This window comes from Callithrix jacchus, chromosome 1, assembly GCF_049354715.1.
Source record: "Callithrix jacchus isolate 240 chromosome 1, calJac240_pri, whole genome shotgun sequence".
NCBI lineage: Eukaryota > Metazoa > Chordata > Mammalia > Primates > Cebidae > Callithrix > Callithrix jacchus.
In genome coordinates this window covers 206,237,643-206,307,947 of record NC_133502.1, presented here as the reverse complement: position 1 = coordinate 206,307,947, position 70,305 = coordinate 206,237,643, and the positions used below count along the sequence as shown (strand labels likewise).

The 70,305-nt window shown below is 52.1% G+C and overlaps 2 protein-coding genes across 2 annotated transcripts; both read right to left on the bottom strand.

Annotated features, from left to right (window-relative positions):
* Positions 1–30,319: 30,319 nt before the first annotated feature.
* Positions 30,320–51,578, bottom strand: MCM5 (minichromosome maintenance complex component 5). The gene is made up of 17 exons (XM_035271206.3): positions 51,512–51,578; positions 51,122–51,296; positions 48,148–48,274; positions 47,939–48,067; positions 46,408–46,580; positions 45,971–46,126; positions 43,909–44,075; positions 41,589–41,760; positions 40,195–40,306; positions 38,259–38,402; positions 37,830–37,895; positions 37,245–37,421; positions 36,199–36,311; positions 33,955–34,083; positions 32,583–32,725; positions 31,440–31,567; positions 30,320–30,668 (listed from the first exon to the last, which is right to left on the bottom strand). The coding sequence occupies exons 2-17, from the start codon at positions 51,286–51,288 to the stop codon at positions 30,567–30,569; spliced, it is 2,205 nt and encodes a 734-aa protein (XP_035127097.1). The 5' UTR covers positions 51,289–51,296; positions 51,512–51,578; the 3' UTR covers positions 30,320–30,566.
* Positions 51,579–56,711: 5,133 nt separating this feature from the next.
* On the bottom strand, positions 56,712–68,680 carry HMOX1 (heme oxygenase 1). The gene is made up of 5 exons (XM_002743721.7): positions 68,574–68,680; positions 66,208–66,328; positions 61,738–62,229; positions 59,436–59,535; positions 56,712–57,459 (listed from the first exon to the last, which is right to left on the bottom strand). The coding sequence occupies exons 1-5, from the start codon at positions 68,594–68,596 to the stop codon at positions 57,329–57,331; spliced, it is 867 nt and encodes a 288-aa protein (XP_002743767.2). The 5' UTR covers positions 68,597–68,680; the 3' UTR covers positions 56,712–57,328.
* Between the last annotated feature and the right edge of the window lie 1,625 nt (positions 68,681–70,305).

Here is a 70,305-nt window from a genome sequence, read left to right as displayed (position 1 = left end):
AGATCTCAGGCAGAGGCCGGTGCAGGAACGCAGAGGTCAAAAGGAAAATAAACGGAGGGCAGAATCCAGACCCGGAGTCAGGCAGAACTCTGCCCAGTTCTGCACCCCACCAGCTGCATGAGTCTGGGCACCTTCCTCAACCGCTCAGAGCCTCTTTGCTTATCCATAAAATGAGGAATAAATTATTCCTCCCTCGCAGGCAGGGCGGCGAGGATGAAAAGAGAGAAGGGTTTGAGGAGTGTGTCCCTGTGCACAGTTTTGTGCAGAATACCTCACTTAACCTTCCTCCGAACCTCAGTTTCCCCATCTGCGAACTGGGGGTGGCAACAATCCCTCCTCAGAGGATGGGCGTTTGGTTGGAGGAGCAATGTGAAAACCACTGGAATATTTAAGACACCCAAATCAAGGCCGGGCGCGGTGGCTCACGCCTGTAATCCCAGCACTTCGGGAGGCCAAGGTGGGCGGAATCACAAGGTCAGGAGTTTGAGATCAGCCTGGCCAATATGGTAAAACCATACTAAAAATACAAAAATCAGTTGGGCATGGTGGTCCACGCCTATGGTCTCAGCTACTGGGGAGGCTGAGGCAGAAGAATCACTTGAGCCCAGGAGGCAGAGGTTGCAGTTAGCCGAGATCACACCACTGCATTCCAGCCTAGGTGACAGAGTGAGACTCCATCTCAAAAATATAAAGAAATAAAATAGACACCCAAATCAGAGTACTGCCATTGGCATTCCCCACCCACCGGGGGGTGTGTCCCACCCCTTTGGGACTCAGAAAGGAAATGTTCTCAGGGCCTGCAGGCTGAAGAGCATGAGTGGCCTGGGGAAGGAACCCACTACCTGCCAGGGTGGCCAGTGCTCAGGTGCCTGAGCTCTGTCTGGGGAGCCTCTTGGTCTTCCCGTCCCTTCTTTCTCTCCAGATGTTTGACTCTCAGGGACTCCTGTCTCTGGCTTAAAGTCCCAGACGGTGTGATGTGGAGTGTGGAGAGGCCCTCAGCCTCAGGGGTGCTGCAGACCTGGGCGTGGGGGGCCTTGCCCTGTCCCTTTCTGGCCGTGTGACCCCACTGGGACTCCCTCTCCCCTTCTGGAGCCTCTGCTAAGTGAAGAAGGACACGTCTCTGTCTGCATCCTGTTTCCCGCACTGGGAGGCAGACAGTCAATGAGAACCCAGCAAGGGCCTGCTGAGATAATGAACGAGGAGGGCCTCGGAAAACTGCAGTGTGCATGCAAATAGGTCCCCGTGGCGGCCTCATTCACACAGATTTTTAAACTTCTGAAACGCCAGGCAGTCATCCTTGCTTAAAGTGAAGTAGACCCATGCATGGGGTGCTCTGGAGAGTGCGACAGTGACAGGCACCCGTCAGGCTCCTGGAATGCTGCAAAATAATCTGAGCATCTTCTGTGACCTGCCCCCGCTGGCACCCTGCACCCCCATCTCTGCACCCCACCTACACTCAGTGACATGCTGGGCGGAAGGAGCAGAGTGGAGATGTCAACCTGCCTGAACTTTCCAGGCGCCACGTGAGCCGGGGGTGCTGCTATGCAGCAGAGAAAGAGCAGGGTATCTACTTCTGCCCAGAGGGGTTCTCTTCCTTGCTGCCTCCATTTCCAAAAAGAAACTGAGGTTCAGAAACTGAAGCTCAGCAAGCACCATGTACACAGCCAGGAAGCAGCAGAAGGGCAATTCCAGCCTGAGTCACCACAATGTCCTGGCTTTGTCCCATGACAGCATGGGACCTCCAGGTCCTCCCCTTGTCCCCTCCCTCTATCCCCAAACTCTCCCTAATCTCAGGCCCCTCACCTAGATGGCTCTCCTACCTCCAGCCTTTCCTCCGCTTAGCTCCAGCCTGGACCCATCTTCAGAGGTGCCTTTTCCACACAAAGTTTGCTTTATGTTTCTGAGGTCAGGAGTTCGAGACCAGTCTGGCCAATATGGTGAAACCCCGTCTCTATAGAAACTACAAAAATTAGCCAGGCCACGGTGGAGCATACCTGTAATACCAGTTACTCAAGAGGCTGAGTCAGGAGAATTGTTTGAACCGATCATAACTATCCGGAGACGGGTTTGATGGTCAGCATCTAGCGGGTAGAGGCCAGGGATGCCACTCAACATTTTCCATACACAGGGAAGCCCCCTACAAATGTCCACAGTGCAGAGGCTGAGAAGCCAGGGCTTACTTACCATGGCTAGGCCAGCTGGAGACACTTTGTATCCATGATCTCTAAACCTTTCAACAACTCTGCGAGGCAGGTTGTCCTGCGGAAGATAACAACCTAGGCTCAGAGAGGTCAAGGAAGGTGTCCAAAATCACCCAGCGTGGAAGAGGTTGAGCCAAGATTCCCTAAGGGGACTCTGCTGTCTGCTCTCAAGGCCAGTCAGGGAGGGGGGTCTCCTGACTGTGCCGGCTTTCTGCAGATTGTGGGGTGTCATGTCTGTGTCACAGGAACCCCTTGCTGGTGAAGACCTGGGTGCCCAGGCTTGTTCATCCCATCAGAGCCCCTGGAAAGGTCCTCCCACACTTCTGCTGCCCCTGTCTGCTGCAGGCCAAGGAAGAGAGAGGGGAGGGGAGAAGGGAGATGCTCAAGGGACACTCTTTGCTTCAGTGACATGTGTTTGTTTAATGAAGAGCTATGAAATTCCCAGGGATATCCTTGTGATGTAAATATTGACCCATCAGGAGCTCCAGGAGGACCCTGTCCTGGAGCCAAGGTGAAGCCCTGAAGAATGGGCAGGCTTGGAAGGGGAGCAGGAGGAGGAAGGACGGTGGGGAAGGGGGAGGCCCTGGGGAGGGGAGGAGGGAGGCAGAAGGGAGAGGGAAACCCCTCTCCCAGCACGGACCTCACATGTGCTACAGTCTCTCTCTCATTCACTCTCTGGGTGTCTCCTCTGTCTTTTGTCTCCATCTCTGTCTGTCTCTGATGCTTTTGCTTGTCCTGATGGGAGGGAGAGCTGAGGAGGGAAGAGCAGAGGGGGACGACAGCAGCCAGGTGCAGACTTGTCCCCCCGAGTCTCCATACACTCCTTCCTAAGTGTCTCGGTCTCTCTGCATCCATCTCTGATTCTGCCTCTTTCCCAGGACGCACCATCTCTCCCCCTCCCGCTCATACATTCTCTTTCTATATGTGTGTGTGTGTGTGTGTGTGTGTGTGTGTGTGTGTGTGTGTATCACCATATCACACTGGCACCACGACCCCAGTGGGGGAGTCAAGTTTACCATTTAACACAAACTGGATCATTGTCCAGAGGGGACTACGATCCTGAGTGTATGTACATATATATACATTTCTCTCTCTGTTTCTCTTTCGTCTCTTTGTCTTTCTTTACTTGTCCTGCTCTTTCTCTGTCTCTGGTTCTCTCTTCGCCATTCTCTCCTTCTCTGTCTGCCTTTTGTCTCTGTCTCTCTCCCTCTCTGTCTCTTTGCCTCTGATGCTCTGCTCTGTCTCTGTTTCTCTCCATCTGTCCCTGTCTCTGCCTTTCTCTATCTCTGTCTCTGTCCCTATCTCTCTGTCTGTCTCTCTCTGTCTCTGTGTCTCTCTGATTCACTCTGTCAGTGTTTCCTTCTCTGTCTTTTGTCTCCATCTCTGTCCCTCTGAGTCTCTGATGCACTTGCTCAGCCTCCTGCTGTCTCTGTCTCTCTCTGTCCCACAGCCCTGAGACATAAAACAGGTGACAGCACTGAAGTCCAGGCTCTGGGAGGCCCAGTGTCTGTGCCTTCACCCAGGGAGGCTGCATGTCTGCAGGGAGGGCGGCCCATGTTGTGTCAGGATGGACCGGCAGGCTGAGGTCCTCAGGGAACAGAGAGGAAGGAGGTGAGAAGCAGGGAGGGGCCAGTGAGAGCTCCTTCCCCAGAGAGCAAGAGGCCATAACCCTCCCCCTGTCTCTGAGCTGCACAGATGGCATCTCAGCCCTCAGTTTCACCCTGAGCAGCTCCCTCCACATATACCAGCTTTGGTTTCCTCATCTGCAAAGCGGGCATAGCAGCACCTCCCTCTCAGGGCGGATGAGGGTGCCCTGGAGTGACATGAAGGAAGCCGCTGGTGAGACTCACAAGCAAGGCAGACGGGACGCACAGGGTTCTGTCCCTCTCTCCCCGGGCTGAACTCTACAGGCAAGTAAATATTTGCGGAATGAGGACAAATTCCATAAGTGGCAGAACTATCTTAAAAACGTTCTATTTGCACAAGAACTGGCCACATTGGCACCACGACCCCAGTGGAGGAGTCAAGTTTATCATTTAACACAAACACACACACACAGCTAACCAGGAGCAGCAGAGTTGACCAAGGACCAGGCTTCTAGTCCCAAGGGCTTTTTTCTCGCATTACAGCCAGTACAGAAAGTGAAGAGCCATGAGCTCTCAAAGCCCTGCCCGCCCCTGGGTGTTTCCACATGGTAGTTCTTTTTTTTTGAGTCATGCTCTGTTGCCCAGGCTGGAGTGCAACGGCATCATCTCCGCTCTCCACAACCTCCACCTCCTGGGTTCAAGCGATTCTCCTTCCTCAGCCTCCCGAGTAGCTGGGATTACAGGCGCACGCCACCACGCCCAGCTAATTTTTTGTATTTTTAGTAGAGATGGGGTTTCACCATGTTGGCCAGGCTGGTCTCGAACTCCTGACCTCGTGATCTGCCAACCATGGCCTCCCAAAGTGCTGGGATTACAGGGGTGAGACACTCACCTGCCCTCCTCATATTTCATTTAGCCCAGAGGTGACTATGATCCTGAGTGTCACTTACCATGGAGGAATCTGAGGCGGCTACCCACCCATTCATTCAACACACATCCGCCAAGCACCCACCCAGCTCCATGCTCCAGGCACAAAGCGGCCGACCAGGAAGCCAGAGTCCCTGCGGCATGGCACCTTCGTCCTACTGCGGGCAGAGAACAGAAACAGCACGGTTTCAGGTGCGACACCTGCAATAAAGACAGCAGTGAAGAGTGGTGTGGTCAAGGCCAGTGTGGGGGTGGGGAGGGGTGGAGTGATCTAGGCAAAGGCCTGGGAGCTGGACGAAGCTGAAGACTCTTAGAGGATCAGGGAGGAGGGCAGAGTCTTGGAGGCCAAGGTCAAGTGGAGTCCAAGCCCCCTGCAGGTAAAGGCAGGCATCAAGTTTAACCCTCCTCTGAGCTTCAGCCCTGCTTGTTTTATGGGTGCCTGGTTTTCACACATAGATGAGGGTAGCAGGAGAGGGAAGAGGAAAGGGCAGAAGCCAGGGGCTCAGATAGCGCAGGGCAGGTGGGGGCCCAGGTGTGACTGAGCTCCTCCCACCCCATCACCCTGCAGGATCAGGCACCTGAAAGAGGATCCCGCCCCAGAGGGTCTCAGGCCCCTGCGGAAGCCACAGGGCCTGGGTTCCCTGGAGGCTGCCTTGTCTATGCACAGGTCAGATCCCAGCTGCTCTCCTCACCACCCCGGGCCTCAGGGCTTCCCCACTCTCATTCTCCCTTTCTTCTCCCTAGAGAAAGGGGCTCATCCTTTTTACCCACTCAAGACCTGCTGCTGAGAAAGCTGGGTGCCAGAGTCACTGACATCATATGCTGAGGGCCCTCGTCTGCTTCTGCTGGGGGACAAAGGACAGATGAGTTAACAAAGACAGGGCAAGGCCGGGCGCGGTGGCTCACGCCTGTAATCCAAGCACTTTGGAGGCCAAGGCGGGCGGATCACCTGAGGTCGGGAGTTCAAGACCAGCCTGACCAACATGGTGAAACCCCATCTTAAAAAAATAAATAATAAATAGATAAAAAAATAAAACAAAGACAGGGCAAAGTGAGGGGGTAACTGAGAGCAAGCCCCACCCCTGGGTCCTGCACAGAGATAAATGAGAACACAAAGCCCCCTCTTGAGTCACCCAGTCGACCTGGAGATGCTGCCAGGCTCAAGGCCTGTCTGGGGCTTGTCATGAGTAGGAGAATTCTGGAGACGGCAGATCGATAACTGTCAGAAACAATCTGCCGGCTGGGGTAGGGCTCGGGGCCTTCCCCCCCAGCCCCCGCCCTGGGCTCCAGGAACACGCAGCTTGCGTTGGCAGAGCTGCCTGGCAAGGGGGCTGATCTCTTTGCCTCGCTGAGGATAATCTCCCCACAATGAGACCCGCAAAGTTTGACTTAAATGTTCCCGTTGCCTGGGCAACCTTCTCCGCCGGTTCTCCCCTGTCATTCTTCATCGAAAACCCTGGTAGGAACTTTTTGCTTCAATTGGAAACTTACAGTTGCCAAGGCAACCCTCTCAAAGCATCCTGAGGTTGCAAGTGGGCTGTAGGCGATGGGGGGGTGGGGTCCCATCTATTGTTGGGCCAAGGTGGCTGCAGAGAGGGGAGGAGGGATGGGGCAATGGTGGGTGAGGTAAACACCATTCTGAGTAGAGTGTGGAGGGGGATGAGGGAGTTTCCAGGAAAGGGAGGACCGCAGGCCTCCATGAGTGCATTCATTCATTCACTTGCTTGTCCATCATTCATTCCCTCGCTCATTTACAATCACTTGAGCACTCGTTATGTGTCTGGCTCTGTATTTCCTGAGGGCTTGTGGGGATGGAGGAGAGGGTAGATCCCTCCTCAACACACCCAGTCCTCTGACATGGAAAAGCGTGAGCAGAGAGCTGCTTTGGGAGTCAGATGGACCTGGGTTTTTCTCTGGATTCCTAACTCTGTCCCCATTGATAAATGGGGCGTTAGACCCAGGTCTGAAAATGTGGGGAGCCCCAGATGAGGCCTCGGGTGCAGAGGACCAGCGTCAGCATGTTGCCCTGGGGACCGGGTTGTTTGCTAGGTCTTCTCATTCCATGATCCCCCTATCTTCAGAAGTGCCTGGTCAGTGACTGCGGCTCCGGTTGATTCTCCAGTTGGAGTGAAAGGGCCGACCCCAAGGGTGGCCATTCCGTGGCGAGAGGTTGGCAACGTGGAAACTGGGTGGAGACGGGCAGGTGAGTCAGGGCGAGTCCTCACTCACTCAGAGATAGTGCTTCCTCCCCTGGAGTCTGTCCCAGGAGGGGAGAGGGAAAGGGACAGGGGAGGGAATGAGAGAGGTGTGTGACCTTTGAGAGGGCTCTCCCTGATGGGACTTCCTTTTTTTTTTTTTTTTTTTGTGATGGAGTTTCACTCTTGTTGCCCAGGCTGGAGCGCAATGGCATGATCACAGCTTATGCAACCACCACCTTTCGGGCTCAAGCAATTCTCCTGCCTCGGCCTCCTCAGTAGCTGGGATTACAGGTGCCCACCACCACGCCCGGCTAATTTTGTATTTTTAGTAGAGATGGGGTTTCACCACGTTGGTCAGGCTGGTCTTAAACTCCTGATCTCAGGTGATCCATCTCCCTCGGCCTCTTAAAATGCTGGGATTCCAGCCATGAGCCACCTCACCAGGCCCCCTGAGGGGACTTTCTAGGTACGGTCTCATGTAATCCCAGCAGCCCCAGGAGGCAGTGTTCATTCCCCTGTTTTGCAGATTGGGAAACTCCAGTTCAGAGAGGTGGAGTAAGATCACCCAGAGAGAAAGCAGCCTCTTCAGAATTCAACCGTGAGCCGTTTTCTTTTCAAAATCCCTCATCTAATTCTCATGACAGTCCCAGGAGGCGGATTCCATCATCCCCATTCCGCTGATGAGAAGAACAAATCCGAGAGGTCAGACAGCTCACCTAGGCTCACACAGCTCCTACATCCTCTTTCCCATCTCCTCAGCCCACGGCCCAACCACGAGAATCTCGGGATCTGTCCCCAAGTCGCCACTGGGAGGAGAGAAGGAAGGGGAACCCGTTCTTTCTGTTCTAGTCCCCACTTCCCACAGCCTGGCTTCGCTGGGCTCTGGGCCTGACCACTGGTCAGGGTGCAGGATGGGGAGAGGGGCTTGGGCCCAGATCACACACAGGGGAAATGGGGCAGGGAGGCCGGACGTGTCCCTGGGACTGCTCCTTCACTGGCATAGTCAATATCAGTCTGGGTATCATCAATATCAGTCTGGGCAGCACAGGACAGACAGGAGCCCCTTAAAAGCATGTGGAAGAAGAGGGGGAGGGAGGAGGTGAGCTTGGGAGGTAGAGGCATGACCACCTTGCCTGTTCACCTTCCAGAGGAGAAAAACCACAGTTCAGAATTGTTAGGGATGCGTCCAAAGCTCACAATGGCCAAGGGGTTGGAACATTCATAGCTCCTCTGCACGGCGGGATGGCTGCTTCTGTGTCTGAGTCACTCTCCTCTTCACACCCAGGTGGGGCAGCCCCTGCCTGCTGGCCTTTCGGTTGCATGGCCTGCTGCTGGGCCTCGTTCTCCTCCAATCCACCCAGGCTCTTCCTTCCAGGAACTTCGACCTTAGTCTCTGCCACCTAGAACATTCTTCCCTCAATAGCCACTCACAGTCCATACAGGACTTTACTTAAATGCCCCCACCTCAGCTCTCTGAGCTCTCTTTCCTATAGGAAATAGGCATTTCCTTGCTTAAAATCACAGTCTCAACTGGGCACGGTGGCTCACGCCTGTAATCCCAGCACTTTGGGAGGCCAAGGCGGGTGGATCATGAGGTCAGGAGTTCAAGACCAACCTGGCCAACATGGTGACACCCTCTCTCTAATAAAACTAGAGCACGGGTATGGTGACATGTGCCCATATTCCAAGCTACTCGGGAGGCTGAGGCAGGAGAATCCCTTGCACCCTGGAGGCAGAGGCTGCAGTGAGCCAAGACTGCCCCACTGCACTCCAGCCTGGGCAACATAGTACGACCCTGTCTCAAAAAAAAAAAAAAAAGAGTTCATGAGCTCATGTAGAAGCCACCCACACCCTTCACCCAGGAGTGAGAGAGAACTCCTTAGAGACAGAATCTCAGTCAGTGCTGAGCTGTGTGTCGCTCAAAGCCAGGAGGAACAAGGGGCACTGGTACAGGCAACAAAACACTCATGTGGGCTGGGAACCCCCAAACCCGCCAGGGAGGGAGCTCAGAGAGTAACACTCCCATCTGTTCCACTCTTTGCAGTTTACAAAGCACTTTCCCACACAACCCCATGTCCAATCCTCACAGCAACGCTGAGAGAGGGATGCAGGTTTCCCACCCAGAGCCGGGAAGCCCAAGGCTGATGCTGCACAGTCGCTACTGGGAAGGACCAGCAGGACCAGCCTTGGGCTGAACCCCCTGGTCTTCTTGCCGTCCCTGAGCTTGCTCTGTCCTTCTAGTGAAGCTCAGATTCCTGCCCGGAGTCAGGGGGCAGGGCAGGCTAATGCCTTAGGGTGCAGGTGATGCTGAGGCCCCCGGAGAGCTTGGCTCATGCAGAGGCCTCGTGACCCACCTGCGGAGTTGGGGTAGGATGCTGCTGCCCAGAGGACTTGTCTCTGAGGAGGGAACCAGAGTCTCTACAACAAACCCCCCATTCAGAAAAGACTCTCAGAAAGGATTTGGGTGATGAAGATGCTCAGGGAACCAAGGTGAGAGAAACCCAAAGGAGGTGAGGGTGCAGTAAGGCCAGGATTAGAGAAGAAGCAAATCTGGAAAATTCTGCTGGCAGAGTCCAGGGAGACTTCCATTCCTCACTCCTTCCTCCCACTGTGGACGGGCAGCCACTCCCTCCTGCAGGCATCCTGGGCGTTCCGCTCCTTGTGCCATAGTGCACGTCGGGGCCATTCTGCTCAGTGGTTTCTTATCTGCCTCACCTCCAAGACTGTGAGCTGGGCTCTGAGTCATCTCATCCACCTGCTCACTCACTTCCAGGGTGCCCAGCAGCAATGCGTGCTGGAGGTACAGTGATGGGGGCGCTAGACAAGGTCTTAGGTATGGCTGCTGTGAGACACAGTGCCAGAGTCAGGGAAGAGGGCTTTTCTGTGGTTTACACCTGGACACTTGGCTTTCTCTGTGAGGAATTCCAGTGCTAGAATGTTCCAGCCAGTCCTAGAATGATCCGGACGGTATCATTTTCATGGGATCATGGCAGGGATACCTTTCCCTGCAGCAGCCTGATATGTCCTTATTAGGGTTGCTTTGTTCCTTTTGCTCAAGACGTTGCTTCTGTTAAATTTGGATATGCCCACCACAGGAGAACACACAGACCTCATCCATCATTACGCTCAGTTTTTTGTCGGGATGATTTGTTCCAGTGCTCAGTTCAGAGCCTGGCACAGAGAAGTGTTTGCTGAACGGATACAGACTAATCCACTCACTCTGTAAATATGGATGCAATGCCCACTATGTGTCAGGCACTGGGTGAAGCAGGAAGATGCGGACATAAACCAGACGGTGTTGCTGACCTCAGAGAACACAGGTTGCAGTATGACATGATTGAGAACTGCCGTCTGGGTGGTCACTCCAAATGTCTGAGTATCGAGTACCAGTAACAGTATCCACTCAGCTGAAAAGGACCAAATGTCAAAACATCTTCAAAGCTTAGTCAAATGCAGGGCCAGGTACGGTGGCTCCAACCTGTAATCCCAGTACTTTGGGAGGCTGAGGAGGGCAGATCACTTGATGTCAGGAGTTTGAGACCAGCCTGGCCAACATGGTGAAACCCTGTCTCTACTAAAAATACAAAATTAGCTGGGTGTGCCCAGCCTCTACCTCATTTTTGATGGTGATGCTCATCACTGCCATAAACATCAGTTATTACGATGGCCATTATCTGCCCATCTCTAGCACACTCCCAGACCCATGCCAGCAAGGCAGCTTCCCCCATCCCCTGCCCACACAGACTTTAGGAAGTCAAGGTGGGAGGATCACTTGAGGCCAAGAGTTCAAGACCAGCCTGGCCAACATGGGGAAACCCTGTCTCTACTAAAAATAAAAATAAAAAAATTAGCCAGGCCTGGTGGTGCATACCTGTAATCCCAGCTACTGGGGAGGCTGAGGCAGAAGAATCGCTTGAACCCGGGAGGTGGAGGTTGCAGTCAGCCAAGATCGTGCCATTGCACTCCAGCCTGGCAACAAGGCAAGACTCCATCTGAAAAAAAAAAAAAAATTCACAGGCCAGACCAGGGTGAGGTAGGTGCAGCACTGGCGTGGCCCTGAGAGGAAACCCTTGCACAAATTTTTCACCCTGGGGCCAGGCACGGTAACTCATGCTTGTAATCCCAGCACTTTAGGAGGCCAGGTGGGAGGACCACTTGAAGCCAGGAGTTCAAGACCAGCCTGGCCAACATGGTGAAACCCTGTCTCTACTAAATTAAAAAAATAATAGCCAGGCATGGTGGTGCACACCTGTAATCCTAGCTACTGGGGAGGCTGCGGCAGGAGAATTGCTTGAACCTGGGAGGCGGAGGTTGCAGTGAGATGAAATCACACCACTTCACTGCAGCCTGTGTGACAGATCAAGACTCCATCTATTAAAAACAACTGTTTTTGCACCTTGGGTGCCTCGTTCGCCTCATCCTCATGTGGCAATCAAACGTGTGTGGCAGTTTAATGAGGAATGGCAAGGAAGATGCAGGGCTGGGCCAGGGAGTGCTGAGAGGGAGGGTGTGTTCCTGGGCTCAAAAGCAAAAGCCATTTGTTTCCGTGGCTGCCCAGAAGAGGATGCAGTTTCCAGAGCTGTGAAAGGGAGGTCCAGAGGCCAGGCCAGGAGCTAGGACCCTGTGTGAGGGAGCCAAGGACATGTGCCCTCACCTCATCCTCCTGCCACTGCGCAATCTCCAATGTTTCCATGGCAAACACAACGGGAAACAGACAGAGCCCACTGATGCCTCCTGTTGGGGGCACAGTAGTGGCCCCCAAAGATGTTCATGGACAAATCCCTGGAACCTGTGAACATGGCGCTTTCCACGGCAAAGGTGCAGATGAGATCAAATTAAGACGGGGAGATTATTTGGGAATTATCAGGATGAGCCCAGTGTAATCCGTCGTTAAAGAAGGAGGCTGGAAGACCAGGCGTGGTGGCTCATGCCTGTAATCCCAGCACTTTGGGAGGCTAAGGCCAGCAGATCACCTGAGGTCGAGAGTTCAAGACCAACCCGACCAACGTGGAGAAACCCCATCTCTACTAAAAATACATAATTAGCCAGGTGCGGTGGTGCATGCCTGTAATCCCAGTTACTTGGGAGGCTGAGGCAGGAGAATCACTTGAACCTGGGAGGTGGAGGTTGCAGTGAGCCAAGATCACACCATTGCACTCTGGCCTGGACTAAAAGAGCAAAACTCTATCTCAAAAAAAAAAAAAAAAAGGAGGCAGGAGACAGAGCCAGAGAAAGAAGAGATGGCAACAGGTCCAGAGGATAGGAGGGAGAGTCGGAGGAAGCGTGGAAGGGGCTAAGCTGCTAGCTTTGAAGATGGGCTTAGCCCTGAGCCAAGCAAGGTGGCAGCCTCTGGAAGCTGGAAAAGGCAAGGAAACTGATTCTCCCCAGAGCTTCCAGGAGGGACCAGCCCTGCCCGCTCCTTCTTACGTTGACTCTAGTCCCGTGAGATTGATTTTGGACTTCTGATCTCCAGAACGTAAGAGAATAAATGTGTGCTATTTTCAGCCACTGAGTTAGTGGTGGTTTTTTTCAGCAGCTACAGGAAACCACTCCTCCATCCATGGATGTCAGCCCCCTAGGCCGAAGAGCAGAGAAAGAAGCACAGACGGAAGAACCCACCACGCAAGCAGAGCTCGACAGGCAGCGAGCCAGAGGTGTGTCTGCAGGTGGTGAGCACTGGAGCATAAGGTACACGGGTGACATTGGGTGGCAGATGAGGCCACGGGGTGAAGGACAGGACAGCTGGGTAACAACGCCAAGAAGAACAGCGTGGACTTTCTCCTTGGGCAATGGGGAGCCATGGGAGGTTCCTGAGGGAGTAGCTTGATCAGATTTAGATTCGACCAGATTGGTGAGGAGCTGGAAGGGAACAGGGGAAGGTGAAAGGACAGAGGGAGGGACCCCAGTGGGATGCTGTTGTCACATGCGAGCTGGCCATTGGGAAGGGGCTTCTGAACCAGGGCAAGAGGCCCAGCTTGTGGCTTTGGATCTCCTTTAGGCAGTTCTAGCCACATCCACTGCTCTCGGTCTCACCTTCACACCCATGCCACATTCCCATCTCCAGGCCTTTTGTGCTTATCACTTCCCTGGCCTGGGACACCCGTGCTGCTCCTCTCCATCAATCCTTCCCAGCCTTCAAGGGTCAGCTGAAGGGCACCTCTTCCAGGGAGCCCTCCCTGATAAGCCACTAAAGCCACAGGGTCTCAGGAACCACCTCGCCCAGTCCTCCTCTGCCCTTCCATCCCTCTTCACCTCTGCCCACATACCCCCAATGCCAGGATGCCCACTGCCTGGGTTCCAATCCCACCCACTCCAGTTTCTAATATGTGACTTAGCCTCTCTGAGCCTCAGTTTCCACACCTATAAAATGAGCACAAGGGAATAACCTACTCTGTGGGTCTGTGTGAGAGATAATAGGTGCTGACACAGAAGAGTGCTCAGCACAGTGCCTGTAGACGGGGTGGGGACAGCCAGCGAGCCTGTGAGCATCTGCTGCTCTGGTTACCAAACTGAGAGCCCGTGAGAGCAAGACTGTCCTCCCTGAGCTGAGCCCACCCTTAGCTCACGCCTCCCACTGGTCCCAGCCCTAACCTCTGGGCCACCAGCACACATCTAATCCATCTTCCATATAGCATCCTGTAACTATGATGGAGACAGTGGTCCTGTCCCCTGGGTTTTGCAGCCCAGTCCCTTCTTCTGCCTCTCCCAGAGGGAGCTTTCCAGGCACTCCTGCACAAACCCCTCTCCCAGTGCATTCCTGGGTGTGACCCATCTTGGACTCAAGGTCCCCTCAGCACACACTCACTGGGATCTTACTTGTTACTGGACTCAGGGAACACTGAGGCAAGGAAGGTGCATCCCTGCCTCTAGACCAGCTCCTGCCTTCCTCAGATCCTCCAAAAGCACAAGTTCCACTCTGGCCACCTGGGACGGGATTAGGCTCGAACGTAGTTTGCATTGCTGCAGTAGAATGCTATACTGTTCTTCCTTATATCCTGTCCTTGAATGGGGTTTTGTGGCCTGAATTTATGGCCCCAAGATGACTGTAAAGACATAGAAGGCAGAGTCCATACCTCCTGCCCTCTCTTCCCTGGTAGCACCTGGCATACCTGAAATATTTCAGTCAGTTCATGGGTCACATACTCCCTAGGACCCCAGAGCCTCAAGGGGCTTCAGGGATCAGCCAGTTAAATGCTCCCATTTCAGAGATGGGAGATCCAGAGAAGTCATGTGGCTGGCTGAAGGCTGTTTCCAACACCACTCCCTAAGGGACCGTCCGCAAGCTTCCACAGCCCCAGGGGCGGGACTCTTGACCTGGCTCAGGCTTCTTTCTCTAAGCCAAGTCCCCATTTCTCATGACTTTTTTCACTAACATCTTTTATCACAGGACCTACTCAAAGATTCTTTAAAAGTCTAAGTATCATGAGATGATGTTAGGGGACCCCACACTGCGCCTTCAACAGATTACAAGTGTGTAAAAATGATGTCTGCATGTGAATTTGGACTGGAGAGAAATGGAGAATTGACAGTGGGCAAACTTAAGAACACCATTGGGATTCTAGATGATTCTTTTTTCTTTCTTCCTTTCATGTTCCCTTTCATGTTCTTTTCAAGTTCATTTCCATGTTGTTCTGCAATCAATGTATAAGGAAGGAGGGTGCAGCCAGTACCATGTGTGCCCAGAGCAGACTGTTGTTTCTCTACAACAGTCCTGCAAAGTACTAGCATCCCCACTTTTCAAATGGGGAAAATGGGTTTCAGAGATGTTTAGAAAGATTAAATGCCCAACTTCACAGAGCTAGTAAGTAGTAGAGACAGCATTTGAACATAAGACTTCCAATTCCTAATGTTCTTCCCCAAAAGACAGAGTGGGAGTGGAAGGATAAAAAGAGAGAAGGAAGGAGGGAAGAAGATAACCTAAGTTTGTTACATTAACTGGTTTGTTCCAGTTACATACTGTGTTCAGTATTTGTTGGATGGGTGGGTGGGTGGATGGATGGATGGATGGATAGATATGTAGGTGGATGAGGCCGGGCGCAGTAGCTCACGCCTGTAATTCCAGCACTTTGGGAGGCTGAGGTGGGTGGATCACGAGGTCAAGAGATCCTGGTCAACAATGTGAAACCCCGTCTCTACTAAAAATACAAAAATTAGCTGGGCATGGTGGCACGTGCCTGTAATCCCAGCTACTCAGGAGGCTGAGGCAGGAGAATTGCCTGAACCCAGAAGGTGGAGGTCACAGTGAGCCAAGATCGCGCCATTGCATTCCAGTCTGGGTAACAACAGCGAAACTCCGTCGCAAAAAAGAAAAAAAAAAAGATATGAAGGTGGATGGATGGCTGAATATGTGGGAGGGTGGATGTATGTATGTATATGGTGGTGGGTGGATGAATATGTGGGTGGGTGGATGGATGGATGGCTGAATATGTGGGAGGGTGTATGTATGTATGTATATGTGGGAGGGTGGATGAATATGTGGGTGGGTGGATGGATGGATGGCTGAATATGTGGGAGGGTGGATGTATGTATGTATATGTTGGTGGGTGGATGAATATGTGGGTGGGTGGATGTATGTATGTATATGGTGGTGGGTGGATGAATATGTGGGTGGGTGGATGGATGGATGGCTGAATATGTGGGAGGGTGGATGTATGTATGTATATGTGGGAGGGTGGATGAATATGTGGGTGGGTGGGTGGATGGATGGATGGCTGAATATGTGGGAGGGTGGATGTATGTATGTATATGTTGGTGGGTGGATGAATATGTGGGAGGGTGGATGTATGTATGTATATGGTGGTGGGTGGATGAATATGTGGGTGGGTGGATGGATGGATGGCTGAATATGTGGGAGGGTGGATGTATGTATGTATATGTTGGTGGGTGGATGGATGAATAAATATGTGAGTGGGTGGATGAAATGTAGGTGGGTGGATGGATGGATGGGTGAATATGTGGGTAGATGGATGGATGGATGGATGAATTGATATGTGGGTGGATGGACAGATATGTGATATGGTAAATGGATGAATATGTGGGTGGGTGGGTGGATAGATGAATAAGGGGGTGAATGGATGAATGGATGAATATGTGGGTGATGGATGGATGGATATGTGGGTAAATGGATGGATAAATATGTGGGAGGGTGGATAGATGGATAAATATGAGAGTGCATGGATGAATATGTGGGTGGATGGATGGATGGATGGATGTCAGACAAGCAGCAGTTCTCAGACTAAGAGCAGGGTTATTTACACATACCACTTCGGCATCTGCCTGAGAGGTAGGGATGGGGTTTCCTAGGAGACAGTGGTCCGTGCCTGGGTCCTTCTGCCTGGAAGACCCTTACCCTTCCCCTTCCTTGTCCCCAACCCATAGGTGGTGAATAGAGAGATGAAGCGGACAGTGGGAAACAACAGTTGAGCATTACCACTAACTTGCTGTATGTCTAGGACCAGTCACTCCTCATCTCTGGGCTTGTCTCCCTCACTAAAATGTGAAAGGCTAGGACTAGACTGACACTTTCCAACCTGGCTGGTATCAGAATCCTCCGGAAAGCTTGTGAAAATGCAGATGCCCAGGTCTCAGGCCCACTAAACCAGCATCAGTTTTTAACAAGCTGCCCAGGCAACTCTCACAATTGGTCAGATTTGGAGATAAGGGACTAACGGGTCCCCAGGGTCCCAGTTGTGACACTCCCGGCCCATGGCAAGATATGGCCCTTCCTGTAACCCTTCCTCTTTCTCTCCCTCATCTCCTCTTTCTGATAGTCAGTAACCTTTCAGTTACAAGGTCAGGAGCCCAACCCACCCTAACTGAAGGGAAATCTATTTGCAGACATACAAATAAATTCACAAAGCAGAATTGCTTTTAGGCTTAGCTGGATCCAGGGGTTCAAAGAGTCTCAAGACTGTCATTCCATCTCTCAGCTGTTTCCTCAGCTTATCAGTTTCATTTCCAGGTAGGCTCTGTCTACATGGCATGATAATGGCTGATGGCCCACCCAACTCTGCTATGCCACTCCACAATCTTATAGAAAGTGAGAGAACCTCTCTCTTTTGTGTCCATGAATAAAATATCACAGAAGACTCGGATTGGTCTGGCCTGAGTCATGTGCCCACCAGGAGCCAATCCCTAGGCCAGGGTATGAGGCATTCTGATTGGCCAGTCCAGGTCACATGACCAGAGAAAACCCAGTGTGTTCAGGGCACTGTCTATTTCCTAGGCCTAAGCGCTGGTCAACTCTCAACCATGGGGACTTCCTGCAAGAGGGAGGGGAAGAGAGCCTAGCATCTTCCTGGAGCTGGTCTGCAGGCAGGTATCAGACAATTCATCACCTGCCCAAGAATCAGGATTTTGTGGCTGTGTACAGAGAAATTTCTGGAGGATCCAGGCCAATGGTCTCCTTGTGTTCTCTGAAGGAGGTGGCCCTGGTGATGTGAGGCTGAGTCTGGGGTCCTCTCTCCATCTGGCTTTGTGAAGTCACCCTTCCATCCTCATCTATGAACTGACTCTCCCCCGGCAAAGCTTAGGTTTCTAGGCCCAGAGATAAGCATCTTTTCTGCCCACCTCATAATCCCAAGGGCACTTTGCCAGTGCCTTCTCATTTGTGTTTGTGAAGGTCGGTGGGGATATGATTACAGCCAGGCTGCCTTCCTAGGACAGAGTCCTGAGCCAGAATGGCCTTGGCCCTGCCCTAATGGGTTTTGACATGGGAAGGTGAGCCAGGGGCAGAGAGCCAGGGCTGGGGAGAGTTGAGCAGCTCTGCAAAGAGTCAAGGGGGGAACTGAGGGGAGAAGGCACGAAGCCAGGGAGATGGAAAAAGGCCAGGAGCCCTGGTTCATGAGCTATACAGGGTGCAGTAGGCGCTGACAAAGGAGTAGAAACAGCAGGGCCCCCTTGTAGAAAATGTGAAGCCCCCAGCTGCCCCGTCTGCCCAGCTTTCAATAAAGCCTTGCACATAAGAGAGGGCTTTGGTGGAAACTGAAGAAGGGGCTGAACCCCGAGTCTGGATGCTGGCACATATAACAGAGCGTGTGGAGGTGGTGGTGAAGCCTGGAGGCTGCGGAAAGTCAGAGGAAGCAGGAGCCTGAAGCCTTCGGGGCCGCGGCGGTCTGTGGGTGGGGAGGCTGTTACAGCTGGATCCAGGCCTGGGAAGGCAGGGGGCCCAAACACCGTCTGGGACCCATTGGGGCTAGCCATTTTCCCTCCATTTACATTCAGCTGTGGGAAGCGCAGCAAAAAGTACCATATTCTTTTCCCTCTCAAGCAGACAGGCCCAAGAGGTCGTCCAGCAGGCCTGCAGCAGAGGCAGGACTGTAACCCAGGCCTCCACCTCCAAGACCAAGTTAGGGAGACTGGCAGGGGTGCCTGCGGGGTCTCCCTCTCCCTCTGCCTGCCCCTCCTGGCCAGGTTGTGTCCTGCTCAGACCCGCTGTGCCAAAGCTTCAGGGGACAGGCCCACAGAACAAAGGCTGCGGCAGGAGGACCCGGAACAAAGCTCCTGCTGTGTAGACTAACTTCCAAAATAAGCCCAACTCCCTGAAAGTCTGGTCACTATAGCAACGGGGAAGTTGTTCTGCAGAAGCCTCCTCACTGAAAGGCCCAGTGGCCACCGCCTTCCTCCTCTCCTCCCCAAGGAATCAAGTCCCACCGGCACCAGGAGGAGCCTTCTACCAGGCTACCAGGGTCAGACCCCAGGGTAGGCGTCTTCACACACACACATGCTGTCACAGTGAGGCCCCACCGCGGCCCTGAGAGGCAGCCATGGTCATCGTCACTCTGCACACTGGACCCCTAGGGGCTCTGAGACAGGGGTTCTCACCAGGGTCACACACGGCTCAAGTCTCTCTGCCTCCAGGTCCAGCAATGCAGAGGAACTGGGAGGCCTGGATTCAAACTCCCATCTTCCTCCCTGTCTCCCAGCCTCCTCCTCATTCCTTTTTTTTTTTTTTTTTGAGACGGAGCCTTGCTCTGTCACCCAGGCTGGAGTGCAGTGGTGCAATCCCAGCTCACTGTAACCTCTGCCTCCCGGGTTCAAGCAATTCTCCTGCCTCAGCCTCCTGAGTAGTAGGACTACCGGCACCCACCACCATGCCCAGCTAATTTTTGTATTTTAGTAGAGACGAGGTTTTGCCATGTTGGCCAGGCTGGTCTTGAACACCTGACCTTAAGCAATCCACCCACCTCGGCCTCCCAAAGTGCTAGGATTACAGGCGTGAGCCACTGGGCCCGGTCTCATTCCTTCTGAGCCTAAGTCTCCCCTTCCCACCCAAAGCATTGTCGGGGTAGAGATGGGGACAGTTGTGCGTCCTTCCCAGGCTGTTAGTGGTGAACATGCATGATCACCTGTGAGCAGGGACTGTGGGACTCTTGTCACAACCTCCTGCCCTCAGGGCTTTATTACAGCAGTGTCCCATGTGGCACTCACTAATAGTTCCTCCCTATGGGGTAGGTGGTGTCTGTGCGCTAGCTTTCTCTCCCACTTCTGGGGACAGGCCCTGTCCTGCCTAGTCACAAAAGTAGGAAATGATCTGGACCTGACCAGTTGATCTTGGTATCTCATCTCTCTGGCAACTGTGATTGGTCCAAGAGATAATGACTGGCCCAAGCACAGCCAATCAGAGTTCCCCTGGGACTGATAAATGGATGCGTAGAGAAAAAAGATCTTGCTCTCTTGACAGAGAGGGTGGGGAGTTCAGGTTGCTGACTTGGAACTTTCACGGGGCCTTGTCCCACATATCGTACAGAAGATGTATCATCAGAGTTCAGTGGCAGACAACGAAATCCATTCCAGCTAGTAGGAAAAAGATTTTTTTTTCAGCATATTATTAATAAGTGCCTGAGCATCCAGGAAAGCTACTTAAAACGCTGCAGAACTGGGCTAAGACACCAGGGCTCCTGCCTCCATCGGGACGCTGTGGAACTGGAAAGCCACCTCTACAACTTCTAGCTCCAGAATTACGCCTGCACTCTGCTACCATCCACACAGCAAAATGCATGCTTAGATGCTCCGTGCCCTGCCTCTTTCCCCAGGAAACTCAGTTCCAAATTCTAGTCTGTGTGTGTTGCATTCGATGGCAGGATTTCCGTGCCATCAAAAACACTAGCAGCAAGAAAATGTGGTTAAGTTTTCCAACCTCGGCAGCATAGGAGGGGACGCCACATGGACGCCATGGCAGGCATGGTGTGTCCCACGGGCAAAGTCTGACCTTCACCGCCATCGCTGTCATCCCTGGAGCCAGGGACCCCAGGTCCAGCCTGAGCTCTGCTGTTTCCTCACTGTGTGTCCTCCAGCAAACCGTCTCCTGGGGCCTCAGTCTGTCCATCTATCATTTGGGAGTATTTGGACCTGTCTGAAGTATGTCGCAGAGTGGTCATGAGGCTCAAGGTGAGACAACAGGCAGGAAAGCCTTGGTGCACGCAAAAAGCGATGCCCCTGGGAAAGTTTATTACTATTCAGTAAACAGCTTTAACCAAGAGGAAAATGAACCGAGGGTGAAATGACTTCACCAAGGTCAGCCCTCTAGACAATAAAGTGTGAATCGGATTGAGAATGATTGCTTATGTCTCAGGAGTGGGAGGAAGGGTAGAAGGGGAAGAGGAGGAAGGGTAAATGGCTGCAAGGAGGTAGGAGTGATGGGGGAAGGTACTGTATGAAGTTATCTGTGTCTGTGTGGCAAGTTTCCCCAAAATTTAGCGGCTTGAAACAACAAACATTTATCACCTGGCAGTTCCTGTGGGTCAAGGCCCTGGGCATAGTTAAGCTGGGTTCTCTGGGTCTCTCATGAGGCTGCAGTCAAGGCTGTGGTCTCATCTGAATGTTAGACTGAGGGGAACCACTTCCAAGTTCATGCATTGGGCTGTTGGTAGCCTCACGTCTTCACTGGCTGTCAACCAGAACTCACAACATGACAGCTGGCTCTCAGGTCAGTGAGAGTGCGATGGAAGAGCTCCCAGGACAGAAGCCAGTCTGTTTGTAACCTGATCACAGAAGTGGTACCCCATCACTTCCACTGTATTCAGTTTATTAGCCTCAAGTCACTATATCCAGCCCATACTCAAGGGGAGAGGACAACATGAGGGTGTGACTACCAGGAGTAGGGATCCTTAGTGCCTTTTAATGGCTGCCCACCACAAGGCTTGAGGGAGAGGAGCCCACCACAGGCTCCAGTCCCTGGTCTACTGCCTCTGAGAAAAGGAATGAGGAGGGTGGGGCAGGGGAGGGTATTCCCGGCCTGTTGCACCAAACGTGCCCAGCCCTGGGTCCTGCAGATAGAAAAGTGGAAATGAAGCCTTGCTTGGCTGCTGCTCCCTCTCCCGCAGGATCCACCCCCAAGAAGGGGCAGGAGGACAGAGTGAGGACATGAGGACAGAAGAGTGACTTACATACACCAACAATGGCAACACGTGGCAACCAGCGCCATTAGGCATTCCCAATGAAACAAGACGACTCCCAAGGCCCCCAAAGGCAGCCTGGGTTAGGAGAGGAAACCTGGACTAACAGCTGAGGGATCTGGGTTCTGACCCAGGGGAAGCCCCTAACAGGCTGCTTGTGAGCAAGCCACATGCCCTCTCTAGGCCATGGCCAGAGAGCTTGCAGTCAGAGCTATGGTCTCATCTGAAGGCTGGATAGTGGTGTTATAGATGGTCTCATCTATAACATGGACGGTGACTGATACTGCCTGGGTCCTCACAGGCTCCAAGGGTTGAAGTTCTGTCATGCAAAGGGAATCAAGGGGCCATGCCCAGTGGCTCATACCTATAGTCTCAACACTTGCAAGGTGGAGGCAGGAAGATCACTTTGAGCCCTCAAGTTTGAGGCCAGCCTGGGCAATGTAGCAAGACCCCATCTCTACAAGAATATTAAGAAATAAGCCAGGCATGGTGGTGCATACCTGTAGTCCCAGCTACTCTCAGAGCTGAGATGGGATAATCCCTTGAGCCCAAGAAGTTGAAAGTGCAGTGAGCCATGACTGCACTCAGCCTGAGCAAGAGTGAGACCCTGTCTCAAAAAACAAAGAAGATCAAGGGTGATAGAACAGACAACCTGGCCGGGTGTGGTGGCTCACACCTGTAATCCCAGAACTTTGGGAGGCCGAGGCGGGTGGATCACGAGGTCAAGAGATGGAGACCATCCTGGTCAACATGGTGAAACCCCGTCTCTACTAAAAATACAAAAAATTAGCCAGGCATGGTGGCGCGTGTCTGTAATCCCAGCTACTCAGAAGGCTGAGGCAGGAGAATTGCCTGAACCCAGGAGGCGGAGGTTGCGGTGAGCCGGAGGTCGTGCCATTGCACTCCAGCCTGGGTAACGAGAGCGAAACTCCGTCTCAAAAAAAAAAAAAAGACCAGACAACCTAGGGGGTTCACCTGGGCTCCATCATCTGCCTCCAGAGACACCTTCCCCCAGCAACCCTCACCCTCCCCACTCTCCTGAGTGCCTGATTTCCTAGTCTCCCTTTAGGACTTGCCACCTCTGGCCTCACACAGTGCTGCCTGGCCCCAATCCCTGACCCCTCCACTCTCCCCCAGCCTCTCACCACCCCCACAGAGCCAGATGAGGCTGGACCAGGCTGGGCTTGAGGAAGGGGCTAAGCAGATACCCAGGGGCAAGGACTAGATAGCAACCGAGAATTATTCACCGGACTCCAGGGGCTGGTGTTAACAGTCTGGGCCCTTGTCTTCCTCCCCAGGGAAGATGGGGGAGATGCTTCCAGACTCCATGCAGAGGCTCTCTGGTGCTTCTCCTCCCTGCTCTGCTCTACTGATGTGGAGCACGTTCCGTGTGGGGGTGTGAATGGAACCGTCACACAGTACTTGGGCTCCCAGGCTGAGGGGCTTATGTAACTGATGCCTCCCACCCGCACTCCCAGCTAGCCCCCGCCAACTTCATCTCAAAGCACAAGACCGCCCCGGTACCCACACACCAGGCCTCCATGGGGTCCCGTCTCTTGAAATATCCCAGAGCACTTGTTCTCTCTCACAAGGCTCTTCATGCTGGCACTGACATTCTTTCTGGATCTTTCTCCCCCAAGCAGGAAGAAACATGCTTTGTTCTCTGTATTTCCAGTGTTCTGGAAATCTACAAATACTTGGTAAATTTAGTTGAATGAACTAAAAGTATCAGTAATAGAAACCCATAGAGAATGTAACAGGCTAAGAGCTCTACATACATTCACGCATTCAATGCTCACCTCACCCTATATTGTAGATACTATCCTCTCCATGACACACACGGATGAATGAACAAATGCTACCACGTTCCTTCTGCGGAAAGGCAATGACCCAAGATTAGACCCATCACCAGGCATAAAGTGAGAGGGTGCCATGCTGAGTGTCCCCTATTATATGCACCTCTTTTGATTATCACAACAGCTCAGGGAGGTATAAAGGGGGAAAACAGGCCAGGCACAATGATTTATGGCTGTAATCCCAACACTCTGAGAGGTCGAGATGGGAGGATCACTCAAGCCCAGGAGTTTGAGACCAGCCTGAGTGACATGGTGACATAGTAAGATCTCATCTCCACAAAAAAAAAAAATTAGGCAGGTGTGGTGGCGAGTGCCTGTAGTTCCAGCTACTCAGGTGGCTGAGGCAGGAGGATTGCTTGAATCCAGGAGGTTAAGGCTGCAGTGAGTCATGACTACACTCAGGCCTGGGTGACAAAGGGAGACCCTGCCTCTAAACAAAGGCAAAATCGTTGTCACTATCCCCATCTTCCTGGTCTGTATCAGTCAGGATAGATGAGCTTAAACTGAGTAATAACCCCCAAATCTCAGGAGCGTAAAACAATGGTGTATTTCTCATCCCTGCAACATGTCCATTGCAGGATGTGGACAGGGCTCTGCTTTGCGTTGTCCTCCTCCAGGAACCTTGGAAATTTCCCTACTCCTACTGCTCGGAGGAGGAAGTTAGAGGAATTGTGCCCTAGTTCTTAAAGGGCCAGAGTGTGTCACGTGGCTAACATAAGATACATAATCCTCAATGGGCACAGAAGCAGGAAACCGGATTTGGGCGAAAGGTATTGGGCTCAAGTGTGTCATTTGCAGGGAGTGTGTTGTTCTGTGCTGAGCAAGGGGAAGAGTCCTGCCCACCCAGAGCACACCTTCTGATGGGGAAGCAGGCAGATGGGAGAAAATTATAATCCAGCCAGACTAGAGCTTTGACAGAGGAGGGGGTGCCCCAAGAGGCCCCTGCACTGGCCCTGGAGATCAGGAAAGGCTTCTGATGGAGGAGATATCCGTGCTACAGATGACCTGCCATCAAACATGTATCTTCTGGGTTTGGAGCCTTTATCTTCCCAGGTGGTGGGCCCACCAGCCTGAACCCCTTCTTGCACGGCAATCTCATGGGGAAGCGAGTCCAGCCACTGCAGCCTGATGCCCACCCCACGGCTCTGGGCACTTCTGCTCTTTCCTCCTCAGGATTGAGGAAAGTGGGTTCCTACCAGGAGCAGGCAGGGTGTTTCTGAGAAGGACCCCCTGCTGGATAAGGAGAGGCACAGAGGAACTGAAGTCTGGAGGCTGGATGCAGGCCTCCCTGTCGCTGGAGAGAACAGCCCCTTAAACACCACCAACCCCATCTAAAGGAGTGGCTGGGCCTGAAGCTAGAGGGGGGCTGCAGGAGCCAAAAAAGATCCTCAAGATCTCAAACTCACCCAGGCTGTGACAGTGATGCCAGTGGGAACCTGAGAGCTGGGTGCTAGAAGCTGATGGGTCCCAGAGACCAAGTCATCCAGAAATCCCATCTAATGCTAAGATTTGATGAGTCTATAACAGGAGAGGAGACCTAAGAAACTATCACTGTGGTCACCTCCAGAGAACCTGGGGATGGTCAGAGAGAAGGGGGACTGGTTTTACTTTTGTCTTTACACCCATAAACCACCTACACAAAAAATAATAATATTATATCTGAATATTTCTATGACTCTCGCATTTTAAGCCTCCAAGATTATTACAGTCATTCTGAGATCCAGACTGATTCTCAGACACTGCTGGCAAAGATTTGGGGGTTAGACGCCTCTGGGTTTGGACCCTAGCTCTGTACATTTCTGTGACTCAGTTTCCTGGTATGTAACCCAGGATAAGGATATCCACTTCCCCTGGAGCATGATAATGATAACTCAGGTATCCCCCTAGGGTCTGGCATGCAGCAAAGCCTCTGTCCACACAAAGCCAGTGGTGAATGCCCACAGCCACAGGATCTTCCAGGCAGCCTCTGGGGTGCTGAGTCTAAGCCAGGGAGTTTCCGGATTCCCAGGGTAGGAGGCCAGGAGGTCCCTAGGAGCGCCTGGAGAGCTGGCCCCACAGGCCAGGCCTGGCGTGTGTGGGAGGCTGCGGCCCCGGGCCTGGTGCTCTAGCGCCCCCTCATGGACACTGTCCTCCTTGCAATCCTGGGAGAACTGGAGAAGAGTGCCTTCTTTCATCCCAAAAATCTGATTCTTTGGGTTATTTTTTTTAAAAAAGGACCAAGGCCAGGTCAGAGTCCCCACTGGTCCTTGTGTCCTGCAGGGAAATATGACAAAAAAAAAAGTCCCCAATGGTTGGTTTTGGGGCTCCACACCCAAAATACAGCATTAAGTGTTCAGAAGCTCTTGACACCTTTTGAGCCAGATGATTAACCACAGGCACCCCTGCCCAGCAGGCACCAGGTGCCCACTTTCTGGTAAAGATCTTGACCTATTATTTCACTGTATCCTTCCTATACTCTCTAAGCCCACACCATTATCATCCTCTTAACTTCTGGGGGAACGGAGACCCAGGAAGATGAAGTAAAACTCAGGGCACACAGCTGGAAGTGGTGGCCTTAGGTGTCACACTCAGGCCATGGACTCGGACACTCTGTGTAAGGAGCAGTAATTTTCTCTTCCATTCTCTGCAGGCCTGAGAGGTACCGTGCTCAGTAACCAGTGCACACCGTTCATCCCAACCTGACCACAAATCTTCCACGTGGACTTTCATTTCCCCCATTTTTGGGGTGACCAACAGGTGTGCCTAGGGCTGAGGGGGTTCCTGGGATGCAAGACTCTCAGTGTTATCACCAGAAAAGCCTGACCCATTTTACAGACACAGAAACTGAGATCCGGAGATGGAAATATATTCCAAAGCTATGAAGCATGGAGCCCAAAAGTCTTGCTCCAGAACTGAGACCTACAGGCTGAGAAGCACTGGGCTGAGCTGGTTCTCTAAGGAACAAAAAATAACTGGGTGCAGTGACTCACACCTGTAATCCCAGCACTTTGGGAGGCCAAGGGGGGCAAACCACCTGAGGACAGGAGCTCGAGACCAACCTGGCCAACATGGTGAAACCCCGTCTCTACTAAAAATACAAAAATTCGCCAGGTGTGGTGGCTCATACCTGTAGTCTCAGCCACTCAGTAGGCTGAGGCAGGAGAATCGCTTGAACAAGGAAGCAGAGACTGCACCACTGCACTCCAGCCTGGGTGACAGAGCGAGACTCCATCTCAAAAAAAAGAACGAAAAACAAGGTGGGAGGGATGAGGAGGAATGGCAGGAGAGAACATTAGAATCTCAGGGCCCAAAACAATCTTGAAGGCAAATTAGAAAATTTCAATTTTGGGGGCCAGGCACGGTGGCTCACGCCTGTAATCCAAGCACTTTGGGAGGCAGAGGTGGCTGGATCACGAGACCAGAAGTTCGAGACCAGCCTGGCCAACATGGTGAAACCTCATCTCTACTAAAAATACAAAAATTAGCCAGACATGGTGCCAGGCACCTGTAATTCTATCTACCTGGGAGGCCGAGGGAGAATTGCTTGATCCTGGGAGGCAGAGGTTGCAGTGAGCCAAGATCGCACCAATGCACTGCAGCCTGCGAGACAGAAAAAAAAAGAGAGAGATGGGGTATCGCTATGTTGCCAAGGCTGGTCTTGAACTCCTGGCCTCAAACGATTCTCCTGCCTCAGCCTCATAAAGTACTGGGATTATAGGCATGAACTACCACACTCGGCCCCAAGTCCCTGTTCTTAACCACTGTGCTTTATTGCCTCATATTTTTAGTAAAAAATGCTTGCTTTTGATCTATGTATTACCAGAGTCACACTGAAAACCATTTTAAGGTACTCGTTGGCCACACCGTGTTTTAAAATAAATACCTTGGTTCATCCAGACTTGACACTCCTAATTAAACACGTTAAATACCAAACAGGAATCTTCACGTTTAAACACATATGAAAAATAGCTTAACTTTTGCATTTTTTAAATTCAACATTTTTGTAATTTTGTTGCTTCTAGGCAGGAGAATGGGGTTCTAGGCTGCTCTTTAAAACTCTCTAAATAACACATTTCAAGTGTAGGCCATTTTATTTCCAACAAAGAAAAACTTAAATTGGATCTAGTCTTAGCTACATTTTCTAATACTGGGTTTGTAAGTCCCTGCGCTCCGTGACTTTGGCTCTGGTGGCTGGAAGTTCACAGGTCTGGTGAAGATCATGTAGTTAGCATGTGTATCCTCCTCAGCGATAGCTGCTTGGGCTTCCTGACTGACAGCAGTGGCCCACAATGGGTGTAAATTAGGTCACATATGACTAAGGACAAGCAACATGGTCTTAGTCCCCAAATCAACACAGAGGTGGTATCTATGAAGGGAGAGAGACCAGGTAAAAGGACTCCATCACGAGCAAGCTCAATGTTCTCTCCTTCCCAGACCTGGAGCTGGAGAAGGGGTGATGCGGCTCTCTCGGTGTGAAGAGAAGTTAAGGGACACATGCAGCCGGTAGAGTGGGGCAGGGAACACAGCAGGAGAGGCTCTGCCTCTGCGTACATGAAGGAATGAAAAGGGGAAACTCGAGATGGCAGAGGCTGTGAGGCAGAGAAAACCACAGGCGCCCAGTCCTTCCTGGGAGCACCTCCCTGGGGCCAGGCCCAGCCGCTCTGAAGTCTACCCCCTCAATTAATCCTCACAGCCACCCCAGGATGGAAGGGCTACTGTACTGCTGTGCCCTTTCTACAGATGAAAGGAGGCTGAGGGGTGAAGTGACTTGCCCGGCAGAGCAATATCCGCTGGGCTGCAGCCTGTAGCTGGTGAGGGTAGGGACAGATCTGAGAAGACAGGCCTAGGGGAGCCAGGTCACAGGGGAGTGAAGAGCTCAGCCACCCTGAGTGGCAGCAGCAGCTCAGGAACCTAGTCCCCGCCACACTCCTGCCTCTCCAGGTGTCACTGAGGCAGGCCTGGAGACTCCACTAGGCCCAGCCCCCGCTATCAGTCACAGTCTGAGTGCTCCCCTCTCCTGGCCTCCCAACTCTTGCTAGAGGCTGGCTCTGCTGGCCTCCCTTCAGGGTTTCCCTTCAGCCTTTGCTTCCCCAAGCGAGCAGGGGTTTCCCTGGCCCCGGGCCTCTCTTCATGCTGCTGCCCCGATGGAAGGAGGCTGGCATGTTCTGAGCACAACTGCTCCTCCTATGAGCCCCACCCCACCCACCACAGCCAAGCCAGTTGGGCCCCCTTTGGCCTCTCAGTTCTGTGCCTGCCAGTCAGGCCTCCTACTCTGGGGAATGATCACCAGGTAGGGTCAGTCTCCCCAGCCTGACTGGCACCTGCCTCCCCCAGGCCAGGACTGTCTCTGCCCAGTATCCCACTAAGGCTGGGGTGAGAGGCTGCCCAGAAAGAATGTTTCAGAAAAAGGTGACATGGGTAGGGTTCAGAGCCACCAGGTTTGAAGCCTGACCCTGCACTCCCTGTGACACTTGTCTCTCTGAGCCTGTTTCCCCACCTGTAAAACAGGTGACCACAGCAGCACGACCCACCACACAGGTGGAGAAGCCACCAGCAATGCAGCTGCCACTTCAGGGTGAAGCTCATGTGAGTCCCACACTCCATGAACAAGCAGGATGGAAGAACCTTAGGCCTGAGATGAATGCAGATCCCCACCTGAGCAAGATGAAAGGCTAGTGGGAACCGGAGATGCAGCCCTGAACGCAAAACCCAGTAAGGTTGCCGTCTCACCAAGAAAACAAAAGCTGTTCCAGACACTCTCAAAATTCTCAGAAAAGAAACGGGCTTTGAACACGAGTGAGTCAGAGGAAAGCCGATTTAGCTCCTCTCATCTCTCCATTTCCCGGAACCGTATGGAGTCAGAAAGGGCTTTGAGCTGCAGGAATTTTCTGCACAAAAGTACACTTGTGATTCAACAATGACCACGCAGATATATACACCAAGCTTTCTTGTATTTTTGGAAAAATCAGATAATCTTACCTCAAGCTCTTCGTGTCATTTTTACACAGCAATTGCTTCTAAATACCTTATCTAATAAGTAGAAAGTTTCACAGATTTCCAAATTCATGTTTTGCTTGATACCTTATATTTCTGAATGCATTTTAAATATCAAATACTTTATTTCATTGTTTTTTTAAGATGGAGTCTCACTGTCACCCAGGCTGGAGTACAGTGGCACGACCTCTGGTCCCCGCAACCTCTGCTTCCTGGGTTCAAGCAATTCTCTGCCATAGCCTGCCAAGTAACTGGGATTACAGGCACCCACCACTACGCCTGGCTCATTTTTTCTACTTTTAGTAGAGACCGGGTTTCACCATGTTGGCCAGGGTGGTCTTGAACTCCTGACCTCAGGTGATCTGCCCATTTCAGCCTCCCAAAGTTTGGGATTACTGGCGTTGGCCGCCGTGCCCAGCCTATTTCATTGATTTCTATTTAATATTATGAGTCCTAGCTTTTTTAAAAACAAAACATACCGATTCAGAGCGACTTTCGGAAGTTAGGCAAAGTGACCAAGGCACTGGCGACACTCTTTCTTCCAACACCGCTGTCACTAGCGCCTTCTGTCATTGAATTCTCACAGTTCAGGGTAAGGAATAGCCCTTCTCCAGTTTACTCATAAACTCAGGCACAGAAGAGTGAACTGTCTCGCCCAAGGCCACACAGTTACACGTGGCCCACAAGGGAAGAACTGGCTGGAGTCCCAGTTCCTGACTGGTGGGCCACTGCACTCACTTCACTAACCGCTGCTCACTGACCCTAAGCACAACCCTGTGAAGCAGGTGCCAGTGTCAGCCTGCTTACAGATGAGGAAACTAAGACACGGAGAGGTTCAACGAATTCATGCAGTCTGACTGCCGCTTCCCCTCTCTGCCCCCCAATAAGTTGCTGGGGAACAGGTGAGTCGGATCAAACTCACACACTTTGCGAAGCAGTTCCCCACTCCCTGGATCTCATTGGATTCCCAGCATCAAGGGACTGGCTTTATGAGCCCCATTAAACAGATTCAGAAACAGAGCACTAAAGTCATGTGACTTGCCCAGAAGTCTTAGTGGCAGATCCAAGACAGACACCCAGGTCTGCCTGGCTCCAGACCCTGTTCCCCCACACTTACCCTGCCATGAGGCACGACGGAGGTGACAGGAAACCTCCTGATGGAGGCTTCAGGAAACCCACAGATACCCGAACACACTGTGGCTTTATTATTAACAGATGCCAAAAGCACACGTCTCAGAACTGTGCTGGAGGCAGTGACCCAGAGGCGGCAGGACACCACGGCTCCTCCCTCTGGGGCAGAAAGGAGGGTGCGTGGGAAGTTCGAGGACAGCAGTGGGGTGGCAGAGAACAAAGCAGCATTCTCAATGGCAGACAGTGGCAGGAGGGGCCTGAGGCGTGGGCAAGTCCACGAGTCCAGTGAGGCCGCAACTCACTTGAGGCGGTAGAGAACTTTGCGCTGCATGCGATGCTGGATCTCGCCCCGCCGCAGCATGAGCTGCAGCACCTTGAGGATGGCATGTTCCGGGTATTTCTGTGGGAACACATGGCTGGATGAAGGTGCATGCTGCCTGAGGGGACCCCAACAGAGCTCAGAAATCCCCAGGCTCACAGTGAACTTTATACCAGGCTCCTTTGACATAAAGAAAGGCACACACTTCCCAAGTGTCTACTGTAAACCAGACACTGAGGCACACAGAGGCTAAGCCACCTGCTCAAGGTCACAGCAATTAAGTGGTAGAGCTGGGACTTAAGTCCATCAGACTCTAGACCTGAAGCTCTAAACCTCTCTCTAAGTCTCAGTCTGCTCACCTATAGAATAGGCACGATACCACCCATTACATATAACCGCCCTGAATCCAAATGAGATTATATTCAAGAAAGAGAGCAGAGACGGGAAACTAGGATTGCTCCTGAGAGTTTAAAGGTGACAGGTTCTCCAGAGCATCTGGAAAATCCCACCTCCTCTCTATGGGGCCAACAGCACCCTCCTCAGTGAGCTAGTGGCTCTGCCCCTTCCCACTCCATGAAATGCCAGGCAACAGGGCAATGAACAGATGGGAAAGGCTGCAGGGAGCCTGTGTGGGGTTCCACCAGATCCCAACCACCTCTCTCCTCCCCTCCCCCGCTCCTGATGAAGACATCCCTAGGGAAGGAATGTTGGCTAGAAAAGGTCTGAGAAAGGTCCATCCTACCCCCATTCAGGGCCTGTCTGCTGCGTAAGACACGGGTGCTGCGTGGGTGGGAACCAGCAGAACCCCTGCACCCCATGCAGGCTCGCACCCCAACTCCACGGCAGGCTCACCTGCTTGGTGAAGTCCTTGATGATGCTGTGCTCAGACACCTGGGAGCCAATGGCAAAGCGGCGCTTGAGCTGCTTCTCGATGCGGCTCAGCATCTCCTGGTCCTCCTGGCTGGTGAAGCCCTCCACCCCTGTGAGCGTTGAGAAGTGAGGCAGCTGGGGTCAGAGGTGCTGGGACCCCAGTGTGCCCACAATGGGAATTCTTGGAGAGAGACAGCCTCTAGCCCAAGGAAGAATAGCCTGAGCCAAGCCCTGAAGAATGCACCAGAAAAGGGCACCTAGTGTGCTGGCAAGATACAGGCCTGACAGGAGACAGGATATGGCACACATCTGGGGATACTCCAGCCCGAGCACAAAGGCACAGAGGTAGGAACACACCTGTCTCATTCAAAAAGCAGCCCGAGGCCCAGCGCAACAGAGATGTGGCCAGAGTGTCACTAGGGACCAGGTCCTGTGGGTCTCTAGAAGCCATAGCACAACTTTTGTTGCTGGAGTAGATGAGAGACAGCGAGCTGGAAGGGGCCTGTCAGTGACCCACGAGGGAGGGCTGGCTGCCCTGGACGCACCTACGAGGTGCCCTGAGGAGCCCTCAGCAACCAGGAGGCTCCTGACTTCCAATTACTGCTGCAGAGGCCTTGGTGCTCCAGCTACGGAGATGGTGGGCTCATGGTCAAGGAGCCACTGAGAGTGGAGTCTGTGAGGCAAACTCCTACACAGCCTTCAAGACCCAACTCAAATTATCACCACTCCAGATCACCCCTGCCCTCTGTGCCTACAGCATCCCGGAAGCCTCCACTAGCAAATGTCTCAGGAAGCGTCTCCAGGGCAGAGGCAGAGTCTTCGCCAAGGGGAACAAGACGAACAGCCCCTACTCACCTCATTCTTCACCCAGTGCTTCCCCACTCAAATGCACCAAACCTGCTCCCTCCTGGGGAAACTGACACTTGAGCTGCCTCCACCTGAGCAGCTCCTCCCCCAGGAGCCACATATTCTATTTCATGCAGCTCCTCCCCTGGCATCCCCTCCTCGGCAAACTCGCAGAAGTAACACACATACTGCAGTCCCCCAGAGTGCCAGAGCCCTGCCCACAGATCTCCAAGCCAGGGAACCTAGATCCACTGAGACCATGTCCCTACACCTGCTCACCTGACAGGGTACCGGACAAGGCAGCATCCAACGTGGACACTTGGAAGAGCCGCAGGGCCTCCTCCACATCTGCCTCTGTGGCGAAGGGCTGCAGCTTCATCTTGCTGAGGGCTTCAGCGATTCGCACAATGGCCTCCAGCTGCCTGTGGGGGCAACAGCATGCTCAGAGTGGCCTCCGCCCACTACTCCCTTCCTCCCTGGCCATCCCATTACCAGGAGGTACTTGCCCAAAGTGGTAAGACTGTGATTTTTTTTTTTTTTTTTTTTTTTTTGAGACAAGGTCTTGCTCTTTGTCCAGGCTGGAGTATAGTGGCACGATCATAGCTGACTGCAGCCTCGAACTCCTGGGCTCCAGTGATCCTTCTGCCTCAGCCACCTGAGTAGCTGGGTCTGCAGATACACACCACCATGCCTGGCTAATTACTTACTTTTTCTAGAAATAGGAGCCTCGCTATGTTGCCCAGGCTGGTCTCAAACTCCTGGCCTCAAGCAATCCTCCTGCCTCATCCTCCCTAAGTGCTAAGATTATAAGCGCAGGCCAGTGCACCTAGCTTGGAACCCTAATTTTTAGTCTGGCTCACAGCAATCCACTAAGACACATCCCAGGCATCTTTTGTACCAGGTTGTATTTGTGTGACCAAACTGTGGCCAGTAAGTCCAAGCATTGTATGGGAATTTCATCAAGTGTCCTTAAAAAGGGAAGCCCTCTTTTCTTTCCTCTCCTGTTGCCTGGAGGTGATGGCTGAAGTTCCAGCAGCCGTCGTGGACTAAGAGTAAGGGGGAGCTTGAGGAGTCCTCACACCAGTCCCATACCATCTTCCTCCAGACAGTGCTACAGAAGACAGAAATCAGCTTCCCATTTCTTGAAGCTACTTGATTTGGATTTACCATTACATAGAGCCAAATCCATTTCCAACCAGTCAGTGCTGGAGGCAGGATTCACAACCGGTAAATTCCGGCTCTTACCCGCTGCACTGACTATGAAGTCAGCAATTCACAGAGTTAGAAGCTAACAACACAGGCCAGAGAAGAAATGTAACTTCCCCACAGTCACACAGTGGGCTAGAAGCTAGGACCCAAGTCTCTTGACTCCCAGGCCTGGGTCCTTCCCTCAGGCTTCCTACAATGGGAGAAGCCAGTTCAAATTCAGACAAGAGCGGTCCAGGTTTGCCCAGCCTTAAACCAAGAAATACGGATCATCAATGAGATCAAGGAGGTCACAGCTTATGCTCCAAAGGGACTCCTGCTGCCCAGAGCTACTACGGGCCTGTGCCAGGTGAAAAGTAGGGACCACTGCCCCTGGTTGCTGGGCACACCCTGCTTTGTAAAGCAAGGCCCATTTGCCCTGGCCCAACCCTGCCCGCCTGCTCACCGCACAGTGATGGGGATGCTGGAGCGGCGGTCACTGTCCCTCTCGTGCTGACGGGCCCCGCTCCGCATGATGATGTAGCGGTTCTTCAGCTTCTCTGCGGCCTCTGCTGACAGCCGGGGGCCGCATCTCCTACAGGACAGTGGGGAGTGGCTAGTGTGAGGCCAGGAGGGACTCTGAGGGCACCTATCCTTTCCCCCAGCCCTCTGCCAGCTTACAGACAGGCACCACAACACAGCTGCCCATGCACATGGGCCGGGGAGCGGGGGCAACCATCGGAAGAGATATAAGGGAAATCTGGCTCTGTGCAGCTGCCACAAAGATCAATACTGGAGAGAAATACAGATGCCTGTTAGAAAACAGGTGAAGAAAAGCCTGGCCACATCTGCAAGGCGAAAACCGCCCCTTCCCCACTGTTGGACATTGTGTGGTGTCTTGCCACAACATTCCCCATACTGTAATTAACAACGGCATTGTCCCCACACATGTAATTAACAATGGCACAATCACAGCAGCATGAAGGACCACTGAGTGGCACAGTCTCAAATTCCTCCACCCCAACACATCTGAAGACAGGACAAGCTGATGATACCCACAGGAGGCTTGGCAGTGATTGCAGTCCAAGGGCTGGGAGCACCTCAGACTCTCCTGGGAGGGGAAGTGTGGGGAAATCTGATCAGCATCTACCCCATCCCATCCCCTCCCCTCCAGCCCACCGGCCAACTGACAATCACTGATGTACGGAAAGCCTTAGCTCAACCATCCTAAGGATGTGGAGACTGAGGCCCAAAGGGAGGGAGGGCACTCCCCAAGCCCACCTGGGGACTTAGTGCAGAGGTAAGATTAGAATCCAGGGCTCCCTGACTCACAGCTGTGGGCCCAAGCCTCTCAAGACTGGGCTCTACAGAGCTCAGACTTGGATGAAGACCCAGGAACTGTCCACACTCACCCCAGCAGAGGTACTGAATCAGGGACCCACCAGCCCCCCACCAGCAGTGAACTCAGAGTGCCCTCGACCCCTGGGTGTTAGCTCCTTCAAAAGACCATCAAGGTGCTGTATGACAAGAATCTAAGTACTGTGGTTAAGAGCATAGCCTCTGGAGGCAGGCAACTGGGTTCACTTCCTGGCTCCACTACCTCTGACACGTGACTTTGGACAAGTTACTTAACTTCCTTTGCCTCCGCTTCCCCATCCATAAAGGGAATAATAGCACACCTAGCCTGGTAGGTTTTGGGGAAGGTTACAATTAATTCATATAGAAAGTACTGAATAAGGCCGGGCGTGGTGGCTCACGCCTGTAATCCAAGCACTTTGGAGGCCAAGGCGGGCGGATCACCTGAGGTCAGGAGTTCAAGACCAGCCTGACCAACATGGTGAAACCCCATCTTTAAAAAAAAAAAAAAAAAAAGGTACTGAATAATATTCAGAATAATGCCTAGAACAAAGAAAGTAGTGTGTGTGTGTACATATACACACATACACATATTTTTTTGAGACAAAGTCTGCTCTGTTGCCCAATGGCATGATCTCAGCTCACTGCAACCTCTGCCTCCTGGGTTCAAGCAATTCTCCTGCCTCAGCCTCCAAAGTAGCTAGGACTATAGGTGTCCACCACCACACCCAACTAATTTTTGTATTTTTAGTAGACATGGGGTTTCCCCATGTTGGGCAGGCTGGTCTCAAACTCCTGACCTCAAGTGATCCACCCACCTCAGCCTCCCAAAGTGCTGGGATTATAGGCGTGAGCCACTGTACCAGGCCAGTACTATGTATGTCATTATTATTACTGAAAATCTGGGAGAACAATAAAGTTGCAGCTACCATTCACTGAGTATTTAGTTACCTAGAGCAGGGCGATGCCAAGCACTTACTGATCATCTTATGTAATCCTTACAAAAATCCTAGGAAACATCAGCCTGGGGAAATCAAGGCTCAGAGAGGCCAACCAACTTGCCCAGAGTCATACAGTGAGGGCAGGTATGACCCAGAGCCCATATCCACCATGTCCACACTTCACTGCCTCCCTGCATGTCAAACTTGAGGAGAACTTCAAGACCATCTAAATCCCACCTCCTTGGTGTGAAGATGGGAAAACTGAAGCCAAGAGCCAGTGAGCTGTGCAAGGTGAGAAGGGAACAGAACAGCTTCAGTAGAGCATGAGGAGGTGCAGGATCAGGGGACTGGGTTCTCTCCCACCCAGGGAAGCTGGGCAACCTCACCCCCATGGGCCTGCATCCAGGACTCACGCTCGGCAGTAGGCAATAAACTTCTTCAGCTTGGCCAGGTCGATCTCGCCCTCCACGGCCTGTGTCTGTGTCAGTGCACTTACGTGCAGAGTAATGACATGCTTGGCCAGCATCTGGGGGAGAGGGGGCAAGGGGGAAGAGGGGACACAGGGTCATCCCACAGGCCCTCCCAAGCCTAGGTCCCAACACTGAGGTAGAACAGGCAGAAAAAGCTCATGGGACCCTAGCAACACAGATCCAGAAAGGGTGCTGAGGTATCAGGCATGCTCATCCCGTTTGCTCAGCACCAGACCCTCATTCTGACGACAGTGTCTGGATTCTCCTTTAGAGAGAATTTAATGCTCCTTGCTCCTCTGCCCTGGTCCATAAAGGGGTGGGGTTCAGCCTGTCCACCCCTACTTGGGGCGTGTATCTGCTTCAAGGATGGACATTTGATCTACCCATACCAACAGGAGTCTATCTGGGACTTTTGCTAGAAGCACTAGAAAAGGGGTGTCTCTTTCCTGGGGGCTATCAAGCTATAAGCTAATGAGACAAAATCTTATTTTGTCTTTGCCACCACAAAAGGAACAGCTGCCCAAGTACAAAGATTCCACCAAGGGAAGCAGAGCAGAAAGGCAGAGACAGTTGTGTGAGAATCCAGATATACCTGGGCCTTAAGCTGCTGGACTTCTCAATTCTATAAACCACTCTATTCTGTTCATTGAAAAATTTACTAACCAGAACTGAGGTTCTATTACTTATAACCCAATGTCAACTCCTCTGTTTCACATATAAGGGACTGAGGCCCTTATGGAGAAACTGATTTAGCCCCAGTCACACAGTTTATCACTCACAGCAGAGGCAGAGCCAGGCCACAGGACTCCAGACCCCTACTTCAATCCTCTGCAGTCCCCAACAAATACTCTCTGACATGCTCCCCAACCTCACAGCCTGACAGCTAGGACTTCACCAGCCAAGGCCCTTGTTCTCCGTTTTCCTTCCACACAATCACAAGCCCGCCTGGAGCCAGGCCCCATGGCCCTCAGCCCTGGCCCTGGACGCACCACATCCCTCTCCTCATTGTGCTCATCCTTGACAATGAAGATCATATCGAAGCGCGACAAGATGGTAGGCATGAAGTCAATGTTGTCCTCCCCCTTCGTCTCATCCCAGCGGCCAAACACTGAGTTGGCAGCAGCCAGGACGGAGCAGCGAGAGTTCAGGGTGGTGGTGATCCCAGCCTAAGAGGTGACAGAGGATGAGAAGGGGGAGGAGATGGCAAAGAGCCCTGGGAGATGCTTTCTTTCTTACACACGGACACACAACACACACACACACAGTTATGCATGCGTGTGCACGCGCATAAACACAATTCTAGGCCTAGGCAATACATACTCATACTCCCCCACACACGCACACGTGATTCTAGGCCTGAGCAACACACACACACACACACACACACACACAATTCTAGGCCTAGGCAAAGAGAACCTGGGAGATGCCTTCTTACATACACTTACACACACACCCCGTTCTAGGATTCTAGGCATGGGCAACGAGAACTTGGTCCCAGCCAAAGCCAATCAGGGTAGCCTGAGGATGGCTGGGCCAGGCTGCTGCTGGGGGCGCTCTCCACGGAGGCTACTCACCTTGGCAATAGAGATGGTCTGCTGCTCCATGGCTTCATGGATTGCCACACGGTCGTCTTCTCGCATCTAAGTGGAGGAGAGAAATGTCATCAGACTTACTGAAGTGAGGAAGCAGGGAGCTGTGGCAGCAGGAAAACTAACAGCAGCCCCAACTCCTGAATACCAGCTCCATGCAAGGCCAATGGCAGCGACCAGGTCACCTCTAATCATGGTAAGCACAGTGTGGGCTTGCCTATCTTCTCCACACTTTCGGATATGGAAACTGAGGCTTCAGAGGTTAAGCAACTTCCCACCATTAACCTAGAGCGACAGGCCCAGGGATTGAAAACATGTCTCCCAAGTCAGAGGTGATTTATGCTGGCTGAGCACATGAGGTCACATACCCTGGTGCCACCCCCTTTTGGCTACTACCCACCTCATCAAACTCACCTTGTCAAACTCATCAATACAGACGACCCCACCATCAGCCAGGACCATGGCTCCACCTTCCATGATGAAATTCCGGGACGAAGGGTCCCTCATCACCGAGGCTGTCAGTCCGGCTGCACTGCTCCCTTTCCCAGACGTGTAAACCTGGGGTAGTGGGGAGGTGTCAGCGCTCAATAACAACTCCATGCTTTGGCCCCAGTAAATCAAAGACCCACTGAGGTTGTGATTTGTCCAAGGACACACATCATAGCTGGCTGCAGGGTACAGAATAGTGCTTCTCCCTCTGGAAAGGGAGGCTGCCTTGGGCCTCGGTGTACCCAGATGTTCCTCCCTGCTTAGGGCATCACATCCATGAGTCACCTGAGCCCCACCACAGCGCTGTGATACAGTCCTGTGGGGCCTGGTTCACAGATGAGCAAACTGAGGCCCAGAGAAGAGGAGTCAGCCTCAGGGCTATGATGAGGACTCCTGACTCCCAGGAAAAGACTGCCCCCATCATGGGACCCTTGTCGTCTCTATACAGACCTGCACGCCACATACTGCCATTAGGCCCCTGAAACTGGGGGCCGAGATGTCCTAACTGAAATGTCCTTAAGTGCAAAACACTCACGATTTCAAAGACTCAGGGCTCATAAGAATGTAAAGTATCTCAATAATCTACATATCAACGTACTGAAATGAGATTTTAGATATATCGAGTTAAACGTAATTTATTATGAGAATTAACTCCACCTGTTTTTACTTTTTTCTTTCCCCTTCTTCCTTTTAAATTGAAACAGGGTCTTGGCTATATTGCCCAAGCTGGTCTCAAACTCCTGGGCTCAAGTGATCCTCCCACCTCAGCCTCCCAAGTAGCTGGGACTGCAGGCAAGCACACCACCACGCCCAGCTACTTTTTACTTTCTTAATGTGGCTATCTAAGAAGACATACACGGGCCGCATTTGCAGCTCACATATTTCCACTGGACAGTGCCAGTGTGGTAAACTTGGCACACTTCCTATCTATCCAGAGACCACCATCTTGCCCTGTACAACCCGACACACGGATAAGCCAGACCCTCTCTGGCTCTGATCCCCACAGACCCATTCACCAATGCAGCAGAAGACCCAAGTCATCAGACACTTGGGTTCAATCACATCGTGCTCTAGCGCTTACCAGCAGTGAGACCTTGGGCAAGACACTTACCCATTCTGTACCCAAGTTCCCTCACCCATAAGACAGGGATAATAGTACCTACCACAGAGTTGAGGTGAGGACTAAGTAAATGCATGCAAGGGACTTCAAGCAGTGCCTGGCCCTTCATTTTAGCGATTATTATTACTTTCCGAAATAGGGTCTCACTCTGTCACCCAGGCTGGAGTGCAGTGGCACAATCGTGGCTCACTGCAACCTCCCCGTCCTGGGCTTAAGTGATCCTTCCACCTCAGCCTCACAAGTAGCTGGGACCACAGGTGCACACCACCACACCTGGCTAATTATTTTGTATTTTGGGTGACAGAGTTTCACGTTGTTGCCCAGGCTGGTCTCAAACTCCTGAGCTCAAGCAATCTGCCTACCTCGGCCTCCCAAAGTGCTGGTATTACAGGCATGAACCACCGTGCACAGGCTGATTTGAGCTATTATTGATAACAATGTCATTATTCAGCAAATGAATAAACTGATGCTCGGGGAGATCGGGTGACTTACTGACAGCCCACAGCCAATTACTGGCCAGGCTGAGACCCAAACCCCATCCTCTCAGTCCAGCGTACTCACTCCTGCCCCAAACCTACATACACCTGTTGGCTCCTTTCTTCCTCCCATCTCCTCGGCTATCCTGACCACAGCCAAGAGAAACGAGGAAGAGATTCTGGGTGAGCCAGCCCACCACAGGTGTCCTGGGGACCCAGAGGCCCTGCCCTGTAGCCTTCCTCCCTGCAAGCCAAGGCCACTCACCCCAATGGGAGAACACTTCTCCACAAACTTCAGAAGCTGGGACTTGGCTGTCCCAGGGTCCCCTAGCATCAGCAGGTTGATGTCTCCTCGGCGAGTAAGTCCATCAGGGAGCCTGGGGAAGGAAGGGGAGATGGGCAAGGTGAGAACCTATGAGGGCATTGCATGTGACATCGAGTCACCAGATTGGTGGGCTGGCAGTTGATTCCCCCAACTATCATGGGCCTCAGAGTTCACAAGGTAGGGGCTGTGGCCTGAAACCCATGTTCCTACCCAGCTCTGCAGCTCCCAAACCATGGTAGGTCTTGCCTAGCAATGAGGACAGAGCTTGCCTCCCAGGAGAGAAGGGTTAAAGGAAATGGCTCTTACGGCTATGCTTAGGCACATCCAGCATCTGAATAACGTTCCTCCCAGCTGGAAAAAAGATAGGGAGCTGCCCTTGGGCTGTGCATGGTACGGCAGAACAAGTGCCATGACGGCAGGCTCCGGGCTCCCCTCCATGTGCTGGGGAGCAAGTCCCTTTAGCTCTCTCTGCCTCAATTCCCTATAAAATGGGCACAATAGCTGCGTTCTCAACAGGTTACTGAGGACTGACTGGGCTTCAGATACATAAAGCACTTAGAAGAATGCCTGTGCATAAGGAAGAACACAGTGAATGATAACTGCCAGTAATATCACTGCTAATGTCTATAACTCTATTATTTTAGTTTCAAAAGGACAAAATGAGTCAGGTTCTTCAACGGGCGTGGTGGCTCACGCCTGTAAGCCCAGCACTTTGGGAGGCCGAGGCGGGTGGATCACCTGATGTCAGGAGTTTGAGAGCAGCCTGGCCACCATGGCGAAACCCCATCTCTACTGAAAATACAAAATTTGGCCAGGCATGGTGGTGCATGCCTGTAATCCCAGCTACTAGAGAGGGGTTGAGGCAGGAGGATCACTTGAACCTGGGAGGCAGAGGTTGCAGTGAGCCGAGATCGCGCCACTGCACTCTGGCCTGGGCAACAGAGCAAGATGCCATCTCAAAAAAAAAAAAGTCAGATTTTTAACTATTGCATTCACTGGAAACTTGGGTTCAAAAAAAGTGACTCTCACTCCAGGTTGCACAGTCAATATGCAGAGGAGCTGAGACCTGCATGACCAAGCTCAGTGCTCTCCCACTGCACTTGCCAGGTCCCCAGTCCACCCCCCGACCAGAGTCAGGGCATCGCTGTAACAGATACAGAGATCACCCCCCAGCCAGCTGATGACAAGCCTGGGGGCTGGCAAAGGTGCCTGGCAGACTAGGGGCCCAGGAAACACAAAAAAGAGTACCCACTCCTGATTATCTACTCATTGTGCTACTGTGTACCCCGTCACCGGCCCCCGCCCCCAAACCCAAGGGAACTCAGGCCCCCTACCTCTTTCGGGATCCCCCAAAGAGCAGGCAGGCAATGGCCTTCTTCATATCCGTGCCCCCAAAGATGGAGGGGGCGATGCTCTTGGAGATGACCTCATAGACATTGGGGAGGGCGGCCAGACGACGGAACTCCTCCTCCTCCTGCGGGCTCACGGCCCCAGCAAAGCTGCGGCCTGGGTAGACAAAGCAAGCACATGAGTGCAAGGGCACCTCCTCCAGCCCACTGCCCGTCCTGGGACCAGCTCAGGGACCTCTCAGAGGGCAGAGTCCTTAGGGCCAGGACAACACAACCTGTCTAAGAGAGCCCAGCTCTCAAGCCATCAAGCATGAGCCTGGTGCGTTCCAGAGAGTGAGGGGAAGTAGGCAGGTTGTTCTGAGGAAACCAAGGGCCAGATGGCATGGGACCTTGGAAACCACTGGAAAGTCTCCCCTTTTAGCCGAGGAGTGATCTAGCATATTGGTCATGACAGCATCGCTCACTGGCTGCTGCGGAACAGAGAGGGTAGGGGCAAGGTGGAGATGGACACTGGGGAGGACTAACAGTGATCCAGGGAGACCCAGGGAGGGCCGACGAGGGCTCAGAGCAGGTGCGGAGGGTGAGAAGTGGTCAGGGTGACCCAGGGAGGGCCGACGAGGGCTCAGAGCAGGTGTGGAGGGCGAGAAGTTGTCAGGGTGATCCAGGGAGGGCCAACAAGGGCTCAGAACAGGCGCAGAGGGTGAGAAGTGGTCAGGGTGACCCAGGGAGGGCCGACGAGGGCTCAGAGCAGGCGCGGAGGGTGAGAAGTGGTCAGGGTGATCCAGGGAGGGCCAACAAGGGCTCAGAGCAGGCGTGGAGGGTGAGAAGTGGTCAGGGTGACCCAGGGAGGGCCGACAAGGGCTCAGAGCAGGTGTGGAGGGTGAGAAGTGGTCAGGGTGACCCAGGGAGGGCCGACGAGGGCTCAGAGCAGGTGTGGAGGGTGAGAAGTGGTCAGGGTGATCCAGGGAGGGCCGACGAGGGCTCAGAGCAGGTGTGGAGGGTGAGAAGTGGTCAGGGTGACCCAGGGAGGTCCGACGAGGGCTCAGAGCAGGTGCGGAGGGTGAGAAGTGGTCAGGGTGACCCAGGGAGGGCCAACGAGGGCTCAGAGCAGGTGCGGAGGGTGAGAAGTGGTCAGGGTGACCCAGGGAGGGCCGACGAGGGCTCAGAGCAGGCAGGGAGTGTGAGAAGTGGTCAGATCCTGGACACATTTTGAAGGTGGAGCCGGCCAGAGTTGCTGACTGATTAGATGAGGGGGATGAGAGAAAAGGGCATCAAGGATGACTTGGGGGTTTCTGTCTGAACAACTGAAGGGGTGGAGATGGGTCTGAGCGTGGGGAAAGGGGAGCTTAGCTTCAGCCATGTAAAGTTTCAGGTGCCTTTCAATGTCTAAGTGAACACAGCAAGTCAGCGGGTAGTTATTAAACTGGAACATGGGGAGATGCCCAGGCTGGAAATGGAAATGTGAGAGCTACTTGCCCATCAGTGGTTTTAAAGTTGTAATAATCTAGGTAGTTTGTGTAAGTGTGGGCCACGGACTGAGCCCTGGGGAAGCCACCCCTCCAAATCAATTCACTGCAGCCAGAGGGCCAAAACAAACCTGAAAACCCTCAAAGAGGCCCTCAGATGTAAGTAGGAGCTTCACATCTGGGCACTCAAAGCCTCTTACACGGCCTGATCCCTCATCCCCTGGACTCCCATTCGCCCTCCAGCCACTCAGCACCTTGCCCAGGCTGGGGTCTTGATTTGCTCCTCCCATCCCCTCCTGCCTGGAAATTCTTCCGTGCCCACCACTCTTCAAAGCCCAGCTCAGATTCCCCTCCTTCCAGAAAGCCTTCCCCAAAGCCCAGCCCACACCTCCTCCTCCTCTGACCTCCTTTAGCACCTCCTTGGAATTGCATGGCTCACATCTGCTGCCACTTTACCCACATGTCCCCAGGGGTCTCATAGTTTTCTTATTTCTCCAACTAAGCGCTAGACACCTCCTGCCTGGAACCCCACATTTCACTTCTCTTGCAACCACTGGCACAGATGTGAAGATGTGACATTCAGTTATTCCCCAGTGATTTGACCTGAGTCCTTCTGCCTTAATCCTGCACGTAGGCAGACACCTTCAGCCCAGGAGCCACAGCTAGAACCAACATGTGGAAGTTCCAAGGATCACTTAACATAAAAATGAACATTCTAGTGACAAGAGCAACACAAGGACATCCTGAGCTGCCTCATGAAGTAATGAGCTGCCTGCTACCAGAAGTGTGCAAGCACAGCCTTTTGGCAGGGCTGAGCCAGGACCCCAAAGCCAACTCACCAGAGCCATCTGTGTCCACCTGGATGCCCAGGACACGGATATAGGAACTTCGGATGCCCACGCCCACCCTGTCACGGCCCCTGCTGGAGGTCAGGCCAAACTTCTTGATGGAGTAGATGCCCATGATGGTAACCCTGTTCCCAGGGACAACCTTGTCACACAGGTACCTGAGATGAGGATAGGAGAAAGGAGAAAAGGTGAGATTCTGACTGGGACAGCAAGTCTCTGATCCCACCCATCCCCACGACACTCAGGGGCCACCTCAGCATTTTTGCCACAGGCACCACCACATGCTGAGTTGGCTCCATCCCCGTGGGGCCCAGAGAATGGCCTCTCTCCCCCTCAACACCAGCCCATGCTCAGCTGCTTGGAGGATGGAGTTGCCAACAGTGACAGCCAAACAGAAAGGCAGGTGGTAAACTGAGTCTCACTGAACTCGGTAACTCACTTTTACGCTGGTTTAGAAGGAAGCTTAGTGGCAGCCCACAGAGCCCTCCAAAAGCCCCAGCTCCATGTGTCTGCTGTCAGGCTTGCTGTGTGGCCCCCTTTAGCCTCTCAGAGCAGGACTTCCTCCTCATGCCCTCCAGCCTCCTCGATGGGCCACCCCTGCTTTTTGCCTCTTCATGGCTCTGTGAACTTGTTTTGCCTCTGGCTTTTCATTTCCTCTTTTTAAAATGAGATGTTGAAATAGGGGAGTCTCCAAGTCCCTCAGTCAGAGCCAGTGTGGGGCGGAGGGACGCTTAGTAGCTGTGTGACCTCAAAGAAGTCACTGCACGTCTCTGAGCCTAGGGGGATGATAAAGTGACCCGCCTCTGCTGTTGTGGAGTCAGGTGAGGCAGCAGACACAGAAGAGCTTTATACCATCAGGTGTCACAGCTCCAGAAAAGACCATCACCATCACTGTTAATTTTCCATGAGCCTCCAACTCCCCTCTTCCCATACCCACTTTGTAAGTTTTCAGGATTCATGAACTGCTTGGAAAAATCGTACATCCTGAGTACATAATGTGCATGAAGGAATGGTGCTAAACACTTGATATGCATTTTCAAGCAGCCCTCTGAGAGATTAAGCAGTGTCCATATCCCCATTTTACTGATGAGAAAACTGAAGCAGGACGAAGTCACAGAACTTGCCCAAGAGAGCACGAGCCTGCCTCCTACACACTCTATTGCCACTAATGAAGTCAACAGAAGCTATGGATCCGCTCTCCTCAGAACAGACAATTTCAGGATATGCAAGCCCGGGTCAGAACCCTAATCAAAGACCTCAAAACCTTCCACCCAGCTTACCATGAGAGGTCTGGACCCAGGCCGTGGCTCCAAACCCTCTCCCCTTCCATACAATCTTTTTTCTTCCTTTTTGAGACAGGGTCCCCCTCTGTTGCCCACGCTGTAGTGCAATGGTGCGATCTCAGCTCACTGCAACCTCAACCTCCTGGGCTCAAGTGATTCTCCCACTTCAGCCTCCCAAGTAGCTGAGACTATAAGCATCTTCCCCAACACCCAGCTAATTGGAAAAAAAAATTTTTTTTTAGATACAGGGCCTCACTGTGTTGCCCAGGCTCGTCTTGAATTCCTGGCCTCAAGCAATCCTCCTGTCTCAGCCTCTCCAAGTGCCAGGATTATAGGCATAGGCCACCATGGCTGTTCAGCAGAATCTTAACAGGAAGCCTGGAATAGGAGGTAGGGTGTCAAGCTGGGAAGAGGCTTTCCCAATTATCGGTTATCTAGCTGTGCATCTTGGGCCTCTGATCACAAAAGAACATAGACTTTGAAAAGCAACAGACATAGGCCGAAAGCACGGCTGTCCACCACAGGAAATCATTTACCCTCTCCAAATTACATTTCCTCATCTGCAAAATGTGGTTGACGCGCCCCTGCAGATCATGGAAAGATGAGAGGAACTTATGGAAGCAGTAGGCACAGAGCAAGTGCTCTGCAACTGGCCACGTTCTCCACCCCACTCACCCTGTTCCAGATGACCCACTCCCAACACTCAGGTTAGGGCCATAGCTGGGACACCCACCCTCATGGACGCCCACCTCCCGGCCCGTCTGCCTCACCTGTCGCAGTACAGCTGCATGTGTCTGGGCATCTCACCGTGGGGGACTGCATCAGGCAGCTCCTGCAGCTTCAGGGTCTGGAAGTCCACGCATTTGCATTTGTCGGGCATGATGAAGTATGGGTCCAGTGGGCACTTGGGGCGCCCAGCCTGATCTCTGTACAGGGTTAAGGGAAAAGAGTCACCAAAGCTACCTTGAGAATCCAAAGGCAGGGCTCATTCATCCCAGGAGTCAGCAAAGAGATGTTGCCAGCCGCCATTTATGGAGTCTCCTGGAAAAGCTGGAGATAAGCCCTAAAGGAAGGCAACTCTGACGGACCTAGCACTGGATTAGACCCAGTGGGTCTCTAGAAGCAGCTGCAGGCGATGCTGCTTGTTCTCATCTTTCTGATCTCCACTCGGGTCACCTCCCACAGTCCCTTTTGGCCACACACTCACGTGTTGCACTTCCTGGGCAGGGCATAGCCCTCCAGGCCAGGGCGCATGGCAATGTTGGTGAGGGTGTTTCGGCAGCTGCGGCACTGGATAGAGATGCGGGTGGCCTTGGCACGGACCGCCGAGGCTGCAATGATGATGCCAGGGATCTTCACCAGATGTGACATCATGTCTGACTGTAACAGAGCCATCGGGAGGCTTGCTGGTTAAGGGGAGCCAGGACATACCTGAGATGTGCCAGTAAATGTCCTGGGCAGGGGCCTGGAGGAGGTGGGCACAGAGCTGCAGGGAGGGGCACAGCTCTTCTGTTTGGCTCAAAATCTGCTTCCAGAGCATCAACCCAATGCCAGGCTACATGGACCCGGGGGTTCAGAGGAGCCTCAGGCACAGGTCTTGCTTTTAAGGACCTTGCAGCACAATGCGGGAGGGGGCAAGAGATACACAAAGCACATTTCACTACAAAGTGGCAGGTGCCAGGAGAGAGACCTGAACCGTAGCTCTGATGGCAACATCCACAGGCCTGCAGAATACTACACAGAGAACAAACAGCGGCCCATGTTCAAGCTCCGTCAAAACCTGCTACGGGGCCTTCTCTCTCAGTCACTTCTCTTTGAGCCTCAGTTTTCCTATTCCCACACTGGACAATAAGGCAATACTATTAACTTTTAAGTGTGATGTTACTGTAGCTCTGCTTTAAAAAATGATTCTTCACATGATTGCGTTTTTGCTGTACATTACACAAAAAGAATAAAGTTTCTTCAAAGACCAGGTACGATGGCTTACACCTGTAATCCCACCACTTTCGGAGGCCAAGGCAGGCAGGTCACCTGAGGTCAGGAGTTTGAGACCAGCCTGGCCAACATGGTAAAACCCTGTCTCTACTAAAAGTACAAAATTTAGCTGTGTGTGGTGGCACATGCCTGTAATCCCAGCTACTCAGGAGGCTGAGGCAGGAGAATCACTTGAACCCAGGAGGTGGAGGTTGCAGTTAGCTGAGATAGGGTCACTGCACTTCAGCCTGGGTGACAGAGCAAGACTCCATCTCAAAAAAACAAAGATTCTTCTTCTTTTAGAGATACATGGCAAAATCATTTCAGATGAAATTATATGATGTATCGAACTTCTTTTTCTTTAGTAGAGCCAGGGTCTCAAAATCCTGGCCTCAAGTAATCTTCCTGCCTCAGCCTCCCAAAGTGCTAAGATTAGAGGCATGAGCCACCATGTGTGAACTTACTTTATTCTTTAGCAAAAAATAAAAAGGACAAAATAGCAAACAACGCAAAATGTTAATTATTAAATCTAGGTGAAGCTGTATGGGGTTCATTATACTATTCTCTGCTTTTGCGTAATTTTTTAAAATGAAAAGCAAAAAAACAAGAAAAGTTCCTTTTGTCGCCAGGAAGAGATGGGTTCAGAAAGGTCAAGTGCCTGGTTCAAGGTCACACAGCTAGCCCTCAGGTCTGCCTGTATCCAAAGCCCTCTGCACCACGCAGCAGCCACTGCCACCCTCCAACTGGCTTCTCAGTGGACTCACCTTCAGGCTACGAATGCTGGAAGGGCTGGCGTCCGACTTCAGCATGACCTGGATGTCCTGGAGCACCTCCTCACCAGCAGGCCGGGGCCGGGTGACCTCATCGGCCACCTCCTTGGCAGCTTCCTCCAGCTAGAGAAAGGGAAGGGCATAAGCTGTTAGTAACTGGGGCAGAGCAGCCCTGGGGAGCTCAGAGGGGGGGTCCCACTCACCAGCTGCAGGTGCTCGGCTGGCTGCTTGTACAAGTAGTCGGCCAGGTCTTCATCAAAGCTGGCCAGATCCTCCATCTCCACCTCAATCCAGTACTCGCCGAGGTTGTAATGCCGCTTGAGTTCATCCCTGGAGTGGGCACGTGGCAAGGTGGGGCAGGAAGGGTGCAGAGAAGAGGAAACCAACAACAAAAAATTTTTTGGCTGAGGTGTGCCTGCACTCTGAATCTACCCACACTACAGCCACCACGACCTCACCATTCCTCTTCTCAAACACACATCTAATTCCAGGTCATCCCATTATTTAACCCTGCAGAGGCTACTCACTGCTGGCACAGGAGTGCCCTAAAGCTCCATGGAAGGGACCCACAAGACAGTCAAAGGATGTTCCAACACTCAGGCCAGTGTGCACAAAACAGCAACCCAGCTCTGTCACTGAAGGACCCCCTCAGAGCCTTTAACTGAGTCTTGGAGACAGAGAACACACTTCAAACCTGGGGCCAGGCGCGGTGGCTCACGCCTGTGATCCCAGCACTTCGACACCACCCTAGCCAACATGGCAAAAGTGTGCCTCTACTAAAAACACAAAAATGCTGGGCATGGTAGCATATACCTGTAGTCCCAGCTATTGAGGCATGAGAACTGCCTGAACCCTACAGGTGGAAACTGCAGTGAGCAGAGATCTTACCAGTGCACTCCAGCCTGGGCGACAGAGCAAGACTCTGTGTCAAAAAAACAAAAAACAAAAAGGTACCATTCTCACCAACATGGAGAAACTCTATCTCTACTAAAAATACAAAAAAAACCTAGCTGGGTGTGGTGGCAGGCGCCTATAATCCCAGCTGCTTGGGGAACTGAGGCAGGAGAATCACTTGAACTTGGGAGGCGGAGGTTGCAGCGAACTGAGATCACTGCACTCAAGCTTGGGCAACAGAGCAGGACTCCATCTCAATTAAAAAAAAAAAAAAGCACACACACAACAAATAAAACTTGGAGGTGCTAAAGCAGCAGAAACCACATCTGTCTTATGAACCTCTAGTCAGCCTGTTTTTTTTTAAATAGAGACCAGGTGGCCAGGCGCGGTGGCTCACGCCTGTAATCCCAACACTTTGGAAGGCCCAGGAGAGGCAGGAGAATCGCTTGAACCTGGAAGGCGGAGGTGAGCAACTGCACTCCAGCCTAGTGACAGAGCAAGACTCTGTGTCAAAAAAATCTATCTATCTATCTATCTATCTATCTATCTATCTATCTATCTATCTATCTATCTATCTATCTATAGAGAGGGGCCGGGTTTCACTATGTTGCCCAGCCAGGTCTTGAAGGCTCCAAAAATCCACTGGCAGCAGCGTCCCAAAGGTGCTAGAATTACAGGCATGGGCTGCTGCATCTAACCTAGATGCTTAGCAGAGCATCCATGAGCATACTGTTCCAAGAACACATGTGGAGACCACTGACCAATGCACAGGCGGCTCCCCATCCTCACAGTATCACAGGCCTGATCCCCATCTCTCTTATGTCCAGGAGCCAATCAAATGGCCAGGCTGGCACTGAAAGCCCTTGCTATGAGGACGCCCCACACCTCTACACAAGCAATTGCTCCTACCTAGACAGAATGCTTTCTACACCTGCAACTCTTCCCTTAGCTCAAACGTCACCTCCAACTTCAGCCCCTGGAACCTTCCTCTGCAGAGGAAATGATCACCATAGAAGTCATCTTTCTGTCTTCACAATTCACGAGCTACTCTAGGGCAAGAAGTCTTTTCATCTTTGTATCTCAGTGCCTGGCACACAGGTGGTCAACATCAGCTGCTGCATGAGTAAGTGAAAGCCGGAATGGCTTTACATATTTCTGGCCTGGTGAGGCCCAGAGACGATGACATCTGGAAATCACTCAGCCAGTAATTGCTTGGGCCCAGTGCTAAGTCTGCAACCTCATGTTCTCTGCATTTTAACGTCTCGGGGATAGAAGCGGGGCCTATGAAAATTCTCATGATGTCACAGGTCATACAATACACTAGAAGCAGGAGCGTGGTCCAGCTTCAGCGCTGCAGCCCAGCACCCAGAACAGAGTCTGGCAGGCAGCAGGTGCTCAATCAATGAAGGTCAAGACTGGTATGAATAAATGAATGAGTGAAGTGAATCCTAACTGCCACCTCCACCTTTTACACCTACAGGGAACTTGAGTTCACAAGGTCTCAGACAGGACACGGAAGGATGAAAGAAAGCAGATGAACAGGAACAAGATCTGGATAAAGAACCAAAGGGTCCAAGTGGCGCTAGCTGGGTTGACGGTGGCCCACTCAACAGGTGACTCACCCAGAAGTTAACTCCAGATATATAAAAAATACACAAAGCAGCCCAGGCATAGTGGCACATGCCTGTAATTCCAGCACTTTGGGAGACTGGGGCGGCTGATTCACTTGAGGTCAGGAGTTCAAGACCAGCCTCACCAACATGGCTAAACCCCATCTCTACTAAAATTACAAAAAACTGGCCTGGCATGGTGGCAGATGCCTGTAGTCCCAGCTACTCAGGAGGCTGAGGCACGCTTGAACCAGGGAGGCGGAGGTCGCAGTAAGCAGAGATCCCTCTACTGCACTCCAGCCTGGGCAACAGAGAGGCTGGGTCTCAAAAAAAATAAAAATAAAAGGGCCGGGCGTGGTGGCCCACGCCTGTAATCCAAGCACTTTGGAGGCCAAGGCGGGTGGATCACCTGAGTCGGGAGTTCAAGACCAGCCTGACCAACATGGTGAAACCCCGTCTTTAAAAAATTAAAAACAAAAAATACACAAAGCCTTATACCAAGCGGTGAGGCCACCGGGATGAGCCCTGTGACCCAGGACCGGTTCCTTCCCCTGTCTGGGCCCATCTGTGCTCTGTCCAGGACTCTAGCAGGACGGGGGCTTTGGCGTGTGTGGCCACACTGGAACTGCGAGCCCCCGACCCGCAGAAGCCGCCTCAGTCCTGCAGGTCGTACCTGTATTTGAAGGTGAAGCCCGTACGGTCGGTGCCCACTCGGTACTGCCGCAGGAACTCCTTGAAGCGCCTCTGCAGCTGCGATTTGCGGGCCTGCCCCTCGTCGGCCGCGGCGTCCCCCCCGAAGCTGTCACTGTAGAAAATGCCAGGATCGTCGAATCCCGACATGACTGCGCCTGGCATGGGAACAAACGACCAGAACAGGCTAGGGCAGCGCCTGGCACCCCCTCTCCTCCGACCCCTGGGTCCCCGCCCTGAGTCCGGAGCCAGGGGAGCCCGGCTGCCCTACCGGACTCCAACCCCAGTTCCCGAAAAACCCCTGTCCCACTCCAACTACGCCCCGAAATGCAGGTGCCTAGTGGCCCCCAGTCCCCAATCCCACTGGCCTCACCTCTGGTTTCCCGCACTTGACAAACCAGGAGAAACAAGAACCTCCACCTTCAGTCGCCGACTTTCGCGGGAAAATCTAGAGGCGGTGTTCGGACGCCGCTGCCGCTGCGCTCCTATTGGTTCGCCGGAGCCGCGCGGCCAGCGATTGGACCGTTCTGTGCCCCCTCCCGCCCCGCCTCTCGGATAGGCTGCCGAAGATGATTGGCTGCAAGGCGCAAGACCTCGCCTCCTTCCGGGCTCCATTTTGAGTGTGGAACAATTTGGCGCGAAACTTATGACTGGGAAAGAAGCGGCGGCGCAGGACAGGGCGGGCGCAAAGATGGCGGAGGGGTGAGCTGGCGGATAGCGCCTTTATACGCTTTTTTTTTCGTTTCTAATTTTTTTTTTTCCTAAAGCATGCTCTCGCTCTGTCGCCAAGGATGGATGCAGTGGCGCGATCACGGCTCACTGTAGCCTCGACCTCTTGGACTCAAACGATCCTTCCGTCTCAGCCTCGCGTGTAGCTGGGACCCCAGGCGTGCGTGATTTTCTTCTGATATTTTGTCAGGACGGAGTCTCACCATCTTGCCCAGGTCTCAAACCCCTTCTCTCAAGTGACTCTCCCGCCTTCGCATCCCAAAGCACTGGGATTACTGGTGTGAATCACCGGGCCCGGCCTGCGTGCTTTTCTTAAGCCTTCTTTAAAAAAGTGACCCTTTTCATAGCCATAGGGAGAAAAAAACTAGAAAGTTCAGAAAGTATTGGGTCCAGGTGCCCATCGCGCCGTGGGAGACCGTGCCCTGAGGAGCACCCGCTTGTCTGTGTTGGGACCGGTCCTCTGGCCTGAGGCTCTGAGGATCCCTGTCCTCCAGCGAGTGGCGAGACAGGGCGATTCCCGCGCGGCTCAGCCATGTCCCTGACCCAGGTTCTCGCTCCCTAACACACTGCTTTTATTGATTGATTGATTGAGACAGAGTCCCACTTTGTTGCCCAACATGGAGTGCAGCGGCGCGATCTCAGCTCACTGCAACCTCTGCCTCCTGGGTTGAAGCAATTCTGCCTCAGCCTCCTGAGTAGCTGAGATTACAGGTGCCCACCACCACGCCCAGATGTTTGTTGTATTTTTAGTAGAGACAGGGTTTCACCATGTTGCCCACACTGGTCTCGAACTCTTGACCTCAAGTGATCCGCTGGCCTTGCCTCCCAAAGTGCTGGAATTACAGGCATGAGTCACCATGCCTGGCCTCATTCTGTTTAACAGCTACTTAATTTTATGTACTATGGTGACAAAGACTCTCTCCTTGATGGAACTCTAGCCAAGTTCCTCTGGACTCCCTTCTAAGTGTCAACCTTGATCTACAGGCACAGTGGCTCATGCCTGTAATCCCAGCACTTCAGGAGGCCAAGATGAGAGGATCCCTTGAGCCCAGGAGCTTGAGACCAGCCTGGGCAACACAGCAAGATCCCGCCTCTCTAGAAATTTTTTTATAATTTCTTTTTTTTTTTTGAGACAGAGTCTTGCCCTGTTGCCCAGGCTGGAGTGCAGCCGCAGGATCTCGGCTCACTGCAACCTTTGCCTCCCGGGTTCAAGCAATTATCCTGCCTCAGCCTCCTAAGTAGCGATTACAGGCGTATGCCACAACGCCCAGCTAATTTTTTGTGTTTTTACTAGAGACAGGGTTTCACCATGTTAGCCAATCTGGTCTCGAACTCGTGACCACCCCAGCCTCCCAAAGTGCTGGGATTACAGATGGGAGACACCGCGCCCAGCCTGAAATTTTTTTTTAATTAGCTGGGCATACTGGAGCACACCTGTAATCCTAGCTAATCAAGAGGCCAAGGTGGGAGGATGGCTTGAGTCCAGGAGTTTGAGACTGCAGTGAGTTTTTTTTTTTTTCTTATAAAGACAGGGTTTCACCATGTTGGTCAGGCTGGTCTTGAACTCCTGACCTCAGGTGATCCGCCCACCTTGGCCTCCAAAGTGCTTGGATTACAGGCGTGAGCCACCACACCCGGCCACTGCAGTGAGTTTTGATTGTGCCACTGGACTTCAGCCTGAGCAACAGAGCGAGACTTTCTCTAAAAAGAAAAAAAGAGACTTAAACACTGTTTCTAACAGCTGCTAACATCTGTAAAATGACTAGCCAACCCCCGCTAAGGTGCCTGCCTGAGAAAACTCAATAATAAATGTTTACCATTCATTCCAGGCAACAACTGACAACGTGACCTCTGTTTCCTAGTCTCTTATCTATGGGTGGCAAAAATTCTAACTGATCATTGCCACCTGGCAGACACAGCTAGCCTCACTACATTTACACTGACTAACCTTTTGTAATTTTTCACTTTGCTGACTCTACTAATCACTTGCCCACACCTTCCTCCCTCAGTCTTCCTTTTTTTTTATTTTGTATTTTTTTGAGGCAGGGTGTCACTCTGTTGCCAATGCTGGAGTGCAGTGGTGCAATCACGGCTCACTGCAGCTTCGACCTCCCAGGCTAATGTGATCCTCCCACCTCAACTTCACCACCAGCCCGGCTACTTTATTTATTCATTTGTAGAGATGGGATTTTACCCTATTGCCCACTCTGGTCAACCTCCCTTTAAAATAACCATTCACCTCTGTACAAATTAAAGCTGAGTTTAGTTCATACTGGACTCTTCACTATTGCAATAGTCATTACTGATTAAAATCTGTCCTTACCACTTTAACTGTGTCTGGCTTTGTTCAACAATTGATAGGAAAAAAATCATTCGCCATTCTCCTATTAGTAGAATTTGAGATAGTTTCTCTCTTTTCTCTCCCCTCTTCCTTCCTTTCTTTGGTACAATGAATATCCAATCTATGCCCTTTTCACAGGTAAGGAAACTGGGCCCAGGGCAGGAGAGTCCCAGCCGCTATTTGGTTTTTGTTTTGTTTTTTTTTGAGATGGAGTCTTGCTCTGTTGCCCAGGCTGGAGTGCACTGGTGGGATCTTGGCTCACTACAATCTCTGCCTCCTGGATTCAAGTGATTCTCCTGCCTCAGCCTCCAGAGTAGCTGGGATTACAAGTGTGCACCCCCACTCCCAGCTAATTTTGTGGTTTTAGTAGACGGGTTTTCACCATGTTGGCCAGGCTGGTCTTGAACTCCTGGCCTGGAATCTGCCTGCCTCAGCCTCTCAAAGTGTTGGGATTACAGGCGTGAGCCACGGCACCTGGCCTCCCTTGTGATTTGAATGCCTATGCTTTGCATACATGACCATATGTGCTCCTGGCCCTGGGTGCACATTGGCATCTCCTAAGGCACTTCTCATAAATATCGATTCTAGAGCGCCATCCCAGGTCTCCAGAATTAGGATCTCTCAGTGTGGGGTCCTGGATTCCGAGGTTAAGTATCTCCAAGTAATTCTGATCCCACCATGCATAGACTGGTGTTTGGGCACCACTGGATCCTCCCACCGGCTTTGAGAGGTATGTGTATTGTTCTCATTTTACCAGTGAACAAAATGAGCCTTGAAGTGGCATAGTGAGACTAGGAACAAAGGTCTCCTGACTCCCAGTCCTCAGGTACTGGTCATATAAAGAAACACCTTGGCCAGGCACAGTGGCTCATGCCTGTAATCCCAGCACTTTGGGAAGCTGAGGCAGGTGGATCATGAGGTCAGGAGTTCAAGACCAGTCTGGCCAAGATGGTGAAACCACATCTCTACTAAAACTACAAAAATTAGCCAGGCACTGTGGCAGATGCCTATAATCCCAGCTACTTGGAGGCTGAGGCAGGAGAATCACTTGAACCTGGTGGCAGAGGTTGCAGTGACCTGACATCACGACCCTGCACTCCAGCCTGGGTGACAGAATGAGACTCCATATCAAAAAAAAAAAAAAGGCCAGGCATGGTAGCTCATACCTGTAATCCTCCCAGCACTTTGGGAGGCTGAGGTGGGGGAGATCGCCTGAGGTTGAGAGTTCGAGACCAAACTGACCAACATGGAGAAACTTCATCTTGACAAAAATACAAAAATTGGCCAGGCATGGTGGTGCATGTCTGTCATCCCAGCTACTCAGGAGGCTGAGGCAGGAGAATTGCTTGAACCCGGGAGACTGAGGTTGCAGTGAGCCAAGATCGTGCCATTGCACTCTAGCCTGGGCAACAAGAGCAAGACTAATGTCTCAAAACAAAACACCAGAAAGAAACACTTTGGCTGGGTGTAGTTACTCACTCTTGTAATCCAAGCACTTTGTGAGGCCAAAGTGGAAGGATCACTTTAGTTCAGGAGTTTAGATCAGACTGGGCAACATAGTGAAACCCCGTCTCTACAAAAAAATACAAAAATTAGCTGGGCATGGTGGCATGCACTTGTAGTCCCAGGCTGAGGCTGGAGGATGGCTTAAGCCCAAGAGGCGGCGGTTACAGTGAGCCAAGGTCAAATCACTGCACTCCAGTGTGGGTGACAAAGCCAGACTCAGCCTCAAAAAAAAAAAAAAAAAAAAAAATCTTGTCCCATGCTCTGCCCAGGACACCTTCAGTGAAAGGTTTTTCACTCTCCCAGATTGGGAGGCTACATATTGAGTATTTTCTTGACTTAAGGCAGTAGAAAGGGCTTGGGTTTTAGAGCTGGACAGAACTCAGTGAAATCTGTCCTGATCTTCAAATAGTGGTAACACCCCCTCTTTTTTTTTTTGATATTTTTTACTTAGGAAGACCTCACCCAAAACACCCCCTCAACATAGAGATGAACTGACTCCCACAGTACAAGAATCACAAACACTGGTCTCCTTTGCATCATAGGAGCTGACAGCGTATGGTGTTGGCATTTCACATGGATGTCATTTGCTTCTCACGACAGACAGGTGAGTTAGGTGTTACTATATTCATGTCACCAGTAATAAAATGGAACCCCAGAGGTGAAGTGACTAATCTCAAAATGGTGTAGCAGGAATTTGAACCCAAGAATTTCACTCCAGTCCCTAATAGTCACTGAACAGAAAATACAAATTTTGCCCCAGAATCTAGTCATTTCAGCCAAATGGGGCAACCCCATCCTCCATAAAAGCGAGTCTCGAATCAAGCAGGGTTTGGCACAGAGAATCGCCCCCAGCTGCTTAAAGCTCACCTCCTGTATTCTCAAACAGACCCGGTCCTGCCAACCCCCCATCACCACCTCTCCTACCGAGCATGCAAGAAACTAGTGAGGAAATGGTCAGCTCCCCAAGAATAACAAAGCCCATGAAAAGTACTTCAAGTTACTATCAGACAATGTTGTTTATTATTTCACAAAAGTTAGAGACCAAGGCCACAGTGCCTTTAAACCCCTCCCTCCCCACCCACATACCACTCAAAAACCACCCCCACCCTGCTATAAAAACAATAGAACACAACAAGAATACTGCAGTTGAGGCTGAGCCAGGAACACAGTGGCTCCCGCAAAAATAAGACAGAAACACAAGACACAACATCTTTTCAGGTTTATGTAAAAATTGCCATGGCCCACAGGGAAAGTGATCAAAGCGGTCATGGCCGTGTCAAAAAGGACATTTCAAATTCATGGCTTCTGGAGGTTTGAGACAGCTGCCACTTCTGGGGCGTCTACTGGGCTCTGCTGCAGGAACTGAGGATGCTGAAGGGCAGGGATAGACCCCTTGCCCCGCTCTGAAGTTTAGGCCATTGGCTGGATGTGCTTTTCATTGGGGAGGACGTCACAGGCTCCTTCCTCCTTTCCAGAGAGAGGGACACAGTGAGAGGGCTGGAGGCCCCAAAAGCCTCCAGTGCCCAAGATAAGGAAGCCAGCCAAGAGTTCCCTCTCTAGAAAGAAGGCCTTCCACTGGACAAAGTTCATGGCTCGGAGCCAGCAGGCCTGCATTCACATGGCATAAAGCCCTACAGCAACTGTCGCCACCAGAAAGCTGAGTGTAAGGACCCAACGGAGAAGCGGAGCCTGGGAGCTGGTGTTGAGCGGGGGCTTCTCTCTGGGAGTCTCCACCGGGGTAGAGTCTGAAAGAGAAAATGGGGCAAGGTCAATAACAGGTGGGCGTGCATCAGGTGTCTGATGCCACAGAAAAGCAAAGCAGAGTGGCCTCAGTGTCTGTGGTACAGTCCCTGCCCAACACCGGGGTTTGCAAGACCACAAACAGGCGTCGCTCTAGCCACTGCTCGAATACCTTCGAAGATGGGTGGCTTACTACTTCTCCAAGCTGTCTGTTCTTCCGTGTGTAGTCAAGCCACATTGTGAAAACGTTCTTGGACCCAGGCATGCTTTTCAGACTTCTGCCTGCTACCTGTCCTCTCCTCAAACTTGGCCAGTGATTAGGTCTGAGCTGTAACTCTTCATCTTGGACTCACACATTTTCTTTTTCTTTCTTTTTTTTTTTTTTTTGAGACAGAGTCTCCCTCTGTCACCCAGGCTGGAGTGCAGTGGCGCGACCTCAGCCCACTGCAACCTCCACCTCCCTCGTTCAAGCAATTCCCCTGCCTCAGCCTCCTGAGTAACTGGGATTACAGGCCCGTGCCACCACACCCAGCTAATTTTTTTGTATTTGTAGTGGAGATGGGGTTTCCCCATGCTGGTCAGGCTGGTCTTGAACTCCTGACCTTGTGGTCCCCCTTGCCTCGGCCTCCCAAAATGTGGGATTACAGGCGTGAGCCACTGTGCCCAGCGAGACTCACACATTTTCGAAGCATGGTGAACGGGTCAGGAGCTTTGTCCTCAGAGACCCCCTTGAGGGGATACTAGGGCTACCACCCCCACCCCCAAGCCAGGGTACCACATTTTGCGAACTGCTGCATTAGGGTGACATCTCCCTACCCCACCAGGTAGCCAAGCCCTCTAGGGCTACAACCCCCCCACCCCCAGTAGAGGGGTCCGTGTGGTCTGGCACAACTGAGAAAGCCGCAGGCCTGGTAGGTTAGGGTGGCATGGGAAGGGAGGCCTAATATAACCGACCAGGAGGCAGCTAAGCTTTACCCCTTTATTGGTTCTGATCCCAAAGCCACACTCCCTCCCTCCTTACCTCCACTAAGTTTTAGGCTTAGTGAAGGTACATTTTACGGAGGGCTTTGGTCTTTTTGGAAGTTTCCAAAATGTTTTCACTACAGCCAGCCTTGATTGCTCTCAGGCACATGAGGGAGGGGCTCACGAACAACAAGACTCGGAAGGGACATCTGCCTCTGATGGGTTCATAGCTGCATAAAGGTCCCCACTCCCTGGCCCACATCAGGGGAGCAAAAGAGTCTAAATTAAGGGGCGGGAGTTTCCCATGACTTCTGAGGGGTTCTTGTGTACTTCTAAGCCAATGAACTAGAATTAGCTGAACCTCACTGGATTTTTCCAGGTGGGGAAACTGAGGTGGGAAGTCTCATGGCTTGCCCAGAGCTACACACTGAAGGTTGATCCTAGGTCCTTTTGCCTGCACTCCACTTCTCATATAAAACAATTCAGGCGGCCAGGCATGGTGGCTCACACCTGTAATCCCAGGACTTTGGGAGGCCAAGGCGGGTGAATTACCTGAAGTCAGAAGTTCCAGACCAACCTGGCCCAACATGGTGAAACCCCATCTTTACTAAAAATACCAAAAACATTAGCCAGGCATGGTGGTGGGCACCTGTAATTCCAGCTACTCAAAAGGCTGAGGTTGCAGTGAGCTGAGATTGTGTCATTTCACTCCAGCCTGGGCAACTAGAACAAAACTCCGTCTCAAAAAAAAAAAAAATTCAGTCTGGACATAGTGGTTCTTGCCTGAAATTATAGCACTTTGGGAGGCAGAGGCAGGATTGCTTGGAGTCAAGTGTTTAAAACCAGCCTGGGCAACACATTGAGACCTTGTCCTTACAGGGGTGGGGTGCAGTGGGGAGGTGGCAGAAAACAACACCCACCACACCAAACATTCAGAAAACAGAATAGTAGAGACAGCCAGGGCACGTCCCTCTCCATCTGTAGCCCAGAGGAAATGCCCCTCCCTGGACGCTCTCACCTTGCACTTTGTGGCTGGCCCTCTGGCGAAGCCCTGGTGCCTGTGAGGGGCTCTCATCCTTGGTGTCATGGGTCAGCAGCTCCTGCAACTCCTCAAAGAGCTAAAAGACAAAAGACACACATGCCTATCTCAGCAAGAGATGCTGCTAGGTCCCAGCTGTAGGAAGGACCTTACGTTATGTTAAGAAATACTTTGGAAATAACAAGATGGTAAGAAAAATGTTGGATATTCATGTCCCTTTCACCCACCTTCAGAGGTAAGATATTCCAAGCTCAGTTGGCTCCTGCCCTCCCCACCAATAACAACGATCCTGGATTTAGAGTTCACTGTGGCCACACGTGCCCTCAGCCTGTTTCTCCAAGCAAAAGGCTGCATTGCTTGTTTTGAAATCATATTAAGTGGCATCCTAGTACATGCACTCTTCTGTGGCTGCCTTCTCCTCTTGAGTTTAGATTTGTGAGACTCAGCTTTGGTGTGTGATAACAGGGATACTAATGGTACCCACATCTTAGGTTCCGTGAATGGTATCTGTCAGTCTTACAGATGAGGAAAGTACAGGTTAAGTGCTTTGCCCAAGGACTGACCCAGAGGTCAGGTGCCAAGAGACGTGATTTTTTTTTTTTCTTGAGACATAGTTTCCCACTGTTGCCCAGGCTGGAGTGCAATGGCATGATCTCAGCTCACTGCAACCTCTGCTTCTTGGGTTCAAGTGATTCTCCTGCCTCAGCCTCCCGAGTAGCTGGGATTATAGGCATGGGCCACCATGCTCAGCTAATTTTTATATTTTCAGTAGAGACGGGGTTTTACCATGTTGGCCAGGCTGGTCTCGAACTCCTGACCTCGTGATCCACCTGCCTCGGCCTCTGAAAGTGCTGGGATTACAGATGTGAGCCACCGTGCCCCGCCTAGGTTTTTTGTTGTTTTTTGAGACAGAGCCTTGCTCTGTTGCTGTTGCCCAGGCTGGAGTGCAGTAGCACAATCAGGGCTTACTACAACCTTGACCTCCTGGGCTCAAGCAACCCTCCCACTTCAGCCTCCCAAGTAGCTGGGACTACAGGCACATGCTACTATCCCTGGCTAATTTTTTAATTTTTTTTTTTTTGACAGGGTCTCACTGTGTTACCAGGGCTGGTCTCAAACTCCCAGGCTCAAGCCATCTTCCTGCTTTGGTCTCCCAAAGTGTTGGCATTACAGGCATGAGCCTGAGAGCCAGTTCTGACTCCAAATCCCTTTAATTTTAATTTTCTTTTTTTTAATAGAGACAGGGTCTCGCCGTGTTGCTCAGGCTGGTCTGAAACTCCTGAGCTCAAGCAATCCGCCCGCCTTAGCTTCCCAAAGTGCTGGGATGACAGGTGTGAGCCACTGCCTTTTTTTTTTTTTTTATTAAAGATGGGGTTTCACCATGATGGCCAGGCTGGTCTTGAACTCCTGACCTCGGGTGATCCACCCACCTTGGCCTCCCAAAATGCTAGGATTACAGCCGTGAGCCACCCTGGTGCCACTGCCTTTTCTTTTGACTACACTTCTCTGAAAAACACAGATTTTCTTGAAGGACTGATTGGATTTTCTGAGCGGAGAGGGTGGAAAGGAAAGGCCTTATTCCATAATCCGGGCCAGGACTAGAATCTTCTGCAATACAAGGCTGGGAGTAGGGAGCCAGGAGGGCATGAGCCCAAGACCCAGGGGGGTGGGCATGGCACCTCCAGGGGGTGGCAGACAGAGGCTCTATGACATCTGGTTAAAAGGAGCCCCTCACCTGTCCACTTCTGCTCCAGATTCTTCCAGGCTTCGCCCAAAGCCCACCTTCCCCCTGGATTTGAGGCACTTGTAGAGAGAGGTAAACCTCTGGCTAGCAGGCTGAGAGTCCCTGGAAGGCAGAGGCCACCTGTAACCCTGGGAGTGCCAACCTGGCTACACACTAGTGCACATACAACTTCTACGTTGCCACAGAGAGCTACAACTGATTCTCATGTCCCATCATGACAGTAGCGAATGTCTGAGGGCTTCCTCTGTGCCAGACACTGCTGCAGGGACTTTCACTGCTGTTAACTCACTCAAGCCTTTCAAGTCTAAGACGTAGGTACCATTATTATCCCTTGCTTACAGATAGGGAAACTGAAGTACAGAGAAATTAAGGCATTTGCCCAAGATCACCTAGCTAGTAAGTGGCAGTCCTGGAACCCTGCTTCCCTGTGTTAACCATGACCCTCCCCTCCCACAGCACTCTCTCCTACAATGAGAAGGGTCCCTTGGAGGAACAGCTCGGGGAGGCAGAGGCTGCCCCAGGCTGCCCGACCCTCACCTGGATGTTGAGCAGGAACGCCGTCTTGGCCTCTTCCATCACCCGCTGCCTGACCTCGGGAGTCATCTCCAGAGAGTTCATGCGGGAGCGGTAGAGCTGCTTGAACTTGGTGGCACTGTCGATGTTGGGGAAGGTGAAGAAGGCCAGGCCCTCGCCAGAGCTTGGCAGGTCCAGGGCTTTCTGAGCAATCTTCTTGAGCACCTGGCCCCCAGACAGGTCACCCATGTAGCGGGTGTAGGCGTGGGCCACCAGTAGCTCAGGCTCTGCATGCCCCACCTCGTGGAGCCGCTTCACATAGCGCTGCATGGCTGGTGTGTAGGGGATCACCTCCTGCCAGTGGGGCCCGTACCAGAAGGCCAGGTCCTGCTCCAGAGCGGCCTTGCGGTGTAGCTCTTCTGGGAAGTAGAGAGGGGCGAACACTGGGCTCTCCTTGTTGTGCTCAATCTCCTCCTCCAGGGCCACGTAGATGTGGTGCAGGGAGGCCATCACCAGCTGAAAGCAGAGTGAACGGGTCAGGCCACCAGCCACATAGAAGATCCCCACTTCTGTCCATCCCTCCACTCCTGCCTTTGGAAAGGCCCTCATCACATCTCAGCTGGGCTCTGACTCCTTCTGCCACCCCTCACTACAATCCTCTTCATGCAGCAGCCAGAGGGATTTTTACAGGAAAAAAAGACGATCGTGCACTTTCTCAGCCTACAACCCTTTACCCCATTGGGCAAAACAAGCAGCCTTATATAAAGATCCAGCAAACTGGCCCGGTGGGGTGACTTATATCCCTGTAATCCCTGCACTTTGGGAGGCTAAGGTCAGAGGATTGCTTAAAGATAGGAGTCTGAGATCAGCCTGGGCTACATAGCCCAAACCCCACCTCTACAAAAAATTATTTTAAAAAATTAGTGTAATCCCAGCACTTTTCGAGGCTGAGGTGGGCGGATCACGAGGTCAGGAGATCGAGACCATCCTGGCTATGGTGAAACCCAGTCTCTACTAAAATATAAAAAATTAGCTGGGCACAGTGGTCTGTGCCTGTAGTCCCAGCTAGTCTGCAGGCTGAGGCAGGAGAATTGCTTGAAACTGGGAGACAGGTTGCAGAGAGCTGAGATCATGCCACTCTACTCCAGCCTGGCAACCAAGAGCAAGACTCCATCTCAAAAACAACAACAACAAAAAAAACTTAGCCAGCCAGGGCCAGGCAAGGTGGCTCACACCTATAATCCTAGCACTTTGGGAGGCTGAGATGGGTGGATCACAAGGTCAGCAGTTTGAGACCAGCCTGGTGAAGAGATCAGACTGGCCAATATGGGGAAACCCTGTCTCTATCAAAAATACAAAAATTAGCTGGGTGTGGTAGCGAGCACTGGTAATCCCAGCTACTCGGGAGGCTGAGGCAGGAGAATCTCTTGAACCCAAGAGGCAGAGGTTGCAGTGAGCCAAGATTGCTCCATTGCACTCCAGCCTGCACTACAGAGTGAGACTCTGTCGACTCAAAAAAAAAAAAAAATTAGGCAGGTATGGTGGTGCATGCCTGTAGTCCCGGCTGCACCAGAGGCTGAGGCAGGAGGATTACTTGAGCCCAGGATTTGAAGGTTGCAGTGAGCTGTGATCATATCACTGTACTCCAGGCCTGGGAAACAGAGTGATCAAGACCCTGTCTCAAAAAAAAAAAAAAAAAAAATTGAACAAAGGAATTGCTATTCCCATTTTGCAGAAAAGGAAACTAAGGCTCAGAGAGCATATCAGACATTGAGTTGCACAGTTAGTAGGAAATGGAACTGGATTGAAGACCAGGCATTGCTGGGAACCCACCATGACTCAGGAGATGGCAGTAACTGAAATGAAAGTGCTTCAGGGAGCTTGGCCATGTGCTTCTGGCTTCTGACTTCTGTGTAAACAACTCAGCTGCCAGGCACAATTCTCCTTCCTGGAGGCCTGCTCTGAACCCCACCACCTCTAGATGCCGGGCTGGGGCCACAGGTCCTGCCTGTACCTTGGCTTGGGGCACTAACTCCTGTTATACATTAATACCCCAGTTTGAATTTGAAGGAGGACAAAGTTAAGATGTTCAAGTTGGGGTTTCCAAGTTAGTTCTGAGCCGTAAACATTCTTGGCAGTTCTATTCCATGAGGGAGCAGAAAGCCAGGTAGTCTGGTACAAAAGAGCTTCGGTTTTTGAGTGTGACTGATCTGGTTCTCACCCAGCTCTGCCAGTCCTTAGCTGTGTGGCCATGGGTGAGCCCCTTGCCTTCTCTGCTCCCAGCTTCCTATCCTAGAGCAGATGGTCTGAGATCTGTGTGACTCTGTGCTATCCAAGCCTCAGCTCCTTCACCTGCCACATACTAGATGGGGCTGGTGTGTGGATTAAGTGAGAGGATCTGGGCCAGCACAGTGGGCAGCCTGGCACTTAGTGCTCACATGAGAAAGGCTATGATAAGCACCACGGCCACCTGCGTAATGTAAGCGAGCACTGGGTTCTCTCATGGATCTCGATGCCTCCTTGGAACTCCGTGACTCAGAGGTAAAATCGAAAGTCCGAGCTGGCTGGGGATGGGATATTCCGGCGTTCACTCCCTGCCCCCACTGCCTCGTCACACTGCAGCAGCTCTTTTTGAGCGAGTGGGAAGGAGAATGAAGAAGACCCATTACAGACCCAAGGGACCCAGCCTGCAACCACAGGTTAAATCTCTCCTCATTTCAAAGTGTTGTCTCAGCCGGGCACGGTGGCTCACGCCTGTGATTCCAGCACTTTGGGAGGCCAAGGTGGGTGGATATTCTGAGGTCAGGAGTTCAAGACAAGCCTGCCCAACATGGTGAAACCCCGTCTCTACTAAAAAAAAAAAATACAAAAATTAGCTTGGTGTGGTGGCAGGTGCCTGCAGTCCCAGCTACTCAGGAAGCTGAGACAGGATAATCATTTGGTCGCAGGACGGGGAGGTTGCAGGGCACCGAGATCTTGCCATTGCACTCCAGCCTGGGCGACAGAGCAAGACGCTGTCTCAGACAAAATAAAATAAAGCAAGTATTGCCGGGCGCAGTGGCTCACACCTATAATTCCAGCACTTTGGGAGGTCGAGGTGGGTGGACCACGAGGTCAGGAGTTCAAGACCTGTACTCCTAGTGAAACCTCATCTCTACTAAAAATAGAAAAATTAGCTGCTCATGGTAACGGGCACCTGTAATCCCAGCTACTCGGGAGGCTGAGGCAGGAGGATCACTTGAACCTGGGAGGTGGAGGTTGCAGTGAGCTGAGATTGTGCCACTGCATTCCAGCCTGGTGGCAGAGCAAGACTCCATCTCAAAATATAAATAAATACATAAATAAATAAAGCATGTCTCATGTTGGAAGTGAGGAGTGGTAGAAGGTAATTTCAACAGGGACTGGGGTGAAGGTGGTGGGTTACAGCTCCCCACTCCCCACCCCACACCCTCTGTTCAGCCCGAACAAGCCTTTCCCCACACTGATGCTTTAACACCCAATATCTTCCTGGTTCTTTGTCAAGCGCTTTCCTTCTATTGGCATGAATTTCACAACAGTGCCGGGAAACAGCAAAATCAGTACCTGGCACATAGTGGGTGCTTAAGAAAACCCTGCTGTTGAAATCCTCTATTACAGATGAGGAAAAGGTGGCTTAGAGAGGTTGGAGGAGGCACCCTCACTGTCAGAAAAGGGTTCTGGGCCAGGCGCGGTGGCTCACGCCTGTAATCCCAGCACTTTGGGAGGCTGAGGCAGGTGGATCACGAGGTCAAGAGATGGAGACCATCCTGGTCAACATGGAGAAACCCCGTCTCTACTAAAAATACAAAAAATTAGCTGGGTATGGTGGCGCGTGCCTGCAATCCCAGCTACTCAGGAGGCTGAGGCAGGAGAATTGCCTGAACCCAGGAGGCGGAGGTTGCAGTGAGCCGAGCGCGCCATTGCACTCTAGCCTGGGCAACAAGAGCGAAACTCTGCCTCAAAAAAAAAAAAAAAAAAAGAAAGAAAGAAAAGGGTTCTGCTAAAACTCCAACCTATACTACTCCTTGTCTTCAGAGGCAAATTAGAATTAGGTCAGGAGTACAAGCTCTGAAAGAACAGCGGTCTTGGTTGATTTCAGCCTTTTCCACTTTACTGGCTGTGGGACCTTCTGTTAGTCATTTAACCTCTCTGAGCCTTCCATTCCTCATCTTTCCCATCAGGGTTGAAGCACAGATTAGAAACCAAGTGTACACAATGCTCAACATGCAACAGGTGCTCAGTCAATAGCACTGCTACCCCCACCCCTCCGCAACACTACAGAGCAGGCTGTGAACTTGCTGTGTGACTGTGGGCAACTCACCTTCCCTCTCTGAGCCTCAGTGTCATTTTTAAGATGGCTCCATTGGACATGCTCATCTAACCCCTAAGGATCCCCACTTAAACCATGGGCCTGAGTGTTGGGCCCATCCACACCTGCCACACCCCCACCAGGGCTAGTCCCACCAAGCCACATACCTTGAAGCCTTCTCGGGTCACCTGGCCCTTCTGAAAGTTTCTCATGAACTCAGCATTCTCCGCCTGGGTGTGCACCTCGTTGGTGGCCTCCTTCAGGGCCTCTGACAAATCCTGGGGCATGCTGAGGAGGAAATGGGAAGGATGAATACGAAGCTGACGGGAGTGCGGGGGGCGGGTGGGGGGTTGGGGGTGTCCTTCCCAACTGCTGAGCTCCGGGAGGTGCTGCCGACTCTCATCCTCATTCAGGCCGGGCTCCCAATCGCACTAAGATTAGCAGCCTTGTGGTCGGGGGCAGTGACTTATGCCTGTAATCTCAGCACTTTGGGAGGCCAAGGTAGGCAGATCACCTGAGGTCGGGAGTTCGAGACCAGCCTGGCAAACATGATGAAACCCAGTCTCTACTAAAAATACAAAAATTAGCTGGGTGTGGTGGCAGGTGCCTGTAATCCCAGCGATTACAGGTGTAATTGCTTGAACCCCAGAGGCAGAGGTTGCAGTGAGCTGAGATTGTGACACTGCACTCCAGCCTGGACAACAGAGTAAGATTCCATCAAAAAAAAAAAACAAGAACAAAAAACAAGATGCAGTCTTGAAAACACTCTTCAGTCATTAAAACACAACAAAATAGGCTGGGTGCGATGGCTCACACCTGTAATCCCAGCACTTTGGGAGGCCAAGGTGGGTGGATCACGAGGTCAGGAGATCGAGACCATGCTGGCCAACATGGTGAAACCCCATCTCTACTAAAAATACAAAAATCAGTCGGGCGTGGTGGTGGGCATCTGTAATCCCATCTACCCAGGAGGCTGAGGCAGGAGAATCTCTTGAACCAGGGAGACAGAGGCTGCAGTGAGCCGAGACAGCATACTGCACTACAGCCTGGCCAACAGAGTGAGACTCTGTCTCAAAAACAAAAACAAAAAACTCGAAACAATATAGTCCCCCAAACCATGGGAGAAATCTTGGTACTGGTAGTTCCCAGTGGAGAGGAGGAGGAGGTACCGCACAACTCAGGAAGGAGCAGCAGGCCCTCTCCAACTTTGTAATTACTTTGATTGGCTTTTAAACCCAATATTTAATTCTGTTATTTTGTTAAAGTTTCAGAGGCAAATCTCATGCCCCCCCATCATGGTATGCTCATCCTTAAGGCGTCAGGGTGAAAAAGCCTGAGAAACTCTGCTTTAGTCAAAGAAACAGCCTTTCCGGGAGTATTTCTGTCATGGGTCCATATCCCTGCCTCCCTTAGAATTGTCCTTTTCCCCTTTTCTCCCCCCCCCCCCCCCGGGGCTTCCAGGAACATCATCCCCGGTTCTACAACACAGCTGGTCAAATCCTTGGGAGAAGTGGCACACACCCGTAGTCCCAGCTACTCTGGATGCAGAATGGGAGGAGGCTTGAGCCCAGGAGTTCAAAAAAAAAAAAACAAGAATAAATTTTTTTTTTTGAGGCAGAGTCTCCCTCTTGTTGCCCAGGCTGGAGTGCAATGGCGTGATCTCAGCTCACCACAACCTCCACCTCCCGGGTTCAAGCGATTCTCTTGCCTCAGCCTCCCTCCTGAGTAGCTGGGATTACAGGAGCCTGCAATGACACCCAGCTAATTTTTCTATTTTTAGTAGAGACAGCATTTCCTCCATGTTGGTCAGGCTGGTCTGGAATTCCCAACCTCAGGTGATCCACATGCCTCGGCCTTACAGAGTGCTGGGATTACAGGCATGAGCCACCACTCCCAAAGAAGGGAATGAGTGAGACCTGGAGGTGGGCAGACCCAAGTTCAAGGTCCAGTTCTACAGCTGCTAACTGAGCAATCTTGGAGATGCTGGCTCCCTGAACCTGTGATCCTTTCTGTGAGACTCAGAATACAGTAGCCAGAGTGATGTCTGGCTCAGCTCTTCTGTAGCTGGTGAGGGACAGATGCCACCAAGAGAACCAAGCACGCTCCCCTAGGCTGGGGGAGCCCCAGGTATCTAGATTCAGCAGACAGCAGCTCCAAGCACACCTCAAAAGTTGGATTAAAACAAAATTGGCTCCCTCATGGGGGAGCCCCGGAGATCTAGATTCAGCAGAGAGCATCTCCAAACACACTTCGAAAGTTGGATTAAAAAAATTGGCTACCTCAAAGGCTGGGTACCCTAGGGACACTCCCATCTTGGTCACCCACCGCCTACCAGGATGCCAGGCATGTAAATCACCGTTCCTCCCTCCAGCTACCCTACGGGCAAGAGCAGAATCAGAACCCTGAGCCTCCTGACTCCGGAGAGCCCAAGTTCCTGGCTCCGGGGCTCTGTCGCTGCGTGGCAGTGTCCCGGGGAGGGGCTGGGGCGCGATCTGGGTGGGGAGGGAAAGGTGCCCGGGCGCCCCGCGCTTGCCTGTCGGGTTGCGGACGCTCCATCCTGCCGGCGCTGGGTAGTTCGTGCTGGCTCCGCGGGCGGCGGCGGCGGCGCTGAGGACGCTCGAAGGGAGGCGGGCGATGACTGTGCCGAGCCGCGGCCGGTCACATTTATGCTCGGCGGGTCACGTGGGCCGGGCGGAACAGCTGATGCCCACTTTCTGGCCGGGAGTTGCAACACCCGCAGGGGCCCGCGCCCAGCCCGCCCCGGGCCGGTGCCGGTGGAGGGGAGCGGTCATATGACCCTAGGGAAACAAAGTCTGGCCATAGGACTTTTAGAAAACACACGGACACACACACACACACACACACACACACACACACACCCCTTAAGGAAATCTGAGCGGCTGCAGGCTCTGGGTGTGATTTTGCTCCTTCCAGAGCCCCCCCGCCCCCCCGCTTCTGCTCCCTGTCCCCATGGGACTTGACGCACCCCAGGTATCACGGAAGGTTCCAGAAAGCAAGAGGCTGGTGGGCAACATCGGGGACTTGGCAACCCAGACCCTGCTGTCTCCAACTCCCTAAAATGTCGCCTCCTGGAATCCTCTGCTGACAGCTTGTCTTCTCACACCCACTTTATATATGTATTTATTTTTTGAGAGGGAGTCTCGCTCTGTTGCCCAGACTGAAGTGCAGTGGCATACTCTCCGCTCACCACCACCTCCACCTCCCAGGTTCAAGCAATTCTGCCTCAGCCTCCCCAGAAGCTGGGATTATAGGCACCCACCACCACACCCAACTAATTTTTGTATTTTTAGTAGAGACGGGGTTCCACCATGTTAGTCAGGCTGGTCTAGAACTCCGGACCTCATGATCCGCCCACCTCTACCTTCTAAAGTGCTGGGATTACAGACCTGAGCCACCGCGACTGACCACACCCATGTTAAATGTACATTTAGGATCTGTTTTTGGAGTTCCTATCAAAAGAGACTCATACTTTCATGGTTTGTCCCTACAACTGTCCTGTGGGGGTAGGTCACTCCCATTTTACAGATGGGGAAACCGTGGCCCAGAGGGATTCGGTGGTGTTACACATAAAGCAGGAAGCCGTGTCCAAACCGAGGGAGGAGACTGAGTCCCTGCCTGCCTCCTCCACACTGGAGCAGCACCTGGTACCTGCCTGGACTGGGACACCTGTCATAAGAACTGCTGCCCTGCTGGGATGTATGAGACACTCTTCCAGGCACGTTCAGGTCTGACTTAAACTCAGTGACTGCTCAGGGCCCCAAGCACACCTGGCCCTTGCTAATCGCCTATGGAATCATTTCCACATGAGGTGGACTGCTTAGGCCTCGGGGGGACATAGGGTGACTGGGTGAGTGCAGAGGACAAGACAAATGGGCCAGATGATTCATAAAGCCCTTTCCCAATATCAGGATTCTCATTCTAAGATTTTTTTTTTTAAGATGGCTTTCAGGCCTGGCATGGTAGCTCACACCTGTAGTCCCAGCACTTTGAGAGGTGGAGGTGGGAAGATTGCTTTGAGCCCAGGAGCTCAAGACTGGCCTGGGCAATATAGGGAGTCCCATCTCTACAAAATAATATAAAATAAATTAGGTGGCACATGTCTGTGGTCCCAGCTGCTTGGGAGGCTGAGGCTGGAGGTTTGCTTGAGCCTGGAATGTAGAGGCTACAGTAAGCTGTGATCATGCTACTGCATTCTTTTTCTTTTTTTTTTTTGTAGAGATGGAAGTCTCACTCTGTCACCCAGG

Coding starts and splice junctions, on each gene's coding strand:
- MCM5 (XM_035271206.3), bottom strand. CDS start 51,288: ATGTCGGGATTCGACGATCCTGGCATTTTCTACAGTGACAGCTTCGGG. Junction 40,307..41,588: donor TTTGGGGGATCCCGAAAGAG/GTAGGGGGCCTG, acceptor TTCCTTCCCCAG/GCTCCCTGATGGACTTACTC. Junction 30,669..31,439: donor TCAAGGACTTCACCAAGCAG/GTGAGCCTGCCG, acceptor GTGTTCCCACAG/AAATACCCGGAACATGCCAT.
- HMOX1 (XM_002743721.7), bottom strand. CDS start 68,596: ATGGAGCGTCCGCAACCCGACAG. Junction 66,329..68,573: donor GAGCGTCCGCAACCCGACAG/GCAAGCGCGGGG, acceptor TTTCCTCCTCAG/CATGCCCCAGGATTTGTCAG. Junction 59,536..61,737: donor CGTTCCTGCTCAACATCCAG/GTGAGGGTCGGG, acceptor TTTGTCTTTTAG/CTCTTTGAGGAGTTGCAGGA.